The sequence below is a fragment of the Spea bombifrons genome, chromosome 1 (assembly GCF_027358695.1).
Source record: "Spea bombifrons isolate aSpeBom1 chromosome 1, aSpeBom1.2.pri, whole genome shotgun sequence".
In the NCBI taxonomy this organism is placed as follows: domain Eukaryota; kingdom Metazoa; phylum Chordata; class Amphibia; order Anura; family Pelobatidae; genus Spea; species Spea bombifrons.
In genome coordinates, this window is record NC_071087.1 from 133,977,937 (window position 1) to 134,050,025 (window position 72,089).

Here is a 72,089-nt window from a genome sequence, read left to right on the forward strand (position 1 = left end):
AGTGCCATATTGGTGTGGCAAGCCTGGGGGCAGATGTGTGTAACTGGGGGACAGGTTGGAAAATACGAGAAATAAAAACAAAAAAAAAATATTTTTCTCAATCATAGCTTTTATTAAAAAAAATAGTTTACATGAATTAACATTTACTGGTAAAACTTTTTTCCTTTAGGGTCGTCTTATATTCAGGCTTTTTCTTTTTTTCCTAAGTTAATATTCAGATTTTGGGGGGTCGTCTTATAATCAGGGTCGTCTTATAATCGAGCAAATACGGTATATATTGGGGTGTGCATGGTTTAACCTTGATGATTCTCCTCTTCTACACAGGCAAGTTATAGAGGCATTTGAAGTGATGTATATATTACACAGTACTTACTGCGTTGTCCACTACCCTGGAGACTCCCTCACTGACACTGTGTGCGGAGAAGCGATGTCGCTTCTGAATGTGCAGTGTCAGTAAGGTAGGATGATTGCTGCACATTGCATGACCCAGATCACTGATTTGTGGGACATATGAGGTATGGACCATCAGAAAGCCAGGACCTATCAAAATGCATAGGCCCTGGAGCAGGGGAGGGCTGGCAGCTTAAGGCCTGGGGGGCAAGTCTAGTCAAGTGGCCCGTTGCGCCACCAAATCAGCCCACCATCCATGCCCATCTTTTCCTGATTTTCTAACACATATTGATGTTATGTGATGGGATTGGGAGTAATCAGTACACTTAAAAAAAAATCATCATACACTGAACACCTGAAGCCACAATTTACTTCCACTAATCCTTTTTAAAAAAATATGCAGATTGAAATAGAGTAAACAACACAAAACCTTTACCCAAACACACGCACCAGAACAGGCTCTGCCACACCGACACCCAAACACACACACCAGGAGAGGCTCTGCCACACTGACATCCAAACACACACACGGAGAGGCTCTGCCACACCGACACCCAAACACACACACCAGGACAGGCTCTGCCACACCAACACACACCCACACCAGTACAGACTCTGCAACACCAAACACACCCCAGGACAGGCTCTGCCCCACCGACACCCCAACACACATGCCAGGACAGGCTCTGCCACACCGACAGCCAAACACACACACCAGGGTAGGCTCTGCAACACTGACACACCAAACACACACACCAGGACAGGCCAAATCTAGAGGTGATATATTCGAATATTCACATATTTAAATGAGAGCTATGTGTTGAATATTTGATGCAGAGAAACATACTAGCTACTTTGTAGTAGCTTCACAATGGATTGAAGCCAAAGTTTAGCCACTAATTGGTAATTAATCATTTTAGTCCTACCAAAAAACAAGTTTTATTTGGTCCTTGGTCATGTGCTCACCATAGCCTTATACCTACCCCATACAGCTTGACTATTTTCATCTCTACTACTACTTCTTCATTGCCTGTGTGTGTGTGTGTGTGCGCATTAAGACATACTAATACAGAAGGAGAAGACAGTCCTGCTCATGTGAGCTTACAATCTATTAGGAGGTATAGAGAGGGAGACAGAAGATAAGGGGCTTCTCGGGTCAGCATAACTGAGCCAAGTCATTCCTTTTCTCATTGCAGCCACGTGTTTAGTGGTAAAATAACTAATTTAACTTTAAGCCACAGTATGTGGGTTGTAACAGTTTTCTTCAGTCAAGAACACAGAACACGCTGTACTAGAGAGCTGGTTAATCAGACTTGCCAATCACAACCTACTCTTTGTGATCCATATGACCAAACATATTATTAAGAAAGAAATGAGAATGGCTTTTATTTATTCATTTTAAAGGCTCCATAGGGATCTGGTCAATTTCAAAAGCAGAAAGAAGAAGAAGAAAAAAAAAAATTAAACATGCTGAAGAATAATATAAATATGCCTATGACGAGGACCTAATGTTTTGCCTTTCTACTGAATTCCTTTAGTATTCACTTATTGTTTTATAGTAAAAAACAATTATGCTACTTAACTATTCTACTGTACTATTGGTTTCAATGATCTAAAACGGAATACTCCAGCCATCATCAGTGTTGATACTGGCCTAGCATTCCTAAGGCGGCAGTCCTCCGGCTGCCAAAATGGGAATGGGTAGATCGCTCCCAAGTGTGCTGCTACTTGATTATATATAATAAAGGAGGAGCGTACAAGATCTCTGGCACATCTCCATAAACTCCACTAAAAGAGAGACCGGCCGCTGGGCCATGACATCATACGCATTTAACATTAAAACCCTTGAAACATAGCCCCTATTGGCCACAACTAGGGGGCAATTCCACGGGCTTCTTTTTGTGCCACAGTAGTGTGGAAACCCTACTAGGATAAACAGTGAACCATGCATATACCTCTTCCACACCATATAGGCTATATGAACATATAGGCTATGGATTCACAAACAAATTGTCACAAATAAACACCTAAGTGGCACTGGGCATTGGTTTAAAAATGGCGTTGGAACCAGATTGTTCATGTTCTTAAAAGTTTTAAAGGGATAGTCAAGCATTTTTTAATTTTAAGCTATGGTTTATCAGAGCAAGTATTATTATTAACCTTTATAAATTAACAAATTCAGCAGTCCTGTACAATTTAGATATGGCTTTGTCAACATGGGCACAGCAAAAAGGACACACGGATATAACAGTTTCCTTCAACGTTCCCAGCAATAATGGTGGGCTTCCGAGAGCCCTGCAGATTACCATATGCTCACCAAAACTCACTGTTTAACATTTTATTTCTGTAAATGTCATAATACCAGGTTTTAGTCCTGAACTTCAAACAATTTGGGAAAATTAATGAAATTACTGCTGTTTTAAAGTTGATTCCTGTTAGCCAGATGTGCTTTTAGAAAGCTACACTGGTCCTGCTTCAATTAAAGTAAGATTATTTTATGTGGGTTTATTAACAGTATGCTTAGAACTCATGTACTTTATTGTCTGCATATATTAATTTGTGTCTTGGCCATCTGCATTGTGGGATCAATGCCCTGTGGTTTATTTCTCTTCCTCCTTTCCCAGCTGTTCTAAGCACCACTCGGTGACGTTCAGTTCCTAGAATGTCACAGTGGTCACGTGTGTACAGGGTTTCATGACATTCTTGGAAATCTTGAAGGGCACTCAGAAGGTCAAGTACGAACAATCTGAAGACTACGTTTATTGATGTAGTAGATCAAATTAGAATGTAGTAGGTTGCTGTCTTTAAGAAAGTGTCTTGTGTCTTCCAAAAAGAACACACAACCTTTTGAAAAGCCTGACACCTTTACGGGTTCTAAAAAAAAAACATTTGACGGCTGAATTCTCCATTATGTATTAAATACTGGCATACTAACTTGTTATCTGGCAAGGAGACAATATTCAGCTCAGAATAACGTGTGAAGTGGAAAATGTTTCACGAACACTTCTTTTAGTTAAGTCAATACCAATTGTGAATGTGTAACTTTTTTTCTTACTCCTCATGTTGGCGTGTATTTATAATAAAGGTGTGTCATTATTACATAATGATCTCCGAGAGTACATGTGTGCGGTGCCAGCTGGTCTCCCTGATGATCCACCTCAATGCCAATAAACCTGCGTGAATTTAAGGTGTATCTGAAAGCCATGGGACTTTTTATTATATTTTCACATATACAGTCATTAAGCGCAATGTGCAAAGAAGATGTGCGTTCAAAGATGGTTTAATACACATGCATGAACAGCATTAACAGTAAACCAGAAATATAAGATCTGGCACAATTCAGCATGTATTGTTACATTACATGTATTTATGCCAGCTGATTTAATGTTCTCACAGAGAGTCCACTGTTATATTATTTTCTGCCCCCCTTAGGTTCATATCAAGAAAAGCAAATATTTTGGCACAAGAAGATCATAGCATTTGATCTATCCATTGATGAGTAAATGGATTTTTATGAAATTAGTAGGGGACAGATTTAGTCAATTATGCTTATACGTGGGAACTCTCTGGGTTTGACCTGGAGATTGCAGGGTGAGCACTGCTTCTCCGGGTCAAGACCCGAATCCTCTGGGTCTTGACACGCCCCGCTCCCTACCCATTTTTCCTTTAAATGGGGGTGTTTCCTGTTGCCCCCAATTAACGTCAGCGGGACCACCCACCAATGTCCCCAGGACCTCCACCAACGTCACGGGACGCCCACTGAAGTCAGTGTGCAGTCCTGGCTGCTTCCTGCAAGGGAGCCCAGAAGTTCCCAGGTATGACTATACTTCTGGGCATTTTTGGAACTTACATAATTTTGAGTGCACAGAGAGACCAGGTTCACAGAGAAACGAACAAAGAAAAAAGGAAGAAGACATAAGAACATGAAGATGCAAGAGAAAAAGCAGAGCACTGATACAAACATGGGTACAAAGATGGCACAGATCAGCTGTTTGGCAGCACTGACATACTGGGTACAAAGATGGCACAGACAAGCTGGTGGAAAAGATCATAAAGATAAGCTATTCGGGGGCACAAATGGCACAGACAAACTGGGGATGAAGACGGCACAAACAAGCTGGGTACAAAAGTGGCTCAGACAAGCTGTTTGAGAACAAAGATGGCACAAAGCTGTTTGAGGGCACAAACAAGCTGGAGACAAAGATGGCACAGAGAAGCTATTTGGAGTCACAGGGATGCTATTTGCAAGATCACATCCGCTCCCAGCACACATACGTCATCAAAGCATCACAGAAGACTAACAGCACTTCTGCAAGTGAATGCTCCGACCCCACGCCGTTCTAATTGGTGATATGGCTGTTGCATTTTTTATTTTTTTTTTTAGAAGTGAAGTTGCGGCTACTTGTGCCATGGAAACCTTGGAGATAATAAATCTCATACCCATCTCAGAATAAATATGAAATAAAATGTCCAAAATAAAGGGTTCTCTTCATGGAACAGCACCTTTAAAGGTGGGCTTGGCTGCATAGAAGAACAAAATGTGTCCAAAGTAAAGGTTAACATTCTCTCTACATGGAACAGCACCGGCATTTTATATGGTTGGATGGATTAAGGGGTGGGCTCCTATGTGCTCAGAGACTGAACAGACGGCACTTGACATTCCCAGTACTTAGAAAACGTCCGATTCTTGCATACTAATGAAAGCTACTTATAAAAGTGTCATAAAGAAAGCTTTAGGCACTTAGGACAGAATTATAAACAACCAAATAATAGATCCATAAGTATCAAAAATACATTCAAAAAAATAGACCATTGCCTATGAACCATTCCTTTCTAAATAGCAGATGACAAAAACAAAACAAAATAAAAAGCCAAAAATGATTGCAAAATTCTACTAAAGTCCAAGATTGCAGTTGCTTGTTTTGTTGGATTCAATGTAAATCTTTATGAAACTAAATATCATGAAATTCCAAACATGGTCCAAAGTCGTCCTCTTTTAGGTTGGCAAACCCAGTTGCGTATTTAACATTGTGATTAGCGAGTTCTGCATCATTATATACAAACTTCTTGATAATAAGCACTGTGGAGTATGTTTGTCAGTTATAGCTAGGTAATGTAAGGAAAGAGTGTACCTTTCCCAGTGTACTTTTGGCAGACCAAGTATTAAAAATAACAACAGCTTAAATTACCAGTCAAGATGAGCTGGAGGCCACTATGGTGCTTTAATGATTGGGACTAGGGATAACAGAGTAACAGCTGTGGTTATAACTGGCGTCATACATTCTTTTTCCTGAAGTCATGATCTTAATGTTGAAAGGGTGGCATTTTAACAAATCCTGTTGTTTTTTTCGTTGCCATATAGTACTAGAAACATTGCCTGGCATTCATAGATTCAATTAAACGGGGGTCTGTTATGAAGATTTCATAAATATGTGTATGAAATAACTTTTAAAATCATAATGATAAAACATTTGGTATTACAAGCTGCAAAGTTTATTTAGTTTCTTGTTACTGCATGAAATATTAAATATTATCTGCAAACCTGGGTTCCTTGCTGTAGGTTATCACAGGATATTCTGTATATTCTCACAAATATTCTGTGCGTATTTTTTAAAGTGCAAGAGTTGGATTATGGAAATGGTCTTTCAGAGGGCCCAGAAGAATGTGTGTATGTATGTATGTTCTATGTTCATTTGTCTGTGTTGGTAAGCATGTTAATAATGTCTACATAGTCACAGAACAACCATTTTTAATTGTAGGCTAGCCTACAAATATTTTTGAAGCCCAAGGTTTCTTGTGAAAAGGGGAAATCTTCTCCTTGGAACCCCTTTCTTTTCCTCCCCAGCCAAAAGGCCACAGGGAGGGATGGATCTTCTGGGTCCCCTCGCTCTTTAAGAGGAAAAGGCGACCAAAAGGCTAGCATGTCTTCTCCACCAAAAAGCCAAATGTTCAGGGACCGAGGGCCACTGTGATATTTTCAGTGCATCAAAGCATCATACATCCAATATAGGAATGAACATATCCAATAAAAAATCTGTGGAAAAAAATATTGGGGACACATGCACAAAGAAAAAAGTGAAAATCGGACGATAAGGATAACCCAGTCCTGCCTTTAATGGTTATTTCTGTCATTAGTTTTACTTGAATTTTTATTTTGGGAACTCACACTGTCACATTTTTAAGGTAAGATGGAAAACAAGGACAGCTACAAAAGCTTATTTGAATTTTAGCAGACGTGTTTTGCGTATGTTGAACAGACTGTTAAATCCCTTTCGAATTTTGCTATTTAAATACTCTGTCCACTGTATGTTGGATAACAACCTTTGTCCCCACACAAGGCCTCACATAGTCCTGAACACGCTAGCCACCATAATTATCATGCAGAACTAGTAGCTCTCAAAGACAGAAAGAAAGAAAGAAAGAAAGAAAGAAGCAAATGCCAGTAACTTGTTACATGTTCAACCATAATAAAACTGACTTATAAATCAAGTTTTATAACATAATGCTATATTGACCCCTGTATGGACAATGTATGGAGTCAATTTTATAAGAGCTAAAAAAACTGACAAAGTTCCATTGATTTCAAAAAGGCTATGTAAGGTGAACCCTTTGGCATTCAAATCAGATATGTCACCTTTCCTAACTCCTACATTTTACAGTCCAAAGAAATAAATAAACCAGTGTAATGGTATTTGCAGATTAAATATGCTTTATATGTTTATTAGAGTTTCACCTATGTGTATATTATAGGAGCAGCCATCTGAACCACATATTCTGGATGTACATGATTATTCCTCCCCTTCAGGGGTTAGCCTAGGGTTAGTAGCACCTGGGTAAAGTATATGTTGGAACCTCAATATAAGTAAAAAACATGCACATGCTAGCATGCAAACCTATTGTGTCCCTCTTCTCCCTTGCACACATGCTAAAACCAAATACTAACATGATATGTTGAAACACACATGAACGTCCCTCCACACACAGCACGCTAACACCAAATACTACCACATACTCATTTTAACAGTTTATATTAACATACACTCTAACACGATGCTAACACTATACGCTTATACACACTAACACCAGGCACATGCATACTCTACTGCCATACAGTAACACATACTCACCCACCACCATACACACACATACATGTACATGCATAGAAATGTACACTCACACACTGTCTCTCTTTACTATCATCAGTGCAGCTTGCCAGCTCTCCCTCCCTGTACCCATACCCCTGTCATATCCCCACGTCAGAGATAACCGCAAATAGTTATCCAGAAGCCAGAACAACGAGGTAACAGAAGATCCAAGATGGCAGGCACCAGTAGGAGGAAGCAAGAAGGAGTGCTCAGAAATTTTCACACAGGTTGCTAGTGATGGAAATATTGCGATGGTGTCCCTTGATTACCTGTTCCCTTGATCTCTATATTTCCTGGACCTTGACCTCCTGCTTGCACCTCTACTACGATCCAAAGCCACCAGCCCGGACCTCTGCATTCACCTGACATTGCCTCTGTTTTTGCCATTTTGTACCGCGCAATTGATATTTGCCCTCGTGTAGCCACTATCCTTGAAGTTGTCCCTATCTCCAAGTATTTAGGACAGTGTTTATTTTTGCAAGTGTCTTTACTGCAGTTTGCACTCTCCATGCAAGTTGCTGTCCTATTGGGGTGGAGTCAGGTCACATATTACTTGACCCTGCTGGGCACAGGTTAGCGGGCCCTGGGTATCTTGCACCTGACTTAGTGTGTCCCTGCTTCTTTTTTGTTGGCAGGTACTGGTTGGATGGTTCTAGCAGCCTTTGTGTGGCTGGGTATAGAAATAAAATATACTTTGAAACCACATATCTAAACTATTACACTGGTTACAAAACAGGCTGTAAAAGCTATGACAGGACACAAACAAAGGGCAAAGGCTATTTGCATTTCATCCTGGGGATAAACTGAGTGGTTTTACAGTCTAATGCCATAGATAAATTGGTGTCATTTACAAATATCTACATGTAGATTAGCATGCAAAAATAACGTGGTGACTCACTGCAACATCCTTTTGCTACATCTGCCTTGCATGTAATAGGCATGCTACAAATATAGAAAGGGGGTTTAACCCTTAGTGTGCCATATACATACATGTAGGCTTTAGATGTCAACTACATACCTAGTCGGGTAGCCCATGACATCCTCAGAGGAAGCCTTGCATTAACAATGGATCTTTTGTGTTTACACTTAAATGCTAAAACTTCATCAGGGAAGTAGGGAATGCTGCTGAAAAAATGTATTAATATCTGCTCAAAGGTATTTGTATAAATAAATGTTTTTATTCTTTAACATGTGCACAGATGGCTACATCACAGATGGGATTACGCAAATGACACATTCTGGTGACTAGAAGTGGTTTGCCCTCTCTTATTTCAGTTGCTTTATTTAAACCCTCCCTCCTTGATCAGACGTTCTGTACCTCCCTGGACTTATTCCTGTGCGTTCCTTTCATCTAGTATCCTCTGTAATCCAGGCCAACTGCCTGATCTTGACCTACCCATTCTTAAGCATGTCCTCACCTTTGGTCTGCATGGCCACTTCTCTGTTTGCTCTTTTGGATTTGAATTTTGTGACACTTTGACCCCTGTCTTGTTCATATTTACCCTTTTAGATTAGCCCCTGGATTTGTTACATGAGAATTTAAAAAATTGGCATGGCTTCCTAAGGGAAAAAATGTGTCCTGACACTCAAAAGGTTAATCGTAAAAACATACTCTCAAAGGTTGGTAGAACATTTGATCACATGGTAAATGGCTATGCCGATATATGGAAGTTGCCCTTCTGTTTGCTATGATGTGTGTTGGGGATTTGTGCACATGTGCTGCACAGGTCATATTACTGTATATGCGCCATTGTGGTGGAGCATTTGTAGAGTAATGAGAGAAACAAATGCCCCAACCAACTTTAGGTTGGAGCAGACTGGAGAACAAGGAAAGGATTTCCAAATCCACATCAAGATTTTAACGACACCAGCAACAGGTGCAGGGCATGATCATTTAATCTCCCTGAAGCACAACCAAAAAATGAGTTTGCTGTACTCCCAGAACAAGAAGAGGCTCTTCACATATCCATCAACCAAATGAGGTCTCACTTTCTGAGAGTAATGTCCAGAGATTCCCAGGGAGGTTTCCAAAACATGACTTAGTTAACTATAGTTAGTTAAAAAAAGAAATATTATTAGTGTCATAGTTAAGCTGGACAGGGACATATGTAATAAAAATAGAGCCCCCTGCAAGTCCTCCTTGTATTGGCTTTCCAATAAGCTTAAATTAGAGGCCCCCAGCCCAGTTGTACCTTCACAGAGCAACACTCACTGACCCACAGTGAATCCAGCCTCGATAACACTGTAACATTTGTCTTACCGTAATAAAGAACATATAGCCAATGCCTTACCTGAAACAGCCTTGACTGTTACATTTTCACATACCTGTTTCATGCAAGTACTCAGCTACCACTGTACTCTTGTGTGACCAGAAGTCTTCCTGAACACTGCACCAGTTACCTCATGTGACACCAGCTATCCTGTTGGATTTGCTGTGCCAAGTATATAATTACTTTGTATTTAAGGAAATGGTAATTGTTAAATATTTTAAGTATATAAAGTAGTAAAAAAAAGAGTATAGATTTTATGCAATAGACCATCATAGTAACTTAGGTTAAAAAAGCTGCAAGTCTATAAAGTTCAACCTTGCTGGTAATCAAGAAGTTGAAAACCCCACACTGAAGCAATTTCCATTCTTGACTCCAAAATAGCAGTCTCCTTTCTCACTGGATCAATAAGCTACGATTAATCCTGTTCGTAAAACCAACTATATCCCTGCACATTCTTTGTTAAAAAAAATAAATAATAAAAGGCATATATCAAATTTGATAGGAAGGCGAATGTGGGTAGTAAATTCCACATCTTTTTTGTTCTTACTGTAAAGAACCCACCTTGCTGCTTTAAGTGGAATTTTATAGTCCTTGCATTGGTTACTACAGCTTGTCCATAAAGAAATAATGACAAGAACCAAGCATTTATTTGGATTATGTATAGCCATAGCGCTTAAGAGTGGATACCAAGCACCTACTTGTATATTTTGTGTTTTTGTGCACCGTTTAAAATGTTTTATGTATTATTTTAAAAGATAATCTTTAAATAAAACAATAAAAGTGAAAAGTCAACCATTTTCACCAAGATCAGTCATCCATGTCAACTATATTCATTTCTTGCCCGACAGTGTATAACAGTGTATGTAAACACAATCCAGCTTGTGCATAGACACTGAGCATAGGTGGCAGTAAGTGACCCCAGCTTGTCACTGGCCAGTGCCATTTTTGTCTACAAGCAGGTTATCACTGCCATATGTATACCCACAAAGCTTATCAGTGTTATATTTGCTCCCAAGCAGCTTAACAGTGCAACCTTTATCCCCAAACAGCTTGTCTCTGCCATCTATTTCCCCAGACAGCTTGTCTCTGCTGCCTTTGTACCCCAAAGCTTAATAGGATCATCTTTATGCCTAAACAGTATAAACAGTAAACAATGACCCAGAGCGCCCAAAGATGGTGTTCAGGAGTTATTGCGCAGCAGCAGAGTAGGGCAGGGGCTGGTGCAGAGCAACTGCACTCTCCCAGATGGGCATCTAAGGTTGAGCAGCCACATACCAGCGCCCTGACATAGCAGCTGATGTTAACCAAAACTTGGAGATGTCCTGCAGGCACCCTGGAGCAGGCATGAGACATAGCAGTAGAATCATGTGCAGGATGCTGAAGGCTGGGAGTATGGAAGCTAAGCAGAGTACAGGGGAAACATAGCAAGCAAGGGGGACAAAGCGAGCAAGGAGGACAAAGCGAGCAAGGGACAGGGAGACCAAGCAAGAAACATAACTGGACAAGACATACATAATACAGGGTACAACAGGGAACAAGACAAGGAATACTCAAGATCCGACATGAACAGGACAGGACACCCCTCTACCGGGGCTTCACAACAGGACACCTCTCTACCAGGGTTTCAGGACAGGACACCCCTCTAGCGGGGATACAGGTTACATCACAAACTGACACACATAAATACAGGAACTAGCCTAGGACTACAAGATAACAGTTGGAGATTCCATCACATCTTATGGCCATAGTATGCTTAGCCCACCACTACGCCAAAGTACTCCAATATTTGGTGGGTCCTAACGCTAAACCCTGCCTACGGAAGTACTAATAAACTGAACATTTAATCTATACACAAAACCAAGAAGGACATACCTTAAGACTGCTGACTGAGACAAACAGAACACACAGGTGGAGCACACCTTATAAAGAAAACAGAGCTGAAGCAAAGAGCAAGACTGGAATCAAGGAATCAGAGGTTCAGGACATATAGAAATCCAGAAATAGACCACAGCAAGTCGACATGCAGCTCCGCATTAACAACAACTCTATAAACACTATCTTTAATCTAGTTTTCAACCCAGGTACAATAAGTTGCCTAAGCCTATATTAAAATAAATTACATACATACATACATACATACATTACTTAAATACTTTGGGCTATATTATTGCTCACCTCTTCATAGAGTCCAATTACGTTAGTGTGACACATTGTGTCCATTATAAAACTGTTTTGACTCTGTTGGAAAAAATATATTGCTGAATTTTACCAAGCTTTCAAATAATTCCCCCACTACAGATATCAGGCTCATAGATCTGAAGTTACTCGGTTGAGATTGTGATCCGTGGATATTGGTACCACTTCTGCACTATATGAGACATATTTATTCTTTTACTGTCCCTTTAATTTTAATTTCATCCCTGCTAGACATTCCACACACAACTGTAAGGTGTATTGTTGGAAAGTTAAAGGTTTAGGAACAGCAGCAACTCAAAGCGGAAGACTACAAAGTCACAAAGCAGGGTTACATAGAGCTAAGGTGCATGGTGCATAAAAGTCGCCAACACTCTGCTAATTCTATAGCTGAAGAGTTCCAAACTTCCACTGGCATTAATATCAGCACAAAAACTGTGCAGCGGGAGCTTCATGAAATGGGTTTCCATGGCTGAGCAGCTGCACGCAAGCCTCAAATTACTAAGTACAATGCCAAAAGTCTGATCGAGTGGTGTAAATCAGGCTGCCACTGGACTCTGGAGCAGAGGAAACGTGTTCTGCGGAGAGACAAATCACACTTTTCTGTTTGGCAGTCTGATGGGCGAGTTTGGTGGATGTCAGGAGAATGTTGCCTGCCTGACTGCATTGTGCCAACTGTAATGTTTGGTGGAGAAGGGATAATGGTCTGGATCTGTTTTCCAGGGTTGGGCTCTTTAGTTCCAGTGATGGGAAATCTTAATGCTTCAGCATACCAAGACACTTTGGACAACGCTATGCTTCCAACTTTGTGGGAGCAGTTTGGGGAAGCTCATTTTCTATTCCAGCATGACTGTGCCCCTGTGCACAAAGGATGGTCCATAAAGACATGTTTTTTGGCATGGAAGAACTTGACTGACACATCAAACACCTTTGGGATGAACGGAGATTGTGAGCCAGGCCTTCCATTCAACATCAGTGCCTGACCTCACAAATGCACAAAAACTCCCACAGAAACACTCCAAAAATCTTTTGGAAACCCTTCACAGACGTGAGGAAGCTGTTGTAGCTGCAAAGGGACCAACTTCAGATTAATGTCTGTGTATTTAGAATGCAATGTCATAAAAGTCCATGTTGGTGTCCCAATACTTTTGTCCATATAGTGTATCACAAGACTGAATGGTTAAAAATATATTAAATGTATCAGAATAATACTATTTTCTGTTCCATTGTAATAGTGTTTTTTCCATGTTCGCATAAGGGAAATGTTTCTTTTGGTTAGTCCAGATGGTATTCGCTTGCTAATTAATGAACTCCACCGTGTCTAAAAGAAGAACAAAAACTGGAGTAACTCCCGTCAGTATTTCAGCAGTGCAATTAATGCCAGCTTGTTATTTCTATCCAGCAAGGTGTGGAGGTGGTATAATGTTCTTAAGTACACACATTATCATGAAAATTGAACAGAAACTTGCTTCAAGGCTTTTTTTTACATATTTGAATTCCCCCTGATTACTTGGAAATCTTTAATAATGTGCTTAATCATCACCATCAACCATAATATACCAACCTCTGTGTGGTGTTTGCATAGAGCTGGAAGTTTTTGTTCTATTTGAACAGATGTAAAATACAAATTTTCTGTTCCCAGGCGACGATAAGGAACTGTGAATCAACAGACATAATTATTCTTTTGTTTCAAATGTGATCCACAGCAAAAAGCCTTTCATTTTACATGTTATTATCCTTAATAAGATATTTGCTACCTCTTTAAAGTAAAAGTGGTAGCTTTATGAAAGAATGTCTGTCAATACATATTGTAATCGGATGTATGGATAAACTCGTGCCCACTGCACAGCAGCCCTTGATACAGCTTTTATCCCTGAAACACATTACCTGAAATGCAATAGGGCAGATCCAGGGCTGGCCTTTGGGGTGTGCGACCAATGCGACTGCAGTGTGTTAAACCCCAGAGGGCGCCCTCCCAGCAGCTCTGCGGGAGGAGGTAGCCAGACTGTAAGAAGCATGGACTGAGAGGAGATCTGAGACTACTGTGTTTACAATCTAGGTGCTCGTTAACACACACAAGATCCATACAGATCCATACAGATCCATTCTGACACACAGGTACAAAACCTTGCTCACACATGCACACAAGTACACATCCATGCTCACACACAAGTACACATCCATGCTCACACACAAGCACACATCCATGCTCACACCCACACACAAGTATACAATCATGCTTACACACGCACACATGTACACATCCATGTTCAAACACACAAGTAGACATATATAGATATATATATATATATATATATAAACACAATATACATACAGCCAGAACGCCCCTGCTTACCTCTCACCGCTCTTGCAGCTTGTTATCCGGCTGCTCTGTGCGAGCAGCCTCGGTTTCACCGGATACACTTCTGTCCCCCCATGGTGGTTCAAAATAGGCTCTTTCAACTTGTATCTGTGTGGTCCAGGTGGGAAGGGCCCTTTCTAAACAATTTTGAACCGGCACGAGGAGACAGGAAGAAGGGGTTGCAGGGTGCCGACGCAGCTGCAACCCCTGTAGTTACACCAGTGCCTGCGTCTCTCTGTAATCTGGGTGCTGGGAAAAATCCTGTGGGTGCAATCTGGGTGCTGAGGCCAGTCCTATGTGTGCAATTGGGGTGCTGGAGCAAGTCCTATGTGTGCAATTGGGGTGCTGAAGCAAGTCCTATGTGTCCAATTGGGGTGCTGGAGCAAGTCCTATGTGTGTAACTGAGGTGCTGGGGCAAGTTCTGTGTGTGCAATTGGGGTGCTGGGGCAAGTCCTATGTGTCCAATTGGGGTGCTGGAGCAAGTCCTATGTGTGTAATTGAGGTGCTGGGGCAAGTTCTGTGTGTGCAATTGGGGTGCTGGGGCAAGTCCTATGTCTGCAATCTGGGTACTGTGCAAGTCCTGTGGATGCAATATTGGTGCAGGGGAAAATTATAATGTGTGTAATCTGGGTGGTGGGCAAGTCCTATGTGTGCAATGTAGTCACATTACATTACATCATAGATGGCACAGGCGGGCTGTTTTACAAGACAGCGTAACAGTGATTATATATGTGTTAGGTTGCATAAAGTGAAACATATTCCTATATTTGTCCCAGTCACCACATATAATCTGTGTTTCACATAATCTTCATTGTACCTACTTGTGCTGTACTGGGGTGGAGGTCCCCTGCACCCCCTTTAACATCTACCACTACTATCCACCACTACAGGCCTTTACATTTTTGCTTCATTCACTTCAGTTTGTGCGCCTCCTGATGCTGGGCTCCAGGATTTGATGTAATATGCTGGGACTCTCCAACAGCAGGCTGTGATAAACCGTGAAAAATAATCAATAGTGTCATAGTGTAGGGGGCCTAAGAGACAGGGCCAAGAGTCCCTAAGATAAACTTGGGTTCAGAGTAATTACCCAGCATAACAAGGTCTAGATGCTATTGTCCATGAGAAATTCAGGTACCCTAGGTCTAAGCCTATAGCTATGTGAACACTCTATACTTTTTTTCTGTATTAAAATATCTAGCGATGAATTTGGAGCAGAGATACATTTCTCATGGGTAATAGAATCTAGTGCTTACTGTGCAGTTTCATCAAGGGTTGTTTTGCTAGTAATGTAATAGGTTGGCCATAGACACGCTATGTAAAGAAGCTGGTCTGCAGTGATGCAGCTGTGTTACAAATGCGTCCATGAGTCTCAGCTTACTTGTGACACTTAGAAAGCATGTTTGACATCTATATGTGTGCAAAAGTGTCAAACGAGTCAACATTAAATTAGACTTGTTTGTTTTGTACAGTATATGGTGCCACATTTTTACTAAAAAATAAACAGTGGCTAAGAATAAATAAAACAAACGTGTGCTGTCCTGTTTTCCCTTAGATTAGTAGTTGCAGATTTGGTAGTTTGGAGAATGGGAATTGATAACAGGTAACACTTCAGGACTACACTGTCACAATATCATAGCAAAAACATTGTGGCTACTCCTAGATGAGCATTATGGAAGTTTCTCTTGGGTGGCTTCCTCTTTTCCTCTAGAAAATACTGACCCTGTATTGTGACCATACTTATTGTTTCTACTTGAAATCATACTTGGTATTTGGCCTTGGCTATATGTTTAACATAGCACAAGGCCAACTACATGTATGCCTAAATAGCTTGCGAGCAGGGCTCTCTCCACCGAATGTATCGGTTTGTCTTAGTCTGTCAATTCTTGTCTTGTCATATCCATTGAATATATGTATTGTATTAAGAGCTGCGTAAATTGTTGGCGCTGTATAAATAAAAGATAATAATAATAATAATAAACTCCCATTATCTTTTCTTGTAAGTGGCATATTAATATTGTTAGTAGGATACACATTAATGTGCTAAGTACGCCTTTTGTGACTTGAAGCTTAGGAGAAGAAAAACATACATAAAGCTTAGCATGGGTATCTGACTCCATTTGCGGCATAAATATCTACATGATTACGTTACACACGGCTTCACTTGTGATGCAACTCGTGCCATGTTCCGATCTCAAAGAGGCTACCAGATCACGGGAACTAGCTTTACAAACTACAATAATATAAAAGTATAGTGTGAGTTGCCTTTTAAATTACAACACTGTATTGTTATCTAGGTATATTTTTTCACTCTTCTAAATCAAACTACTCCAATTTCCAGTTTAAACCAAACTCATGCCAACCTTCCGCTCTCCTTACCCTCCTCTCTCTGCTAACGCCAGCTTCCCGTTCCTGCTGATAATGGCCTCCTGCTCATAGCAGTGACCTACAAACCTTACCGTCCTGCTAACATTAGCTTTCTGATTTTGCAATACTGGCCTCCCGTTCACACAAGCTTCCTGATCCTCCGTGCACAAGCCCTTTACCCAGGAAATCCTTTCTGCCAATATCATAGGTTTGATCTACGGTATTTACAAGTTGCTTCATATTGGAAGATATTGATGTTGTTGTAAAGTTTTTTTTCTGCCTTGGCAGTTTGCTACAGATTTAATAAATATCTCGAGCAGTTTCACACATCAGTGTGAAAGATAACTGTCTGTTTCAGTAACAGTAAACTGCAAATTGTCTGCTCTTTTTTTATCTGTTTCAACTAATACAATAGAAAACTGAAATAAAAATAACGGGGTTGCCAATTACGTAGTTAAGCAATTCTATGTAAGAATTTTTTCAAGAGCCTTATAAAAAAAGTGTAATGTTTACTAGACTTCCATCAAGATTATCAATAAAAAAACATGAAAAACAAAATACCACTTTAAACTAAGAAATATAAATACAAGCGCAAATTTTCCTGATTTCACAATGCACCTAATCTCAGGAATGTTTTATCTTAGCCTGTCAGACTCGTGTCTATGATTTCTAGCTTTGAAAATCACCAATATCTACCTACATCTGTCCAGAAAGTGTATAATCTATCTTTAACTCATCTTTTAATCATCCAAACATACATTCCGCTTTCCCAGCTTTCCCATATCTCCAGGCCACCACCGTCTATATCCACGGCTCACTAGGTCAACATGGTCCTTTTAAAGCAGGACAGGGCCTCCACCCCAGGAACCGTTCCTTAGGCCAAGATCAGACTACACCACTGCCTGTTGCTATCAAAAGCCCCCTGTATAAAACTGATCTGCTGATGAAAATGAACAGTATTTCTGTAACTCACTATGATGCAATATTTTGTTGCTAGAAGCATTATGGCATTGTTTTACTAATTGAACCATGGCTCAAATGCCTGTAATGGTCTCCATAATAAACAAATCCCTCCAACTCAAAAGGAAATGGAACTCCTTGCATTGATAATGAAGTCATCAACTTTATAATCACTCCCTTTCCAAAAACACAAAACCTTTCAGTTATTGTAGCCTACCGTGTACTAGCTATATTTTAATGGTCGCTTTCCTCATATAATGGCTGTTACAAGACGTGCATGTGTGGTTTCTGTCAAATGCAATCCATTTGAATGATGGTGTCTTCAGTGCACATAACATTAGAGACAAATTATTAGTTATTTCAATACATTTCAGAAGGTTTCATACATAGGCTTCCTTGTTTCAGCCTATTAGTGAGTGACCTTGGACTCTGAGATCTCATATTCCATATTCAACCTTCCAAATAGGGAGGTTCCTAGCAGCAACTAGAATGAAAGACGCATAGGGGCTGGCAAACAAAGGCAGTTGTCTAGGGAATGGGATTCGCTTTGAGAAGCAGGAGTAGCATGCTAGAGCTGCACAGCAAGACAACAATGTCTATGTGCATACTGTGGGAGTCACAGCTAGTCTCAGGGAAATCAAGACTTCTAGCTACTTTCTGCTTGGATGCTATCACTGTTATTATTGTTTTAGTTATTACGTGGCTTAGTTCTAGGACATTTATGGCTTATGTAACATTCTACATGTTGAACCAATTGCCAGTGCTTTCATTTGCAGTTAATTTTGCAGTAACATGCATTCAGGCTTCCGTGGGGCTTCGTCGAATTTCATCAAATGACATCTTTTGTGGTTGCTCTAGAGCAATGAACTAGGACATTCTTAATAATGAAGAAGTGATCACTGACAAAATTGTGGTATATATAAATGTGGAGTGCCCTGAGTCGTTTGGACTGTGTTGGACCCAGAGCCGGCCTTAAGTGTTCCGGCACCCTGTGCGGACTACTCCTGTGGTGCCCCCCCATCCCAAAAAAGGAAAGGAAAAAAATCTTGTCACAAAACTCCCCTTTCTCACTAGCTACCAACTCTGCCCCTTCTCACTGCCCCCCCCCTCTGCCCCATCTCACTGCCCCTCCCTCTGCCCCATCTCTCTGCCCCTTCTAAAAAAACTTCATTTAACATGGAGGATTTAAATAAAGTAAAAAAAAAAAAAACCCGATGTTTTAATTTAAGTCCCGTGCAGGCGCCCCTGTTGCCATGGCGCCCTGTGCGGCCGCACAGGTCGCACACCCCTAAGGACGGCCCTGGTTGGACCACAACTCTCTAAGCCATCAGCCACCAAATCCATCAAAATAGTCCATTGCTTGACCCAAGTCCATCCATCTAGAAAGTACATTTCTACTGCCACGTAATAAATCCATTAGTAAGAGACAAAAGAAGCAAGCAGCATGGAATGTAAATTAGGAAAATTTCTGCATCCAGCAATTGGTTTCTAATAGAAAAATACACGGCTATATATTCCAGAGGCTAATGGAAAATAAGGACAATGTCTGTGGGTAGGCGATTGTGCAAATGATTTTTAGTCTACGGGAAATCTCTTACAATGTCTCTTCTAATGTTCTCAATCATTCATTCTCTTTATCTATACAACCGAAATTTGCTGTGTTTCTGCAGTTGGATGGATACCTGGGTTATAAATAGAAAGAAAAAAGGTAAAAAAACTTTAGCAAAATAATGAATATGTCGGCTTACTGCATCACTCGTACCACTTTGGGATGGGATTATTCACTGCCTCTTCTTTGTGTGACGTTTCCATTTCCTTGATAACTATTTTTAGAAATGTGTGTGTGTGTGTGTGTGTATATATATATATATATATATATATATATATTTATTTCTTTTTTCAAAATCTTTTTTAGCTACATTTACTGTATTTTATATATATTCGCTGCATGCATTTTTGCTTTCTTCCTTTAATTGTCTTGCATGTAACATGATACATTGTTTTAATAAGTAAAGAATCCAGTTTTATAGTTCTCTTGGCAATTAGGGAAATTACATGAACTGAAATGTTATTTGCAGTTGAAGCACTAAAACTTGTGAAATTAAATGCTTGTGTTTTCATCTTATTATAGTTTTTTGTCAGTCTGCTCAGTAGAATATATAATATCAGATGATTATAAAATCAATCTTTTTTGTTATATCATCAAGTTATCTGCTACTCCTATGCTTTGTGTCTTTAAGCCATAGGACACGGAGACTAAAACAAGCAAGACTGACTACATTATAGCAGGAAGCAGGCTTACACCCATAAATGATAAAAATTATAGGCTGAATATGTGTATCTTCCATCATTTTCCATCACAATGATAACAAAAACTCAATAAATACATTTTTTTTGTATTTTAAAATAAAAAAAAAAATATATAAACTGGTAAGCTTGTGGACCACGATTCCCATCACCCTCAGCCAGCAGTGAAAGGCCTAACACCCGTTGTTATTTCTTTAAATAAACCAATATTGCGGGTAGAGCAGAATAAAAAGCATTCAGAGATTACCAATAATAATTTGAATCTGAAAAGTGGCCAAAGCAGCAGCTTTCAGTTCTCTGATCAGTTAATTACGCTTAAATCAATTCATCATATGAAAGGCAGCCTCTTTACCCGTATTTAGTGGCATTTCAATTACCGAAAGCTGTCCAAAAAAAAGAATATTATGTGAAAATACAAGATTTGTGTGAAAATGCCTGTTTCTATGGTAACACTTAGCAATCGGAAACCTTTTTTGGATAGTCATTTACTGTACAAAAGTATTTCAGAACACAATAAGCATAATCAGTGTCAACTGCATATAAACATCGACAGCTCTGAAAGACTGAAGAGATGCTAAGCAACTAAATGTCATGTGCATGAAATTCTTTAAGTGCCAATCATGTAAGGTACGTGGTTGACTACTTGGGTCTGGACGACCTCCTATACGGCTGCAGATTGGTCACCCCATCCGTAGGTCTTCCTTTATTGCCTTACGGTAGCCTCGCTTCACCTTATCAATCACACAAGACTTGTTTATACATCTAATCAAACACAGAACCACCACCATGGAAAGGCCTATTAATGTCCGTAACCATGGTTACACAACAATAAATAAGAACGGCCTACATGTTCTCCTCTGATCTAAAGCAAGATCTTCTTGTTAGTATGTAGGACAAATCATTTCATCCCTGCCTATATGCAGGGATTGGATATTGCGATATAACAGGTTCACCTCACCTGTCAAAGCCCCATATATAAATAGTAATTTCAAAAACAAGCATACAAATGATGGCAGGGGACCCACATTTTATATGTGTTTACCCTACGATGTGGCGTTTACCATCCCATCCATAGGCTTTGTGTGCAATCTGCGTATGTAGAACCATATTTAATATTGGACATATTTACTAAGGGGTTTTAGGATTTCAAGAAAAAAACTAGGCATTTGAGAATAGCCTAATCTACTGTTCTGATCTGTATACTGTATAATTATCCCTTAGGTAAAGTGTAAGCTGTTTATAAGGTTGCTAAAACTATAAGGTTATAATATATAGCTATAGTGAAACTAGACACTTGGAATAAATAATGTGCAAGTGAATGTCACCAATAAAAAATACAAGGGGGCCTATTTCATTCTGTAAATTGTTAAATAAAGTGCCACCAAACCGAAAGTGGCAGAGCTGCGCAAAGAAACATGGAAAACCCCTAGATTGCGCAGGTAGGAAGCAGGTACTTCATTCATGTCAGAATATGCGTCAATTTGTGTCAAAAAGAAACCTTTCTTGACACGTCTAAATTTAAATGAGGGATTTAATCTAAAAGCGTGACATTCAAGTATTGGTAGCCACCAAAGATCCATGCTGCTAAAGATACATATTGGCTATTGCAATTTTTTTTTTATTGTGGTGTTTCATTGAAATTGTTTATAATAAAATAAATCTGTAAAATATACACAGGAAGAGCTTCTAAAGACAGATCCACTGAGTCATAACTGCGAGGTCTATTATTAAAATGTTACAAGAAGAACTGTGTTGGACCTTTACGTAACTTTATGCCTCTATCTACTCTGGCTCAATAAAAGGTATCAACTTCAACTGCAGACTCCGATTTCTGTTGGGCTAATACGGCTAGATCCATTTACTTAACCAAATACAGAGAATGCAAAAGCGTTCTAAACATCTAACATTTCTATTTTAGATGCAAATTTTTCCATAATAAAGTTATTTGTCGTGTCCTAATCAATATGGAGCTCGGAGTGATGAATGCAAAACACAGCTAAATGCTGGCAAAGGTTAAGATCTGAAGATGCCCTTTATATGTTATTAGAGTGGCTCTTCACAAAGAGTCGCTGTTCTTGTGTTTTTTCCTGGTGTTTTCATTGGCTAAGATGTATTTTCTTAAAATGAATGAGGAGGCTAACAGCACCATACAGTCTGCCCTCTTGCTACATCTAGTGGCGGACTTCTGAGATTACTGAAGTCCAAATGTTTTATTAGCCCATCACTATTTTACGCTGAGTAGTTGGAATGATGCTACTTAAGGTCTGCAATGGTCCCTGACATGGTTCCAGCAGTGAGTACAGTTACTGCATCCACATGTGCCTCAACGTATTCTTCCTGATAAAACACTTTCTAAATAAGGATGTTGTATATTGTCATGCCTACAAAAGGGAATCTGACCCTTTAATACTGCCACCGCTATGTCTCAGATTGAGTGTCAAGACTACGTAGTGGTTCTAATGGAAATATCAATCATAAATATTATTAAATAAACTGAGCAAATATATTCAGCATCTTTATGGTTCTTCTAACTTTGACTATCATGTTCCATTACAGGGTTATAATGTCATACCGCGCTGATTCACTCAATATGCGGTGTCTGCGAAAGTCCAGCCAGCTTCCACCACCATTATGTGACTCTACAGCTTGTTCTGTGGATATGCTGGCTCTAAAGACCTCTGAAGATGCTTTAGGGTCAAAAACATCAATATCTATTCAACCCTTTAGGATACACTTTCTTTTCTGGATTGTTGAAAGTGTGTGATTTTCTGTGCTACTGTGGCTGAAGGCCTACAACCATCCCGCTGGTTGTTGGAACTCATAGTTCCGCCATATTGGCACCTTTAGGTAGACATACTGTAGAAAATACTTACGAGTATTCTGCTATACATTCTCCATATCAAGAATACAGTATGTGTAAAAAAAAAACATATATCTTAAAACATTTATATATTTAATTAGAAGCTAAATGTAAATCAGAGGTTTATATTTAGTTTACATCAGAGAGAGGGGTGGTCATAATACAAATGTAAAGAAACAAAGTACACATTTTGTCTTATTCCTGACACAAAATGAAAAGCTCTGTTGCTTAGATACAAGCAAATAAAGGACAATGTTGGTCATTCCTTTAAAAAAATAAATCGGCATCAACAGTTTTATGTAAAGGATGACATTTTAGATGCAAGAATTGAAAGAATTATTTATATGTATGGCTATCCAATATTTTTTATGCTTTGCTACAAATGGAAAAGAAAAGCGAAAAAGGAACTTACTTGACATAGAAGCAGCAGCTCTACAACAACAGGTACCCTCCTCTTCCGTGGGCCGACTTTCTTGATATGGATTGGTAGATCACAACAGATCCTAGTCGGCATTATCCGCATATTGGGGGGCTTTGCAGAATTCCCCCATGCATTTGCAAGGGGAGCGCCACAAAAGTTTAAAGGGACCATACAGCTATCATATACATATCTGGGATCTTGAGGGCTCCGGCTACTCAGAGCCTACCCTTGAGGGACATGGCCAGGACTGCCCACTGATGTCAGTGGGCGGTCCTGCTGATATTGCGGGAAACAGCCCCATTTAAGGGGGAAATGGCCAGGGAGTGGGGCGTGTCAGGAACCTTCTCCCGCGATCCAGAGGATTTTTGGGTCATCCCCGAGAACTGGCCAAACCCGGAGAGTTCCCAGGCATGATCAAATACATTAAAGCATATATGATGGCTAGAGAGTCCCTTTAACTGTGGATCACAATAATTATATGCTCCTGAATTCCACACCAGAATTAGCTGTTCACTCATGGATAATTACGTGAAGACCTTAAGTTTCTTCACTAAACAATATATTGTACAACCCTACGTAGTTTGATGGTGCTATATAAAACAATAAATAATAATAATAATATTGCAAGATTAAAATAATGACCTAATTCCACAAATTCCCAATGACCGAAGCTGACACATTTTCCTTGAAACTAGGCTGGAGTTGGTCTTGGACATGTCATAGGTAAAGTGTCCCTGACAGCCCTACTAAAGAAGAATGCATATTAACTCCTTAAGGAGAAATTTAATTTCACTCTTCTCAACATTTCTGCTACGTCCTTCTTTCATGTTTCTCATTCAGCATTTTGCGTAAAAAGTAATCTATGGCGACCACATTTTAGGGACACAACAACGTCATCAAAGCGCAGGGGCAGGTGTTTCTCTGAGCAGCTTCACTTGAATGAAAAAAATATTATAAACATAACTCAGAATACATAAACCCGATTTGATAAAGATGTTTATTAAACAATGCTACAACACCATATATTTGCGTAAATGGATTGTGGTAAAACTAGGTAACATTTTGGCTCATCTGGATCTGACACCAGTATCCAGTTTTCAGGAACCGGAAAGGAGTCACGACAAACCGGGCAATCACACCGTTTTCACAGTTTCGTGGGCGGTACGACCGCCAAAACCAACGCATCCCCCTCAGTCTCTAGCCCCCGGCTCCACGTGCACGCGCGCTTGCCTAAAGTCACATCATGTGCGCGTGCACGGGGACCCCGCCCCAGTCTCCACCCCCGGGTGCCGCTCCTCCCATAGTTCCTGCCCAGGCTTCGTTGCTGTGAAGTTTCTGCAGACGGTTTTTACAGGAACATGGCTTCCCTAGCAACGGTCGGCGGCGAGTCGGAGGCGGCAGAGCCGGGTTTGGAGCAGGTACACAGTGGCCGGGGTTGTAGATCTGAAGAGATTATGATGGGGTCCGGAGTCTGCTTGCCAATAGATGTGTGTCTGTGTGAAAAGTTCGTATCAGGGCAGCCGCTGTACAATAACCATTAAATATAACGTATTTACTAACGAGTCATCTGGGAAGGTGACTAATCCAATACGATTCATCATTACTGTAACATCCCTGAAGAAGTCAGGTTCTGTGTAACATGTATTTATGATTAGGAGCATTTTAGGCATATTTAAATTATCTTTCTATCCATGGTCCCCCTGGAATCAAGATGATCCTCTAACGTCTGAGATAGGGAGGACCCTGCTTGGTTTCCCCTGCAAACAGGTGCAGCAAAATACTTTAAAATTATAAGTGGTGACTACAGCGCCATATCTGCTTGCCAAGAAAAATATAATTGTTGTTTCCATTCATTCTTGTGTCCAAAGGTATAAAGAGATTGTGGGCCGCCATATTACATCAGAACACCAATACACAAGTTATAAATGTAGCTCACACACTTGTAGTTTCAGGATTGCATATACAGTACTTATAATAACTAATAAAAGCAATAATCGGTTACACAGCAAGTAACATAAAGGAACAAGACATGTTCTTGGGTACGACAATAGGAACTATGTACGAAAATTAAGGGCCATGCTGAAGGGCCACACAAAAAGCCTGCACTACCTACAAATGTAATACATTTTACTTGAAATTCTAAATATCCTTTTCCTCTGCTCACCTTGGCGCTAATTCTTGCCCTATACCTCTATCATACAATTCTCACCAATGGCTATAGGTGATATTAATTACGGAACCAAATTTGGGGACCTTGTGGGCAAGAATCCTCTGTGTACTCCCTGATACGTGTTACGGAGAGCTGGCCTACACTGCATCTCCTGTTCTCCAGCCCACAAGATCCTAAATGGACTGTTTTATGCGCTACACTCTCTTCCAACTCACAAAATGTTTATCGTTACAATTCATCTTGTATGTTTTATACTTATTATTGCACACAGGATGAAAGTTGTTTTAGCCAAGTTGAAGAAGAAAGAAGATTCCATGTTCAAAACTGGAAAATAAAGGCTGATCAAGCAAAGAAAGCAGAGTTCTTCCGCGAAGCTGAGAAACTTAAGAACCAGTAAGTGATGCCAGCGAGCGGTATTTCCGCTGCCTCTTAAACTGATTGAGAGACCTGGGACCACACAGGCCAAGAAATCTTCTGGCGAAGTCACGAAATAGTGACCAAATATGTTCCTTCCAACTAGCTTTTTTTTAGTCCTTACTACTGGTGGATGCAGGATAACTGCAGTGTGACGCGTCCAAGACCACGGTCTTCTCCTGGGTCGCTTCCTACTGGCTGATGGCCATGCTTGGTTGTCTCTTTGAACATTCTGTGCTGAGGGAATGTGTAAAGTACTGTATACTTTATATAGCATGGCATAGTGTGTGTGTGTATATATATATTAAACAGGTTTTTCTCTCATTTAAGAATTGCACATTTAGAAAAAGACAAGAATGGACATCTTTATAACAAGAAGAGCGACTTCAGGACTGAGTACAGCACGCTTGAAGAATATGAGCAAAAACTGGCGAACAACAGAAAAGCAGAAAGTAAATTAGAGTTTTGTCCATGCTTCCAGGCATAGTTTCTAACAATATAAATAAGTTATATATATATATATATATATATATATATATATATATATATATATATATATATAAAAAAACAGTAAAGTCTGTGTGTCTATATACACATTTAGGCATTCTATAGTATTCCCAGTGTTTGTAAATATAAGAGCCCCCTTATTGTAGCCTCAAAATATTTGAAGACTACACATGGCAATGGGCTTCTCATATGGGGTTCTTTATATCTAAAGTGTTCCGTCTCTTCTCAACCATTTTATATTCTAAGTAACCATTCCATAAAATGTCTAGATATATTGTGCAATGTAGATTATTATTTTTGTTTTGTACTAGCACATTTACACCCATATTTGTAGATTAATTTTTATTGCTTTGTTTATTCCACAGAAATTAAGACAGAACAGCAACTTTCAAAAATACACAACAATGTCAAGAGACTTCAGCGACAACTGAAAGATGTGAAGCCTACTCCAGAATGTAAGGATCAATAAAGCAGAACTATTGTTATGTACAGTAATGATGTTTAACGGGCATCGGTGAGGATTTGGCTCAATGACGTTCTTCAGTGAAACAAGCAGGAAGAACACTTCTCTTCAGTTGTGAATGCTTGCCCCGGGAAGCACTAACGATTGTACTTAGGATATGCTCTCGGGTGCAGGTATTGGGATCACATTTGAACCCTCACAGTATCTGTGTTGTCAGTGGCATACTAGCCTTTTAATTAGGCTAATGTGCCATCAAGGAGCAGAAGCAAAGAGCTTTACAGAGCACTTCAGGCAGGAACACTTTGCAAAACAGAGGGAGATGGGTGGGGATTGTTCAAATTCACTGAATTTAAACAAAAATGTTGGTACTTTTCAAGAATTTTTAAGAACCCTTTTTAAGTACATTAAGTTTTGTATCCTGAATGGATCTGCTGGGCACTTCCTAAATGGTTGCTTGCGTAGATCACTTTTAAATATAACATCTATAGTCTATTTGTGTTTCCTTATATTTCAACAAAATCTAGAAGCCACTTTAGTAAAGTGGTTTTAGTGCAGTGAGATATCGCAGACCAACACATTTTCTGCCCTTTTATTTCACTTTTGTTTATCTCGTTCTGCAGGTCTTTGTAATATGTTCCAAATGTCAGTCTCTTATATCTAAGTCTTGCGAGGATTCTTTAGTCCACTGTATAAATACATCCAAAACAGATTGCTTTTTTCTTCTTAATGTGCTCAAAAACATATGCATTAAATCTTGTGTTATACTCACAATTTGTGCCTGGATTTAGACTTTTACAGCAGGGTCCTACTGCACAAATAAACATGATGTGTTTATATTATATAAAAAAAGATATTATAATGAACTTGCAGTATAAAGCTGTATGTTGTGTAGCATATTTGTGCCATAAAAATAAAATCCTATGGGAACTCTAGATATAAGACTTATTTGGCAATGTTCCTTATGTGCTACTATCAATGTACCATAACAAAAGGATGTATTATATTTATTCATATGTCTTACAGTTGTTGAAAAGCTCAGAGAAATGATGGAAGAAGTAGACAGTGCAATCATAGCTTTTAAAGAAGAACAGAGAGTTATGTAAGTATGAACGATACCGCCCTCCATATTGTTTCAAAGATTGGAGCTTTTTTCATTTTGTTTGTTCGAAACGCCTTGATAGACTTTATTTAAATTTAATTTGCCCAAGAGACATGAGTGGTATTATTGTATTTGTGATGACTGTATGTCACTGGGTAATGTAAGAAACCGAGACCCAATTGCTCTACAAGGATTAGAACATCACTCAAGAGTTTAAAACTCACCTTGGAAAAGTTAAGAAATTTGCAGGAACCTGATATATTAACTGAAATATATCTTGCACCTTTTAACTTCTTTACTTATTTCAGTTATGAAGAGCTAATGAAGGAGGAGAAGTCTACCAGCATTGAATTGACTGCTTTGGAGAAGAAAATAGAGGCATCACTGAGCACGGCTCCAGAGAAGGTCTTCAGAGCACCTCCCGGGAAAGTGCTAGCAGACACAATAATATCTCACCAGCTTCCCGAAGAGGTGATGGCCTTTGAAAAATTTCTACAGCAGACAGGTGGCCGTCTGGGAGGATGGGATGATTTCGACCACCAAAGCTTTCTTAAGGTGTGGACAAAGCATAAGGGCAAGCCTGCATACCTGGAAGAAGCAATGGCATATCTCCCTAGTCGAACAAGAGAGGACGTACAGCAGCATGAAAAATGGTATCAAGAGTTCCTCTTCCTTGAGGAAAAAAAGAAAGAGGTGAGGTTCATGCCCTTTTTTGTATTTGTTTAACACAAACCACAAATGCTTTTAAGCTCACCAAAACTCCATATGACATGTTTTTGATGGCACCTAACTAGCATATTGCATTGACTAGACCAAGAAATATATAATATCTAGCTTAGGAAAGTTGTTTTAGTCCAGTAGTGTAAGTGTAAAAAAAATGAGTACTGCTAAATAAAATAATACATTTTCAACGGACTAACATTCCATTTTAAGAACAAGCTTCTGAGAGTATCAAACTCCCTTTATCAATTCAAAAGCAATACTAACCACAAAATGGTATGGGGGGCCACTGCAGGTTAGGGTAGTCTTAAATGGAGGGGAATGGTAAAACAGTATTTTATCTAATGAGCAGGAATACATGTATTTTAACATTTTTGGTATCTAGTATGCAGTTAGTCAGCATATGTTATATACAAACAGAAACTTGGAAAACCAATTGCCATTTTAAGCTGCCCCCCCCCTTGATTCATAATGCACCTTACTTATAGATATGCTTTATGCCCCCAAATATGCCTCTCTGCTCCCCAGATATGCTTTACACCCCTGATATGCTTTATGACCCCCAAATATGCCACTCTGCTCCCTAGATATGCCTTAGACAACCTCCGCTGCTGCCTGTCACTTCCGCCGGGGCTTCTATGGTGGAGCACCGAAAGGTCATATAACGCCGGCGCTCCGTCATAGAAGTCGCAGCGGAAGTAGCGGGCAGCAGCAGAGGTTGTCTGCGTTCAGGAAGGTCATGGCACGTCGGCACTCGGTCGTAGAGAGAGAGAGAGGGAGAGAGAGATTAGTTCAGTTGTTAGGGGTATTCCACTAAGAATTGGGAGACTCTTATGTGAACTTCTAAATTCCTACCTAAAGCAGCGTTTCCTTTCTGTAATTTTGCCTTTTCAGGCTATTCAGAAGTGGAAAGCAAAGAAACAGCTGGAAAAACACGAAATATCAAAGTTACAAGAAAAGATGGAAGACGAGTCTGATCGGCAGCAAAAGGAAGCAGCTCAGAAACAAAAACTGGAAGAGGAAAGAAGGAAGCGGCAACAGGAACTGGAGGCCTGGAAAAAAAAGAAAGAGATTGAAGTGGCAGCAAAGCTTGAAATGAGGTTAAAAGAAGAAAAAGAACAACAAAAGAAACAGAGGAAAGAGCGACAGCGTCAGCTGGAGGTTAAGCTTTTGGTGGAAGAACACACGCGCCTAAAGAAAGAGCAAGAGGAGTTTCTAAGACTGGAAAAAGAGATGAAGGAAGAAGCGGAGATAGAAGAGAGGAAGAAGATGGCTCTGTATGAAATATACCGATTTCAGGAACGAGTAAGTTTGAGGAAAGCCATTTTGATTTTGATGCGTTTTGGGGACAGGACAATAGATGGCCAGCAGCTGAACAATGAAACGTAATATGATGTGGTACGCACGGGAGATTTGTTTCTGTTTCAACTTCTTTAGGGTTTCACATGAGCAGGTAATACGTTTTTAATAATTAACTGCTTTCCACTAAGATGACTACAGTTCACTGAGTTAACTAACACATTAGGGATCACAGCATTAAAACATAGTAACATACAAAAGGATTCTCAAACAACATTGGCTGTTGTGGCTACTCATTATAAAACAGTGTATACAACGCTTTCGGCAATAAGAGACACTGAGACCCAAAACCTACTAAAGATTGTTAAGACTAATACTAATAATATACATTCTCAATAATAACATAAAACAGAGCTTCATTTGCAATTGTAATGAGTGGTGCCATTTAATGCAAAAATATCCCGTTGTAGGATCAACAGAAACTTGAAGAAAAAGCACGAGAAAAACGAGCTAAAGAGGAGGCAGAAGCAGAAAAAGAGAAGCGGCTGGCTCTCTTAAAGGAAAAGGTATTGTCCTTCGTTATAGGTAGACAACAATCTGAACCTAATGAGTATATGCAGCGATATACAGTACGGTATCTCCTACCTTTGCATTTGCCATTAGTACCTGTAACTTCACACAGACTAAATCATCGAAATTCATGAATCAAATTTTCGATAGTGAGGCACATCAGTAATTATATTGATTAACTAATAAAACGTGAAAAGTAAAATCCATCAATGGAGGTCATTCTAGCTGTATTGTTATATAAATCATTGACTTGTATGCACCAAGTGATTATTGCATCTCCAAGTCTTTATCAAACTGTGATATGAACTATAAAAAGTTACATTCTGAGGAAGTCTTGCAGTCTTTTACATTTTACTGCTACAACTACGTAAATTTGCTTCTTTGTTCAGTTAAGATTGTAGCTCATGTCGAATTTTGTGTTGCAGTTTCTTCTCACTGATTTCCCAGTCAGTCAATTAATCCCAATGATCTTCTGCTGCAAGAGTCCCTTGGGTTCTCGGTATAAAGCACACTTAAGTGAGATTTCTTGAAAGTGGAACTATGGCTTATGAATGGCCATCTTACAGTGAAATATGCCAGAAATTTCCTTTTATTATGCTTCGTGAACTCAAGGAGCTTCTGCTCTAGTGAATAAACCCTTTTCTCTATTTAATTGAGTTACAAAAAGCTATTTAATGTTACTGTGGCGGTGCAGATGGATATATATATTTCCCTTACCAGAACTATGTTTTAGGAGGGAAAAATTAGGTTCACGGCACATGATTATTTTCTGGGCTATCTGAACAGAATACAATATATAAGGAGGCTTTTTACTTTCTTTGGACAGAGACACACAGAGATGCACTTCAGGTGGTTTTTAACTACTTATAGACCATAGTGTATCATGTCCATAATCTCATGCTCTCTGATTTTCCTTCATTAATAGGTAGAAGTTCACGTTGAAAGGGATCCTTCCAGACTTTGCAAACTTACCAAAGGATGGGAAGAACGTTGTAGAGAAATTGGACCAACTGGATCAGCTCCTTTACTTCATATTCCACACAGGTAAGATGGTAGCTATCTGTCTCTTGCTCTCTCTCTCTATATCTCAAGTTGTCAATACACTTTATAAATGACTTTTATGAATTAGTTTGTTTTGAAGAGGCCAAAATTACTTTCATTTGCACATCGATTTTTCAGGAAGCAGCTTGCCGATTGAAGGTTACAAGCTGTGTTCTCTGGCCAGGTGGCACTGTCTGGACAGTGATCCAGTCTGTGGCACCTCCACTAAGCTGCAGAGTGGTTCTTAACTAGATCCCTGCCACTGATCTGGGGTTAAAAAAAAAAAAAAAGCAAGTTTTCCACTGAAGGGGCAATAAGAGAAAATCACTTCTGTAAGAACTGATCTCAGGCGATTAACTGGGATAACCACTGACAGTATTAGCATATACCTCCAGACTGGGATAACCACTGACAGTATTAGCATATACCTCCAGACTGGGATAACCCGCTGACAGCATTAGCATATACCTCCAGACTGGGATAACCCGCTGACAGCATTAGCATATACCTCCAGACTGGGATAACCGCTGACAGTATTAGCATATACCTCCAGACTGGGATAACCGCTGACAGTATTAGCATATACCTCCAGACTGGGATAACCCGCTGACAGTATTAGCATATCTTCCAGACTGGGATAACCACTGACAGTATTAGCATATACCTCCAGACTGGGATAACCACTGACAGTATTAGCATATACCTCCAGACTGGGATAACCCGCTGACAGCATTAGCATATACCTCCAGACTGGGATAACCGCTGACCGTATTAGCATATACCTCCAGACTGGGATAACCCGCTGACAGTATTAGCATATATCTCCAGACTGGGATAACCACTGACAGTATTAGCATATACCTCCAGACTGGGATAACCACTGACAGTATTAGCATATACCTCCAGACTGGGATAACCGCTGACAGCATTAGCATATACCTCCAGACTGGGATAACCGCTGACAGTATTAGCATATATCTCCAGACTGGGATAACCGCTGACAGTATTAGCATATACCTCCAGACTGGGATAACCGCTGACAGTATTAGCATATATCTCCAGACTGGGATAACCGCTGACAGTATTAGCATATACCTCCAGACTGGGATAACCACTGACAGTATCAGCATATACCTCCAGACTGGGATAACCGCTGACAGCATTAGCATATACCTCCAGACTGGGATAACCGCTGACAGCATTAGCATATACTTCCAGACTGGGATAACCACTGACAGTATTAGCATATACCTCCAGACTGGGATAACCGCTGACAGCATTAACATATACCTCCAGACTGGGATAACCGCTGACAGTATTAGCATATATCTCCAGACTGGGATAACCGCTGACAGTATTAGCATATACCTCCAGACTGGGATAACCGCTGACAGCATTAGCATATACTTCCAGACTGGGATAACCACTGACAGTATTAGCATATACCTCCAGACTGGGATAACCACTGACAGTATTAGCATATACCTCCAGACTGGGATAACCGCTGACAGTATTAGCATATACCTCCAGACTGGGATAACCGCTGACAGCATTAGCATATATCTCCAGACTGGGATAACTGCTGACAGCATTAGCATATACCTCCAGACTGGGATAACCGCTGACAGCATTAGCATATACCTCCAGACTGGGAGAACCGCTGACAGCATTAGCATATACCTCCAGACTGGGATAACCGCTGACAGCATTAGCTTATACCTCCAGACTGGGATAACCGCTGACAGTATTAGCATATACCTCCAGACTGGGATAACCACTGACAGTATTAGCATATACCTCCAGACTGGGATAACCGCTGACAGATGTAAGGCAGCTGTGTTTTCTTCAAATTCTGCTTCTATATTAAAATTGCTTTCCTTCTTCCAGAAACCTTTTATTTATAGTTTGATGTCCCTTTGAGTAAACTTCAACGTTCACTTTGTCTTCTAGGGCTGTACCAACGTGGAGGCAAGGGTTATAGGCATTCTACTCAAGAAGACTACTATATGTTCTGCACACAATATTGGAACAGCTGCATCAATAAAGAACCAAAAGCCTAACCAAACCAGACTTTACTTTTTAATAAAGAAGTCCCCCAGTTGTCTTTTTTTTTAAAGGAGGAATACCATGTTTAAATGTTTTATGTGTGTTTTGTGGTATATGTGTTATAGGGCATTGGATAAGGCTTCGCTCTCTGGTACTTAATCCGTTGGCTTCTTTGTGTTTTATCATGTAATGTTTGATTGCCACCTACAGTTCAGACATTAAACTACACTGTTTGTTTTTTGGCACGTTTGATTTGTGCATTTCTCCTTAGGTGATCGTCGGTAAAGAGATTGTGACTCTTACCAAAATAAACATCCTTTTACCACAAAATCTTTATTCAGCATATGAGTAAAACAAATGATGTTCTTGATTTTATATATACCACACTGTTCATATCTGTTCATAAAGTAAAATAAACACATTTTATGTGTGTGTGTGTGTATATATATACACACATATATATACACACATATATATACACACACACACATATTTACATTCTCAAGCCTATGCTTCCATATACAACACACCAGGAAACAAGTAGCATTTATAATAATACTTAGATGAACATGGTAAATATACATTGTATAGATATTCCTATTAAGATATAATCTTGATAAGCATCTACTTAAATGAAACTTAACATAAAGACTGGGGTGTATTCACTAAAATAGGAGAATAACAGGTTCATCTCACTGATTTTACTATGGGTTATAAATGAGAAGGTTATTCCTGCAAGAACTGCTCTGTAGTTATGAAATTTCATGATATGGAATGGGACAAATCCTTCTGTTAATTTACTTTTACTGCTAGAAGATCTTTTTTCTGTATAATGCGTACTTCCATTTTTGAGAGTTTTAATGCATTATGTAGGGTGAACTCACCAATTCTGGCATGAGGAATCACTGTTGGCCATCGCAACTCTTTGTGAAAGCAATTTGAAGGCAATGAGTCGAAATGACAAACGGCAGCTTTTATGAATATGCCTCTAAATGTGTAACCCTTTCATGGCTAACTGCGGCTGCTTTGAATGCTTGCTTGTCTCTTCAACAGATCATCTGTGTGGTTGGGGAGTAGGGTGACAAAATCAGCTGTGTTTTTCAGGACACATCATTTTTGCTCAGACGTAAAGTGCTGCCATACAGTATGTGCGGTATATATAGAGTCATGGAAGGGAATTGCTAACTCAAAACATGGATGAGGTGGTCATCCTATAGCCCTACTAGCTGGTAGGATGTAGAATAGTTAATAAAAAAATCTAATTTCTCTTGGTTCTATGGGATGTTGCTGCACGGAGCAGTCTGTTTCCATAAAAGCTGTGCTTCTACTATGTACTACTTTTTTCTTATTCAGGAGGAAGCTATAACACTTAATGTTAAACCGCTACTATTTTATTTAGGATCGTTGTTATTGTCTTTTCTTCATTGTAGTGAACGCAGCTGTTAATTAAAGTTTTTAATCATTACTAGGAATATGCATTTATTCCCCCTAGTAATACATGCACTGGATATAATTGGTATCCAGAGACAGCAGACTCTTACCTTGTTTTCCAACTCTCTCAGTAGATTTATATACCTTCCAGGATTTAGAAATCACAGATGGGGGCTCAAGCAGATGAGCGACCTAAAGCAGACTTTTCATAAACCCTACAATAATTGTATACCTGAGAGTAGACGATTCAATTCCCGCAGCACAGGAACGGAAGCTCCATGTGAGCAGGACCCATATTGTTACACACTACTTGTTATGATCTGTTTAACCATTGTTAACCATAAATGAAAAATAATTGCTGTAAAGTATTTAATTGCATTGCCTTTCTGCGTGAGTCAAGACGGAGCTAATGTTTTTTGCGAGGCTCCGGTCTTGTTTAAAATTGTTTGCAAGGTTTAGAAGCCTATTGACCCTCATTCATAACGGATACAGTCGTCTTGTCACGTGACCGGTCCTTCTTAGTCGGTTGCCATGGTTGCACGACCGGCTTCCGCCTGTCCCGGAAGTAGTACTGTTGCTAGTTGTACAGATAGAGGAGGTCCTGACTGACTGAAAGATATGGCGGAAGAAGAGGATGGGTTACCAGAGGAGAGGTTATTGTTTCTCCCCGATCGTCATGTGCGATATTTTCAACGCAGCCTGCAAGCCCTTCCCGAGCAGTGCGCCTCCTTAGAGACCAGCAGGTGATATGTAACCGGCGTTGGAAATGCTAACTGATTGTATAGATACTTCATGTGTACGGTCCGGTATTGAGTGATGTACACTGTATGTACGTGTAGCTGAGGGTTATATTACAGTGTAGCCGTGTAGAAGGTCAGTACAGTGTAGAAGTTTGCATGTTATTTGGATGTGTGTTGTGTAATACCGTTACACAGATTTATAGAGGTTAAAAGAGGGGGGAGGGAGGTCACTATAGTCCCTGCTCACTCACTGTGCTCTGTGGGTTCAGCACCAGCTACATGAACATACACGATGGGGCTAAGGGTGTCCAAGAGCAGTGGGAAGGACACGATTGTTAACCATTTAGTCAGCTGGTGGATCTAGAGTAAAAGGATGAAGATTTGGATTTTATTGTGTTACTATTTTCTGGTACTTCACAAAGTATTAATGGGCTTTAGATCTCTTTCTTATAATAGGAGAAAAGTATAGTTAAAATGATACCATTTATTGGCTGAGAGTTTGATTGCGAGCTTTCGAGACCAAGTTGTTAGGTCCCTTCCTCAGGCATTAATGATTTCTTATAATAAACAGTAGGGATGCACCGAAATGAAAATTCTGGACTGAAACTGAAAATGCAGCATTCACTTGGCCGAAAATGAGCCCCCTGCCTTTCAAAAAAAAATAAGCGCACTTTAATTAAAAATAAGTAACATGTATATATATATAGCTAACAGCAATCACACTCCTAGCATGCCCAGGTTCTAGCATGTACTGTTTGCCTGGGTGTGATAGGAGTGTGATTGCTCTTAACAATCATATATATAATATAGCAATCACACTCGTGCAGAAGCAGCCAATACATGCTGAATCCTGGCTAGCTGCCCCCCTTGTGTATTGATGCTGCCAGCAGTATGGGGACTGCACATCACTTATGCCATGCCCCCCTTTATACATCCATGCTATCACACACTCATTCTTTTACTCATTCACAAACTAATTCATCCACAGATACTAATCATTCACAGGTAATCATTTATTCCCTCATACACCCTTCCCCTCCCCCTTTATCTGAACTGCAGATCTCTCGCTCGCAGACTTCCGAAAGGGCCCTGCTGCTTCCCTCTGTGTTGCTCGCGCTCTGTGCAAACAACTTCTCTTGTCCAGGGGAAGCAGGAACAGAGCAGAGTCATGTGACGTGCATTGCCCTGGTCGGTACAAGAGAAGTTGCTCGCACAGGTAAGCAGCCTGGCCCACGCAGACGATTATTTTTGGCATTTTTTTTAATTCGCCATTTTGCGGATAATGCCTTTTTCAGCCACCTTTATATCAGTGCTTGTTGGATAGCATCACTAATAAAAACTGTATTCATAGATATTTGTCAAAGAAGGAGCTCTTCTAACAGACTGAAAAGTTAACAGAAGCTTCCAATTGCAGGTTGACGATTGCATTTTTTGCGCTGTCTGGTCTTGACATGCTAGATTCCTTGCACGTGCTGAACAAGGCAGAGATTATTGAATGGATATATTCCCTTCAGGTCCTTCCAACTGAAGACAGTGAGTATCCTTTAAACAATTATTACTTAGTTATTAGTGTAAACAGTGTGTAGGAGACTGCAGCTTTTACCCAACTGTTTCATTATGAAGGTGACTAATAAAAATAGCTTAAACAGTTGGAATTATAAGATAATGTATAAATTAAGAGATAAAAGGGAGTTTCACCAATTACTTTATACAAATTGCATCCTTGTCCAGTGGAGTAGTTCATGTACACAAAGTCCCATATAGTGATGTCACTAATAGGTCATATTGCAAACAATGTTAAGATCCTTGTGTATGTTTATCTTCTTGCCCAAATTATAGATTGCTCATGGTCAGTCATTTTTTGTAAGCATGGTTTAGGTGGCATGGTTCTTAGAATGCAGATATTTTAATGGTTTTGGTCAACAGAATGATAATTTCTACACTCTTGCAAGGCCACTCTGTAAAAATGTTGTTACTGTTGGAAAACTAAACCCTGAATAATAATAATGAACTGCATTCATTAAAACTGCATCATTAAAACATAATTTGTAGGATTGTTATTTACCAAGAATATCCATATTGAAAAAAGAGAGAGGCTATGGAGCATGGGAGGAGTAACTGGAGACTGTACATCTATAGACACTTTTGTTGTCATTATATTACAGTGACACAGGAAATATACAAATATATATATATATATATATATATATATATATAATATATAATATATTAGTATGCTATGTAGAAGGCAATTGCGTAGCACACCGTGATATTTTAGCATTTGGTAACATGTTAACATCTATACCAGAAGGTTAGTGTTACATTATTTCATGTGGTTACTCTGCAGTCTACATATGTTTCAACAACTAAAAAGACTGGTTTATGACCCGCAATCGAAAGCAATATTATATATATTCCTATAAACATTTTTGGCTTTCCTTCCAGAGTCCAATTTAACTCATTGTGGATTCCGTGGCTCATCCTGTTTGGGGTTGCCCTTTAATCCCTCTAAGGTAATTTAAAAGACATATTTATTTTTTCTTCGAGCATAACATGTAATAGTATATATTATTATTATTATGATTATTATTATTATTATTATCCTTTATTTATATAGCGCCAACAGTTTACGGAGCGCTTAATACAATACATAAATTCAAGGGATATGACAAGACAACAATTGACAGACTAAGAAACCGATACATTTGGTGGAGAGAGCCCTGCTCGCAAGCTTACAATCTAGAGGGAAATGGGGTGACAAACATAAGGCACAGAGAAAGGGTGAGAGGTATTGTGGTGGTTGTATCGATGACAAGGAAGTTCTAACAGCTAAGATGGTATGCTTCTCTGTGGGTTTTTAGATGTTTCTTGAATGTCGGGAGGGAGGGTGAATGCTGAAGGTTCCTTGGGAGCAGATTCCAGAGATATGGGGCAGCTCGAGTGAAATCTTGTAGATGGGAAAAGGAAGAGGTGATGAGAGGAGGAGGAGAGCCTTAGCCCATGGGAGGAATGTAGGGATCGAGTAGGAGAGTATTTGCTAATGAGGTCAGAAATGTACGGAGGAGCAGTATTATGGATGTCAGTACTAGGATCTTAAATGTAATTATAAAGGTAATTGAGAGCCAGTGAAGGGTTTCCCAGAGGGGGGAAGCAGAAGAGGAGCGACGTGCAAGGAAGATGAGCCTAGCAGCGGCATTTAGGATACACTGTAGAGGAGACAGTCGAGTGCCAACCAGAAGAGTGTTGCAGTAGTCAAGGCAGGAAATAAGGGAATGAACCAGGGTTTTTGTGGATTCTTGGGTGAGGAATGGGCGGATACGAGAAATGTTTTTTAGGAGCAAGCGATCTGGCGAGGGACTGAATGTGAGGGATGAAGGAGAGGTTTGAGTCAAGGATGACCCCAAGGCATCGGGCCTGGTTAGTAGGAGAGATAGTCGTGTTGTTAATGGTGATAGAGAATTTTTATATATATATATATATATATATATATATATATATATATATATATATATATATATATTATATTATATTATATTCCACTGGTTATTTAGCAACAAGTTCAAGTTTGTGATAAATGTGTGCGAACATGTACTAGAAGTACATATCAGTGGTATTCTGATCCTTTTAACAAAATATCTGCAACCCATAACAATAAAAACACACAGTTTATGCTTTATCTAACTATATCCCATGTAATGTTCCTGTCAGCTTGACTTTATCATATTCCTCTCCCTGTTTGCTACATCCTATATTAAAAGTGTTATTTATTCTCTAGGATCCTCACATCTGTATAGAATATCTAGTAAAGCACCACTGAGCCAGCTTTCTCAATTAACAGAATATGCTAAATTATTGTACCGCCAGGGGATAACAGAAGGCAACCTGTGTAACTCCTACAAAAGTGCTGCTGATTCTCCCTGAGTCCTCTTGATGTTTTGGTTTATGTGGCTGCATAGAACAGCCTCCCATCAGATGTGGTAGAGGCTAATATAGTGAGGCAATTTCAACATGCATGGGATCGGCATAAAGCTATCCCCAATATAAGACAAGATCACGGTCTGAGTCTTTACATCAGGAGAAAAATGGGCAGACTAGATGGACTGAATGGTTGTTCCTGTTATGAAATTCTATGTTTCTATGAATTGGATTTAGCATCTTCAAGTTTTATTTTTACATAAAAGTATATTTGCATGGCTAATGTTCTAGCTCTTCACATGAAATGAATTCGTGTTGCTGTGTTTACAGAGTAAATAAGCGATGTAAATGTAATTAAAAACCCTGAAAGTTGTGACCAGGCAAACTGGGCTAAGGAAGCTACGCACCTCCTAAATTGAAGCACAGTGTAGATGTTTTTTTTTTTGTTTTTTTTTTAAAGTGTAACTGTTGTCACGTAAATGTAACTCCACCAAAAGTCTGAAAATTGCCCTTACCGTGGGGTGGGTGGGGTGAAAATGTGTCCGAACCCCTGGCAGTCAAAGGGTTAATGTAATCAGATTATTTCGGGTGCCATATGCTTTGTTTAGCAGACGGTGCCAGCTGTCCAATGCGTCGGCTACTGGTACTGTTTGTATAGTTATCTGCCATTTTTCTGTTTGATGTCCGTTACGTTGAACGAGCTTTCGTAGACTCGGATGTCCAGTGTTAGCATTTCTATGAATTATTAGCAAATCGTTTCTTTTGTTTCCCAGAAACAGCTTTGTTATTTGCCTTTATAATGGATAGTTATATTTTCTTCCTAAATCTAACCAGATTAACGTCTTTTATTAGGTGGGAGATATGGATAGCTTACATTTTTATTCCGTTGAATATTCATCACCGTGTTAATCATGTCATTATCATACATCAGGTGGGCTTTGACTTGTGCTCCGGGTTTTAGCACCTGTCGACAACGTGCCACTGATATACATTTCTTTTTCTAGGGTCATGGATTGTATCACCCGTATGACAGTGGTCACATAGCGATGACTTACACGGCTCTGTGCAGTTTGCTCATACTTGGGGATGATTTGGGCCGTGTAAATAAAGAAGCCTGTCTAGCGGGACTGCGAGCTCTCCAGCTTCCTGATGGGAGGTATGGGTTTAATAACATGAAAAACTTATTGTTAGATGTTGCTATTGATCTTTATATGAAGGTGACAGCTTGTATAGTGTGTATGTATATATGTATGTGTGTGTGTGGATGTATGTGTGTGTATATATATATATAATATATATACTTTTTAACCAAAACATTTGTGTTCTCTTTCAGCTTCTGTGCTGTCCCCGAGGGAAGTGAGAATGACATGAGGTTTGTGTATTGTGCATCCTGTATCTGTTATATTCTTGATGACTGGTCAGGAATGGACATGGAAAAGTCTATTGATTATATTAGGAAGAGTATGGTAAGAATTTTTTTTCCCACTCAGTGAATCCTATACTGAAACTCTCCTACTTCATCAAGCAACACGTTAGAATATTGAACATTTCCATCTAGATATCTCCACAGGCATTCTCTTTACAGCCATGTTGTTCTTCCCCTTTGCGCTGCCTGTTCTCAGTAAGACAGATTGAGATGTCGGACTTGGCAGGGGTAGATCCTAAAAACCTCCTCTACTGTGGCTTTGGGAGCTAGAGTTGGGGATGGCTGCCATTAGGGCTGAACTGGAGATGACTCGGCAGCCTTAACACTTTAAGGTCAGGGGGGTAGCAAACGTTGTATGTTTGGCTGAGCAAGTTATGTTTTTATATTTGCGGAACATACATCTACACCCTGTAGGACCCAATCGGAGCCGTATCGGAAGGTATCCAGCCCGCCAGCGCGTTGGGCGTTTGTGATAACATGGTTGCCATAACATCCAAGTTGCCTGTTAGTTGTTTGTAGGCGTGAATTGTTATTACAAACATGGATCCTGTTCTCCTTTTTAGCACATTATCAGGAATATTTATCCTTCTTATTTGCATGGGTGTTGCCCGAGTAAAGATTTAAATTCTGTATTAAAAATGTATACGCTGTTGCATTGTTTAGTTTCCTGTTACCAGAATAGAATACAGTGTGCTATTGTTAACTATTCTTTAATAAATGCTACAAAATTTGCAAATCAAGCCATTTGCCATATTTCCTTTTTAATATGTAAATGTTTACCATGGGAAATGGGAAGTCCCCTTTTTCTTTCATCTGTCTTAAAAACAGGAGAATGATTCACCTTGTTTTGTTTGTCACATTGCGGCATGCAAAGTGTGTGTTAATGATTAGATGAAATTCACACAAACTATTCTACAAAGGCCAGCTTGGCCTGAGCAGACGTTTGATGTGATAAATACCACTAAACGTAGTGTCATCTCTCTCTGCCTCTCTGTCTCTCCTGTAAGAAAGTACAGGAGGTTCGATGTTCAAAGTTCAGTCCATAACTGGGTGATAAAGGAGCGGGAATATAACCTTTTATTTATTTGTGTGAAAAGGACAAATATCCATAATTAAAGGACGCATAGTCAGGAATGTTTGTTTGAGATCTAAGCATATTATAATTTGTTGAACGGTAGGATTAAATAAAATAAATTGCCTGCATTGGAACTGGCTGACTATGGTCATCAGTAGACTGTTCCCTAAAACTTTGGCCATCCTAGTATTGTATAATCATAGCAGATTTTGGTAATCGTAACAAGTTTTGGCAAGATTTGGTAACATTGAACGTATTAGAGCTCTTATTAATCTCTACACCTTTGACCTTTTATTGATATTTGTTTCCAGTCTTATGAAAATGCGTTGGGTCAGGGAGCAGGATTAGAAGCCCATGGTAAGAATGCTTTTTTCCTATCTACATATAAACATACGTTTGTTACTTTTGCATTAAAATGTAAGCCCTACTTTCCCTTTAGAATTATTTGGTAGATTCAAGCAGCCTCAGACAAGACCCACATTGTGAATTTATCTCTGCTTCTGGGATATTTACCTGAACGTGTTTTTATCTGACTCAGGGCCCGACGCTGATACAATTACAGCTGCTGACTCCTCCACTAAGCAAATTTAACTTGAATAAATAATGGGGCTGCTGGAGGAAAAGGGCATAATATGTGTACGTGTGTGCGCGTGTGTTATGTATTTAAATTTAATTATTTTTGAGGCAGCGAGATAAGATTTAAAAGGTAAAAATTTTACTTTTGATGTAATTTAGGATTGATTAAATCTGTTTTATAAGTAACTTTATCCTTTTATGGGGATATATTTTCTTTATTAAATAAAAATAAATTGCCCTTAACTATTTTAAACATACAGATTTCGGTAGGCACGTTCGTCAGACTTTGGGAATGTTTTACATGGTCTTAGGCCATGAATCTCCCAGTGAACGAGACAAAATGTGGAATGTGATATTTTCATTCTCTTGGCAAATATACACAGTTTTTTTTTCTTCCCAAAGTTGGCTTTCTTTGCACAACTCTTATAAAGGAATTCCAGGCAAACTTGCCCAATTTTAGCTCAGCTCTGCCCTTTCACACACAATGGGGCAAAGGGGTGTTTTTTCTTTCTTTTCTAAAATGATGTGGGAAATATTTTTGTAGAATATGAGCTTTTTCAGTAAGATAATTTTTTTTTTGTTATATTCCATTCCACGTTTGACCTTATATTTTGAGGAAGGTGTTCTTAACCAGGGATTCTGTATTGTCATTTTACTGCGTATTTCAAATGATTAGTCGATTTCATATAAAAATACGTGTTTATGTAAATATAATATTACGGTATGTCCGTGTTTGTGACTGCTGTTATCGCAAATAACTTAAAGTAAGGGGGAATGATCAGGGAGGTAATAATTCATTAAAACATGATTGATATGTTGGCGTCAGAATTGGGAAGAGGGGATACTTGAGAATGTGACAGTCCCCCTTTACATTTTATGTAAATAGATTTTTTTTCTTAATACCCAACAGGTGGCTCTACGTTTTGTGGCATTGCTTCCCTCTGTCTGATGGGGAAGCTTGAAGAAGTATTCTCAGAGAAGGAACTGAACAGAATAAGAAGATGGTGCATAATGAGACAACAAAGTGGCTTCCATGGTCGACCCAACAAACCTGTGGACACTTGTTACTCGTTTTGGGTTGGAGCAACTTTAACGGTAAATAAAATGTATCAACTTTAATTTAATCGCACAGGCTTAAATTGCTTGTGTCTGTGCTTATGTCAATCTCCCCTCCCACAAAAATAGTAAGAAACATTTCCCCAAAATGATGCATTATAGTTTTGCTGCCCCATTTCCTTAAATAGAAAAAAAAAAAAATAGGTGGTCGGTTTAATATGGTTTTATACAATAATTGTATTTATGAAGTATGTCTCATCCATATCCTTAACACTTTATTTTTTATTTGCAGCTACTAGACATCTTCAAATATACTAACTTGGAGAAAAACAGAAATTTTATATTGTCCACCCAGGATCGTCTTGTTGGAGGATTTGCAAAATGGCCAGATAGCCACCCAGGTAAGTAGATTAAAAAGCATTTAATAACATTATTTTGCTTATTTTGGTTGGCTAGGTGACATAAGTTCACTGCTAATAGGTTTTTCCACAGGTAGAATTTACAAGTAGCTTTTTAGATGCATTACTTTTTTTATTAAAAAAATTTATTTTTATCTTATGTGTAGACAACTCAACTTTTTTTTTTTCCCCCTCTGTTGGCTTTTAATGAATTAAATTTTTTTTTACTTATTTCTCTTGTATGCCTTTAGTTTGTTGTATTTAAAGGGGCAGAAGGCACAGCACAGATGTATGTACCAATGATCTCTGTGTGACTTTATGTGAAAATTAACCTGTCACCCTTCCAATAACCAAATACATTTAGAATTAAATTTGTATAAACTTGTTTTGGAGAATATTTACTATTTTTACTTCGGCAGAGCTCTTTATTGTGCTATTTTGTTTTAAATTGGCTATCCATTTTATTATTTTCATTTTGCCTATTTTATTAATCTGTTTGTTTTTTATTATTTTGTACAGATGCCTTGCATGCCTATTTTGGGATCTGTGGTCTATCCTTGATGGGGGAACAGGGCATCAGTAAAGTACATCCAGCTCTGAATGTAAGTCTAACTACATTTAAACGTCTACAGCAGCTCCACGAGTCTTGGAAAGCAAAGGACTGCCTAAAGAGTTCAGATGATCATCACATCACCACGTGACTGACTTACAGCCACATTGCGTTAAGTTGCAGAATTGTAGCCTCACTTTTAAAGCCATGTATTAACCAAGTGTGCTTTTTGTCTACTGGAGTCATTTGATCAAAATGTTTCTGTCACCGCTCTGTTTGACAGCTGTGGCCATTTCTCTTGTACCTCAATAAAAGTATGTTTTATATGCTGCTGTTATTTATAACCATTCATTGGTTCATGGATTGCTGTTCAGAACTAGTGTTTCGGTAACAGACTATCAATTTGAGATTTAGTACATATCTCGAAGGAGCGTTCTCATAGAAGAGCCAGGCACTGTAGCCGTTGTCCTAAACTCTTGATAACTCTGAAAATATTGCACCCGAGCAGCAGAATACACAGCTGCGTTTTGAGCTGAATGATGTTAGTTTAGTGTCGAGCAGGTTTGCTGTTATCCATTTGAACAAAGCCAGATTGGACCACGTTAAACAAAAAACAAGCTCCTGCACACTTAGGTTTTACTGCTATTCTGTACACCTATTTAGTAAGATAGCTGGCAGCAATGCAGTTAATAGCTGTTAATGCTATTGGACATAAAAACATATTGCATAAAAATTCTCCCCTGTCTGATTTCTGCATTGTTCCATATTTTTACATGGCTTTTGAGCAGATCATTTTGCAGATTCTAATTATATGGAGAGGGAGTGTGAAAGAACAACTGCCATTAAGCTTTGGTGCTGCTTTTATTTAATTGATGTGCTTTGTAATCTAACTCGCAATCTTCAGGTGTGAAATAACGTCAAGCCAGTAAAAAGGCATTATTAGGAGTTTGACCTTTGCAAACAATCTGGCTTTGTTTGGCCCAGCTCTACTCAATACGAATCCAACATTAGTCCTTGCAATCCTATTTTAAGTTGTCTGCGTAGAAGGTTCCAAAGCTGCATTATGGTGCATTCGCAAGACACGTTTGAAAAAGATGGCTTTGCATATCTGTCTGGAAAGGAATACATGGCCAGTTGTAAGGCTTTGGTGCTCCACTGTACCACTGTCTAAACCATATTTAACAAAATGAGAATGGTTGTTACGGTAGTGGATCGTCATAGAAGTGGAAATTCTGTTTAAAATATTCCAAGATGTCTCAAACTACTATAGAACAGCATGCAGGCATCTGCAGGCCACTTTTGACTTGGTCAAAGTCAACATTCATGACTCTGCCATCAGAAAGATTATTGGCAAACCCTGGATTGGTGGTAAAATAACAATAACAGAAAATAGCTGTGAATGCTTCTCTAGAGTTTGCCAAAAAGCACCTTGATATTCCTCGAAACAAATGGGGTGCCACAGGCATACCTCAAACGAACAGCCAAGCATGATGGTTCCAGTGTTATGAGTTGGAGACTTGGACAACTTGCTGACTTTGAACCATGAAATCTGCAAAATGGCCAAAGAACTAGAAATTCAGTTTTGGAATTATACAGTCATAGTCCGGACCTTAACCTTGATTACCCTTACCTTCATTAAGACTTTGCATGACCAGATTTTGAACCTTAGGTGATTACTTTTGCGTACAAAGCCCATTTTTTTCTTATGTTTGGCTGAAGATCTAATAACTTTCAATGTCAAAACATGCAACAGTTCAGAAAAATCAGACCCTGGGTGAATACTTTTTTTTTTTTTTACACTGTAAGCAAAGCCTTATGATTTTTACCTAGGCATTTACTGGTAACTGTTTTCTGTGCATGAAGACAGCTTTGATGAGGGTGTCCACCTTTAAACTTTTTCTCTGGTTTCTGTTTGACTTGGTTGTGAACTATGTGTTGGATGCATGTTGGATATTGCGTCACTATAATGAGACTGCAACATGTACTGTTAAGTGCATCACACAGCATTGCCAAGTACTGACCACAGAATGTGCTATCAATTGCAACTCAATACAGAAATATTTAACCAAGTAAAAGTTTTAAAATGACCTATCTTATTTTTCTACATGTAATTTACTGCTTAATAAAAATAAACCTGAATAAAATGATGGTTTATATTAGCATTTGTTTTTATTTACTTGTAATCAAGACTACTTGGATTTTGAAATTCTTTATCTAACCAGTGTAACATTAAAGGAATGAGATGGTTTTCAGATAATGCATTTCTACATATAGGGGTCTGCGCTACTGGAGCAGAATCTTAACATATGTTTACAGACAATATATCGGTTGTTGTGGGTTGTATTTCCTACTGAGTGAATGCTTGCCACAATGTTGAACAAGCATCTTGCCTTTAGTATCTACTTAGTATTTACTAAGGGACATTGCATGACCGTTCCTTTGAACATACATATGACTTTAGCGTTTGGTGATTGTTAAGCAAAGCTTGGTGGTTTTGCAACGTATGACCCGGATTAGTAGAAACTAAGTCTGAGAAATTTCTTGCTCTGACGTCTTGTACTCTGCTGTGTCATCTGAAACTTGTACTTCCTGTGTTTGAAGTGACCTGCTCGGAGTCGCAGTGGATGAGAGCAACATCCTCCAGCATTTTGTAACTTAATATTATTATTTATTCTATCTCTCTGTATAATAGCACTCCTGATTATTTTGGTTTTAGCTCTTCATCAAATTTAAATAAAGCCTGTTAAACTCTCTCTATCTCTGGATTAGGTGTGCATCCATTTTTTCCACCCAAAAATACACAATCCTGACACAAGCTGAAGGTTAGAACATTTTATCGCCATAGTATTGGAGAAATCAAATTGTGATGGCTAGAGGACTGGGTCAGAGCATCTCCAAAACTGCAGCTCTTGTTGAGTGTTCCCGGTCTGCAGTGGTCAGAACCTATCAAAAGTGGTCCAAGGAAGGAAAAATGGGCGACCAAAACTCCTTGATGCACGTGGGGTCAAATCCAACAGACGAGCTACCGTAGCTCAAATTGTACATGTACGGGCTCAAAATGCATTGTTTTCAATGGGTTTAGGGACCCGCCATTGTCCTTACGGGGTTAAAATTGTTACATGTTTTTAAATTCTGCTCACCCGGACTTCTTATTACTTTTGAAACATGGAAGTTGTTGACTTCTGCATCAGCGGTGATCGCAGTCCCCTGTGGATTCTCTCAGAGCCAAAATTGGTGAGCAGCTAGTCTGCAAACATAAAAGTGAGTGTTTTACCAAGGAGGGAGCCCTTACCTGCTTTACACAATGGAATTATACTATGTATATATATAACATAAACATTGTGGTGTCTATATTAAATGATACATGCCACTTTTTCACTATTTAAATAAAGGTCTAAATTGTACTATTTTCATGCAAGAATATAATAGATCTTCATAGTGTGTTTGAGTGGGGGAGTTTGTTGATGGGAAGTAAACCCACAAGATACATAAAGTTGACATATCAAATGTTACCAAGGGTTTACAAGTCATGTAGTGTCATTTAATTAAAAAAAACAAATAATAGTGCCATGTTTAAGCCATGTTTGTTTTTTGGTTGCTAATGGTTGTCGCCGAGGAAGTTGTCTCCTGCTGACATCTTATTTCTGAAACTTAATAGAAAATTTAGCAGCATGACAGCCCTTAGTGAACCTTCAAGAATATTCAACGCCCAATAGCTCGGTTTCTGAAAGGCATTTGTAGTTCTACATGATCAATAATAGCAGACAACACTGTCAGTAGTTGGGTAACGTCAAATGGAGTCTAATGAGCTACTTTTCCAGGAAACATTACCAGGATCAATAAACGCTGTAAAGGAAATGTAAATGGATTTACCATTTATAGTGTAAGATTCTGTATTAAAATATTATTATCTGCTGTACAATCTTGTGTAATTGTAGTGAACAACTATATGACTTTAGAGATATTCCCTGACCTTACATGACATTTTGGGTTTATATATAAAAATTGGGTATATATTTCAGAGCAGGGCCATCAAACTCTTCAGGGGCACACAAAGTCTTGGATTTAAATAAATCCAAATGCAACTGTGTTAATAACTTCCAACCATTTTCATTGATCGGCCAGTGCTTATGATTGGATCTCCAGGAAATCTGGCCTGTCTGTGGCCATTGATGACTGGAAAAAAATACAAGAGACAAAGCATCCAGGAACCAGTGACCATTTCTTCCATGACTATGTTTTACCTCTTTCTGCCCTGGTTCTTCCAAGTTCCTGTCTATGCCTCATCATCTATATATGTACTCTAGATTGCTGTTTGGAGCACCGGTATGTAAGCCCAGCCCCGCGTAGTCCCTCTGACCTTTCCCACGTTGTAGTTATGAATATAGGTGGCAGTTATGCATTATGTTACCGGGACACACAGGAAATTAAGGTAGCGCTGTCATTTTTTCCAAATATTAAACATGTTTACATATTAAACTACGATGGTCTGCGCCATCATTGCCCCCAAACAACTTGTCTGGGCCTTCTTTGCCCCTCCCCCTTCCAAAATGCACTCTGGCTCACATATGTAAACACACACAAATTACCCACACTTACTCATACTCGCACACGTACACATTCATTCTAACACACACTCCATCTCACCCCTCTTACACATCCATGCTGACACACAAACACACACACTGAATTAGACATCCATGCTCACACACACACAATTATAGAGCCATGCTGACATACATACATACATATATACAAACAAATATACATACATCCCGCTCCCACTTACCTCTCACCGCTCCTGCAACAGTGTTTAACCTCAGGGTCACATATTAGTATACATGTAATACCTTAATTCATTTTATAAATTTTTACTATTGTTTTTATACAACACCATCATATTCTTTAACATTGTACCACCGGTAAACGGGATATAAGGAGCAGTGCATAGCATAACAATTTGACTTATAGATACAAGAAAGCCCTGCTCAAATCTACTGCTTAAAATTTGATTTTTCTATGTTGTCTAATTAAGGCTATAGTTCTTATTAATTGTTTCTGTCATCTTCCAAATTAAAAAAAATTAAAAAACCTCTTATTTATCCTTGTTTTTTTTTCATTTACCAATCCTTCCAAAGCAGATACTGTTAAACATGTTATTTCATTCACACATCCTGACGACGACCCCTGCTTTCCAAAGGATTCAAACTTTAGTAATCATAACTGGATATCCTGATCTGATCCTGTAAAATGACTGAGCAGAAGTGATTATGTAAAAAGTGTTTGCTACATTAACAATAGCACAGGGGCTCCTGGTGTCTGGAAAGCTGGCCTTGGCCTGAAATATATTGATCTTGAAAGGGGAGAATGTTTGGAATTTATTCAGCTGTCGGGAATCTGTCAATTAGGTTTTCTGAAAAACACAGCTGGATAGCAATTAGTTACCACACACACATTGTTGTACATTATTAAAGTTCCCTTTTACGACCAACAACAAGCTCAGAAGATATATTTCAGTCACAGGAGAAAAAAAAAGAAATTAAACATTTTTTTTTTTCCTTTTTCAATGATATTTGAACCCATGGCTATACAGTTAAGATACTCAAAGATATGTCGCTATACTGGCCGCTGTGGTTACTAGACTTGTGCAAATGGACCAAAACATTTTTGTTCACATTTTTTGTTCAGTTTTTGGTCCATTTGTTTTTGGTTCAGACAAAATTTTGAGGGATTTTACATTTGAAAACAACATTCGGTATCACTCACTTTCTCATGCACTTTGACACTTACTTCTTTCTTTGTCCACATCTTCCTGTGTCTTCTTTATTCATCCGCTTCTCTGTGAACCTGGCCTCCCAGCGAGAGGAGCCTCCAGGTACAACTTATGCCCTGATTGGAGAAACAGGGTAGAGGCTGTCCCTGTGGCTCCTCCCCTTTTGCAGAAGTTCACCGATAGGCCAGGTTCATGGAGAAGAGTGAAGCAATAGTAATTCAAATCATTTTGACCAGCGCAAAAATTCTAACAGCAGTTACAAATATAGAAACACATTCCCCACACTTATATACGGCATTTATGAGGAAAAAAGCCCCACTACTGTTAATGTTAATTATCATAAAGTTTTAAACTTCCAAATGAAAATTCGGATCTCTTTGCTTTGTTTTTATTTATTTTGTTATTTTCATTTTATTCCATTAAAGCCTTCCTGCCTAAGATGACTAACTGGTGGTAGTGGAAATGTTATATATAGGGATGCAGATGCTTCGAATGATTTCTTTGTGATTTCTATGTATTAATCAATATATAAATATTTTCTTCGATTTTTAAGGACTTTGAATTATATGCCCAAATGTCCTCTTTTTTTTTTTTTTTTAAAAAAGCATAGTCTTTTGCACTTTCATTCATTATTTTAGAAGTACGTAGTGTTCCTTAACCCCTTTGTGAACAATGACTTATCAGGTACATCGCGAAAAGATGGTTCTACAGGACCCATGTCATACCCGGTTAAAATCGCTTCCACATTGATTGCCAAGATCACAGTGGCGCATCAGGAATCAGTCTAAATCTGTGAATAAATGTTTTTTTTTTTATTCCACTTTTTATATTTTATTAATAAAAAAGAATGTCTTACATTTCTAAATAAGGTTTAAGAAGGCCCTACTGTTCCTGAAATAAAAATACAATTTGTGTGGGTACGCAAACTGAAAAGAGGGAAATAATGGCTGAAGAAAAAGAAACAAAAAAAACAATATAAAGAAAATAGAGGGCTATTTTGAGCTACATTTCTGGGAACGACTCAATAACTTGTATCCACTTAAACGATACCTCGTTATCGGGACACATTAACATTTAACACATCTACTTTCCTGGAAATTTGCTTCCGTTATTGTGGGTTCTAGAGCGGCTCACAGTCTCATTGACATGAATTTCTATAAATAATTATTATTTAACGTGGCATTTGCTCATTCTTTATCTTTTAGTTTTCTGCCTGATACAAAGTACCATTTTCTGTATCCAAGCAATGCTTCTTTGCTATCAAGAACGTACAGATGTTGCAAACAGGAACATACTGTATTATGACACAGGGAAATTCAACAACATTTAATAACAAGCGCTATCTCTCTGGTCTGTACTGGAAATTGTCTAATGAAGTGAAAAGAATATAAATGGTTCTCTTCATGTATTCTCAATTGGATAATTACAGTAGAACTTTTACACACACATATATATATATATATATATATATATATATGTGTGTGTGTGTGTGTGTACATATACAGTGTGTGTATGTATGATTCCAACATCATTTCTGTTCAAGTCACTAGAATAAGGTACAACATCTTCCAACTTACATAGTTACTGATGTTTAAAAGATAAAACAAATGAGGTAGTTAGGAGGAGGTGGTCACATATGTACATATAAGTGTTATAAAAGTTCACACAGTTTGTAGTGTTAGTACAAATCTTTGCAAAAAGTGGCAATAAAGCCAACAGCATCCTGCTTGAAAGGCTAATGGCATCCACGCAACTAAACAAAATGGATAATCCTCTCCAAACACATCAGCATCTATATTGTCTAAACATTTTTATTCCAACTTAATTTCTTTATTGAAGATTCAAGGATTTTACATACAATCATACAATTAAAAAAACCTCAAAAACAAACATGTCTTTTATCGAAATACATACCTAAAATGCAATTCAGCCAACAAAAGAGAAAAGAAAAGTCTTCCCGGAGGTTACCACCTCATGCCTGGTAGGCAGGAAGGAAAAGCTACAAGAAACGTAATGACTTAACTAAAGCTTTATAAGAGTTACTAAGAAGCCGAGGCGGGGACTATATAATATTCTATTTAGGATCCAGATTGATTTAGAGGTATGTGGAGACTCAATGGCAACTCCAAACACATCTTAACTTAATCCTATGATAGGAAATTCTGACGTTATTGTAAAGCAGGTTATTGATTGACGTGTTTGTCCAACGTACTGGAAGCCATACGATGTCTGCCAAGTTCATTTAATTCCCTTCAGCCACTTCTTGCTCTATACCGAGCAACCCGTTACCACCACACTCACTTCAGCAGCTACATGTAATTTCGTCAGATAGATGTTTCCCTTGCAGAACTGAAAATAAAATGTTGTGTAATTTTGGAAATGTAATGGTTAATGCCAAATAACGTATCACATAAATCATACCTCCCAAGGGTCCCTCTTTTGGACCTAAATTGACCCAATTCATCTTTCTTTAGCGCTGAGAATGTTTGGTGGGGATGAATGTAGCCCAAAAGATGCCTGTCTTTATCAGAAATTATGCACTTATATATATTATTATTATTATCCTTTATTTATATAGCGCCAACAGTTTACGCATATATATATATATATATATATCTATAGTAAGGAATGCAATAGAAATGTTCACTTGGGTTTAAACAATTTAATTGGTATATAATACAATCAGGAACTAGTAGAACTCCAAGTAACAAAGTAGCACAAGAACCATGTGCTGATCAGTATGTATAGATGTTATAACATATCAATGAATTATTTGTCCATTCTGGCCCTCTTGCTAGGCAGTTGATGGTCACTGTTGTCATTTGGGGTGGCGGTTGGTGAACTGAAACTCCTCTTCTTTCCTTTTTGAATGTAGTTTTCAGGCCCATTCACTTTAATAAAAGTCCCCCCACAGGTAAGCTGATGGTGTGACCACCAACGTTCCCGAGCAGAGGGTGCCCGATTTATTGCCCTCATTATGAAGCCAAACTTTGGCCCCCAAGCTCTGCAGGGACCATTACAGAGCCACCAGTGTTTTCTGCATTCAGCCACTTCTGCATGGAAATTGTGGTAGATGGAAATGTTGGCGCCAGTGATGTTATTTATGCGCTCCATGTGTTTGCAGAACTCCGGTCCGTGGGCTCCATCATCTTTGTATTTGTGTGTCACAAACAGGTAAGCGTGAATCATTTCATGGAGAAGGACCTCAACAAGATCTCTCCTTGATCTCAAGCTCAATAGTGGCTTGCTGATATATATAGTGCACACGTCTTCATTTTCCTTGTAGTAACAGATCCCGGTTTTTAGTATCATCCTGCAGCTCCATTTTACTTCCACCCCCTTCAACTGTCCCTGGAAAAACATGCCATTAAGTGACATGAACAATTCCTGGAGGTTGGGGTTTGGGTCCAGCACCTCCCAAGCAGGATCGATAACTGATAAGCACTCAGGATCTATATAATCCATCGTACTGGGGAAAAGCTTCCAGCTAATCAACTTTATCACTGCAGCAGCTCCCTCTCACGATAATCAAGTAGCAAATGCAATGACAGCAGAAGCTTATGACATTATGATGTCATGGTGAGTTACAGAATGTTTACAGCCAGCACTATGCTGCATACACAAACTCACTGATACTTACAAAAAAGTTGAATGTTTCAACTTAACCAACGTTGCTGCTATTTATGACCTTCATGAAAAGGGTTTTCTCACCCTACTGTTCAAAGCTTTTTTTGCCATTGTTTTACCTTGTTCAATCGCAATTTCCATTTTTCCTATTTATTGTATCCACACAATTTATATATTACCCCCCCCGATGGAGAGATATAAGCCATCATTTAATATGAATAATATTTAAAAAAGATAGAATAATTATAAATAAAAATAAATGTTCAATAATACATACCTAATATCAAACCTCTTCTTTTCTAGGATCCAGTGGCATCACTAGAATTACAGTCACACGGGGCAGGATAACATTTTGCAAGCTACCCTATTCCTGTTCATCTTGTGGTAAGGGTACAGCCTCACACCTATATATACACGTACTGTACATATATACATGTACTATACACTGCCTTTATGCATGCCTGCCCATACATATACACATATACTTCCCTTACACACGCTTGCTCGCACACATACACACACACTGCCCTTACACTCACCTGCCCACATATATATATACATAAACTGCCCTTACATTTGCCTGTCCATACACACACACATATGCACTGCCCTTACACATACATATTCCCTGCCTAAGCAGCCTAACACAAGCCTGCTTATACAAACACATATACACATACAGTACCCTTACACACCCATATCCTACACATACACTGCCCTTACATTCCTGCGCATACATACACATACACTCAGGGCCGGCGCCACCTATAGGCAAAGTAGGCGCCCTGAGGGCAGAGTGGCATATAGTGGGTTTAAGGTATATCTGGGTTGGTTATAATGCATGTATGGGGCAGAGTGACATATAGGGGGGTGTAAGGCATATCTGGGGGACAGAGTGGCATATAGGGGGTGTAAGGCATATCTGGGAGACAGAGTGGCATATAGGGGGTGTAAGGCATATCTGGGGGACAGAGTGGCATATAGGGGGTGTAAGGCATATCTGGGGGACAGAGTGGCATATAGGGGGTATAAGGCATATCTGGAGGACAGAGGGGCATATTTGGGGGTATAAGCAATATCTGGGGGGGCAGAGTGGCAAGCCTGGGGTCAGATGTGCATAGCTGGGGGGATGGTTGAAAGAAAACGAGAAATTAATTTTTCTCAATCAGTTTTTATTAAATATGAATTCATATTTACTAGTAAAACTTTTTTAGATATTAAAACCTAGTTTAAGAAATATTGTGTTTGGGTTCTTGTACCGTTAAAATATAGCTTTATTTAAAATAAACCAAAAATGTGCATATTGTTTTTTATCCGTTAAATCTAAAAAATAACAGGCCAACTAATCGATTATGAATGAGGCGAAGTCCCCAGGATGATGGGCTCTGTATGAGGAGGGCTGTTATGCTGGCTAACATCTGCTGACATGGTGTTATTAATATAACTTTAATATAACATTAGGGGATAATGTATGCAATACAAAGTATCACATCACACACCAAATGATTTAGTGGCACCAGGCATATGCACATTAAGAGCTTTGATTAAAATTATTTTTGTATCAGGATGAATAGATTGTCATGAGAGACTAGTAGATTGGGCTACCATTTTAGTCCCTTGGACAAGTAGGTTTTTTAACAAAAATTCCACACCACTGCCTTAAGGATCAGGCTGTTTTTTATTTTTTGTACCCTTTGTGACCAAGGCTGTTTTACCACTTTTGCAGTGCCCGTGTTTAGTTGTAATTTTCTCCTCTCCTATTTAGTGTAAGTTACGTATTGTTTATTTGTTTTCAGGACAAGATAGGCTTTCTTCAGATACCATTTTTTGATCATATCATCTAATTTCCTAAAAATAATAATAATAAAAATAATAAGTAAATATGATGAAAAAGTGAAAAAAAATATTGGAAAAATCTTTTACTGAGGGTATTTAAAATGCTGGTATTGTAACCCTTTCCGTGCACAAGATTCTACCAAGTTTGTGGTAGTTTTTTTTAAATCTTTTTTCACATAAATTGTACTTCAGGTGTGAATTTATAACTCCTGGTATATGCCACTGCTCTTTTTACTTCATTTTGGTCAGTCTGTGTATATGCCCTATTTGAGACATCTTTGAACTTGGCCACTTCAATTTACCCCATCAAACCATTTTAAAAAAAACTCTTTCCATGTCAAGATTTTTGGGAAGATACAGCACTTGCTCATAATTTTAATATTTTTTGGGTGGCATATAGGGGGTTTAAGGCATATAGAGGGTATAAGGGATATCTGGGGTTCGTGGCATATATAGGAGCAGAGTGACATATAGGGGTATAAGGCATATCTGGGGGTCAGAGTGGCATATGGGGTATAAGGCACATCTGGGGGCCAGGGTGGTATATAGGGGGTATATTGTCAGGTTGTTTGGGAGGTAAAAGGCCACAATTGGGAAGTGCGCTATTTTTTTTGTCTATGCCATTGATGCCCTGGGGATGGGCCACACAGGCCCTGATGACGATCTCGGTGTTGCTGAATACCTAGACATCAAGGCATTACTGCAACAACGTTTAAGCGAAGAAAGCAATCACATTTGTTTAATGACATGCCAGACGTTCACTGGCTGCCCCCACTTGGGATGCACTGGTAAGTCTAGGGGACAGTTTGACATATGGGTGGGTATAAGGCATTTCTGGGGGGACAGAGTGGCATATAGGGGGTATAAAGCATTTCTGAGGGCATATAAAGGGGTATAGGTCATATCTGGGGGCAGATTGGCAAGCCTAGTGCAGATGTGCATAAATGGGGGGCAGGTTGGCAAATAAAAGGAAATAAAAACAAAAAATGCATTTCTCAATCATAGTTTTTATTAAATATGAAAAAATAGTTTACATGTGAATTAATATTTACAAGTAAACTTTTTTTCCTAAAGGGTAGTCTTCTATTCAGACTTTTTTCCCCCCTAAATTGATATTCAAATTTTGGGGGTCGTCTTATAATCGAGTAAATACGGTCCTCACAGTTCTTGGCTCTTTCAACCTCTGTTGTTTCTTGAGCTGTTTATGCTATAAGGTCATGTAAGGGCACCTACTCACTCATATAGAATGCATCCACCAGGGCCGGCCTTAGGGGCGTGCGACCTGTGCGGCTGCACAGGGCGCCATGGCAGCAGGGGCGCCTGCCCGGGACTTAAATTAAAACATCGTTTATTTTTTTTGCTTTTTTTTAAAACTTTATTTAACATCCATCATGTTAAATAAAGTTTAAAAAAAAAACACCATGCTTTAATTTAAGTCCCGGGCAGGGGCGACGAGCGGTTGCTCGTTAAGTTTTCAGCAACCGCTCGGCACCCCTCACTCTCCATGACTCGCGACGCTCATACTCCGACGCTCAACATGAAATGCCTGCACCGCGGCAGAGCGGGAAAACGGATGCCTCCCGCTCCCACCGCAGGACTTCGGCAACAAGGTAAGTGAGGATAATGAGAAGTAGGGAGCGGGAGTACATAGTGAGAAGGGGCAGGGGGGTAGTGAGAAGGGGGCGCCAGAGGAGTAGTCCGCACAGGGCGCCAGAACACTTAAGGCCGGCTCTGAATGTCACATTGTACAAATATAGGTACACATGTTGATGGCCTCCTAGGCCTCTCCCTCTGCCCTATTTTTACACTAACTCCCCTTAGTTCATCCTTACACTCCACCACTAAAAATTTCCAGCACCCCTTATGCCCCCCAGTACAGATATATATGCACTGATTATTTAAATTTGGTTCATAGAAAAATAAGCCATGCTGACCTAGTAGACACCGAACTAGGGATCATCTAACATCCATGGCGATTGGTGTAAACAGCGATCCTAGGCGGCAGGGGTATATACCCAATGGTGCATGATGGAGGCCGTATTGTGTATTTCTGTGTATTTGTGTTTTCTCGGGGGTAAATGGAGTGTAAGGGTCTCTGTACACCTATGAAGATATTCCAATAAAAAATTACACATTCCAGGTACAATAATCATTTACAACATTTACAACGTCTGCACTGTATTTTATGTTATTTTAATGGGTAAAATTTGCTTTTATTCATTTCTTATTGACCCCAAACTTTTGAACGGTAGTGTATATTGCTCTTATGCAAGGATATAATGCACCAGTGGGAGAAACACATGCTTTTTCCGGTTGCTTTTGTATTATTACTGATTTGAGAGTGCAATTGTACCTGCAGGTTTAGTCCAAGGAAATGTTAATTTGTATAGTTTGTATAAAAAGTTTTAACAGAAACTCATGCAACTTCTGGAATAATATATTTTCCATTTGATACAGCCTAAAGCGTAAAATAGATGTTTTTTTTAATATCAGTTCTCCTAGAATTTATTTTCTAATCTTTCGTTTTTAACAGATAATCTATTTTAACTCTACAAACAATCAGTTATCATTTATTATTCTTTTTTGTAAATTAAAAATAAAATGGTCTTATCATAAGTAAGCAGACAGGACATGTTTAGTTCTCTAGTGGGTGAACACTTAGGAAGGAAATTCAAAAACCACTCTGAGATAATTAAGGCAAAAAGGGACACAACCAACTAACATGTTGCATGTGAGGGAACTAATTGGCAATGTGATGCATTGTCAAGAATACTGTGCTCAGTGATAAAGAATCACATATTATATGCTCTATGTCTGTTGAAAAGGGAGAAACCCTCTAGTGCTACTAAATTCATTTGGTTAAAGTTTCCCAACCCCTCCCCCCCAAATTTTTTTTTTAAAAAAAGCAGTAGATTAGTAGGTTTAGTCTTATTCTGTTTCTAAATTGTTAAACCCTTTAGATTAATAAACAACTCATTATGGGTTTAATGAATGGTGAATGAAAGTAAAATGTTGCTTTAGCTAGGTTGCCAATAAAATCAATTTAAATAGTTTTATTTCAATTGGGTCACCTGGATCTTCTGGTTTCAATATTGTTTTATCTCTAAACACATTGGTCTGCGACACCGTGCCTCGTTCTACAGAGACTGAAATAATGGCTGCTCTCCAACAAACATTCTTTAGGCTGTGATATTAAGTATGCGGTTTTAGACAAATGTGTAACAAAAGACATGGTTACTGGATAGGGTTGTACAGTATATTGTAACAAATAAACTGGATATCTGCTGACATGCTCTACTTTCCGACAAAAAGAGATAGAGTTTCACATTGTTGAGCCTTATGACGGATGCTCAGATGAGGTTACCCAATGATAGAATCACCGAAGAGTTTGAAAGAACGCCAACAAAATACACAGAAGGACGAATAATCAGGACACTGGTTCCACATATTGTTCAAAATATCTACATAAACCCTTTTTGACATTGTTTGTACATAAAGTTTAGACCTTTATTAGTTATTTATCTTGATTATATAATAACTAATCACGATTACTAATACAGTAGCAAAAGTAGTGCTTGCATTAAAATTGCTTTCTTGTTTGAAATGTCTGAATACTTCCTCTCCTATAAAAGTAAAGTAATGACTTTATGAGCTGAAGTATAACTAACCAAATGCATGAGTATCAAGCATATCAGGGGCAATCCTGGTGTTAGTGGCCCCTGGATGTATTTTTTCTTTTATATCCGCCCTAGTACCATATATAACACACACTAACATACATACTCACTAAACACTACATGCTTGCATATACATACATATATACCACCAGAGGCGGCCTTAAGTGTTCTGGCGCCCTGTGCGGACTACTCCTCTGGCGCCCCCTTCTTGTACCCATCAGCCTCACCTGCAGCTACTAATTAAGGACCAAGGCCTTATTAGGGAGGTTGTAAGCAGCAGAGCCAAGAAGTTACCTTTGAAGCGGCAACATTGAATAAAATGTAAAATAACCCATATTTTGGGCTTTGTGTATCTGTTGCTTTGTGGTTTTGAACAGACTAGCGGTCCTACCTGAACAGTTAGCAAAGGTATTGTTTAGTCAGAGCTCCAAGTGTGAGCTAGGATTTTGTTTTCGTTTATTTGTTTCATGTAAGAAAAGATCCTGCAAAGTGGTGAAGTTATCGAAACATTCATTAACAGAGCAGAGCTGCTGAGTGCTAAAGCAAGTAGCGTATACAAATTGCATGTCCTCTGTAGCATCACTCACTATATAGTTCCAAAATGCCTCTGAATGCAACATCAGCACAAGTACTCTGCATTGGAAGCTTCATAAAATGAGTTTCCATGGCCAAGCAGCTGCACACAAGCCAAACATTAGTATGCACAATGTCAAGGATCGGTTGGAGTGGTGTGAAGCACACCACTACTGGACTCTGAAGCAGTGGAAAGGTCTTCTTTAGAGTGATGAAGTTCAATGGAGAAGGGATAATGGTCTGGGTTGTTTTTCAGGGAAGGGCTATGAATCCCAAAAAATGATGAAGGAATCCCAAAGAAACAAATGAAAACGAACCAAAGAGCTCTGATTTTTTGTTTACATTTTGCTGGATTTTTCATTCTCACTCACACTTTTAGAATGTCCCCAAAACCAAAGCCACGTCCACCAAATTTTCCATGCAGCTTGGAACACAACGTTATATGGATCCCCCCTGATTCCTGAGACTAGGGGCATAAAGAGCAAAGTCTGAGACAACATAAATCCGTACAAATCGGCACGTATGCTATTCAAGTGAGTGCTTACTGTTATTATCTGGAACAACACTGGAAGGGAGGACAATCTGTTTGGGAAATAAACCCTTGTGAGAAAGGATTCTCTATTCTCTATGGAGGGTCGATAACCTCTAGTTCAATGGGTGAGCATTGGATATATATATATATTTATAAGTATCTACAATCATTTTGGTGTTGATGTCACTTTAATTTGTTTTAGCTCACCCTATATTGGTGGTCAGTTATTTGTAAGTGCCCCCAAACAGCTTATATGTGCCATCTTTGCCCCAAACAGCTTGTCTGTACACCAAAAACCTTGTCTGCGCCATCCTTGTCTGCAGTTTGTCAGTGCCTCCAAAGTTTGCCTGTGCCATCTTTGTCCACAAACAGCTTGACGATGCCCTTAATGCTTGTGCCATCCTTGCCCCCCCAAACAGCTTGTCAGTGCCCCCAAACAGCCTGGCTGTGTCATATTTGCCTCAAGCATTCTGCCTGTGCCATCTATATGCACCAAATATAGATTTATGATATGACAAAAGTATGTAAATCATTTTGGTACTGGTGTCACTTTCATTTATTTATTTTTAAGTGCCTCCCAAACAGCCTGTCTGTGCCATCTTTGACCGCAACTCGCCATTTCTCCCAATCGGCTTATCTGTGCCATCTTTGTACCCGGCTTGGCAGTGCCCCAAACAGCTTTGCCTGTGTCATCTTTTGAAACAAACAGCTTTTCAGTGTCCCAAAACAGCTTGTCTGGTTCATCTGTGCCAATAAACAGCTTGTTAGTGTCCTCACAGCTTGTGCAGAAGTGGTGCATCTCTATTCCTCCATGTTGTGTGCAGACTGATTCAGCATGCAGGATGGATGCAGTGTTGCTTCCTGCCTGCTGCATTAACCATACACAATGTGCATGGAGAGAGATTGAATGATTGCTACACTCTCCGTGCTGCAGGTATAACCTGCAACTGGCGGCTTTAAAACGGTGGACATGAGATTGCCCTAGAGTGGCGGGCCTGGTCGCAGTTGCAAACATGACCATGATTGTTCTGCCCCTTGCTGAAGATCTGTGCCAGTGAGGCACTCCCTGATGAGTGATACCCGGTGCAGACCGTTTCCACAAGTACACCACTGCAGAAGTGCTCCTTATGGAAAACATGCGGCCAGATGTGCTTACAAGGCCAAGCAACTCAATTATTCACGAAAAACACAGCATTCAGGGTGCATAAAAATGGCACCAGGTGCTCTGTATTGATGAGTCAAAATTTGGCTCCAGCAGAAGGCAGTTTGTTTGGCGAAGGGCTGGAGAGCGGAACAAGAATGAGTGTTGGTAGAAAACAGTAAAGTGTTTTTCACCATGCAATACTATCACGGAGGAATCTGATTGGCTGCAAATTTATTCTGGAGAATGAAAATGACTGCAAACATACAGTCAAAGTCATTTAGAACTTTCTTCACCATAACGAAGAACAAGGAATCCTGGAATTGATAGTATAGCCCGAATCTGAGACTACATAAAGAAAACTACTAAGTCTGCCTAAATCCACAGAAAAACTGTTGTTAGGTCTTCAAGACGTTTGGAAAAACCTACTCGCTGAAAAACTGTGTGCAGGTTCCTACAAGAATTGATGCTGTTTTAAAGTTAAAGGGTGGTCACCAAATATTGATTTTAATTTTTAATGATAAAAAATAAACTATTGACATGTCAGTTTTTTACGGTTTTCTTACTTTACAGCATTTTTTCCACACGTCCCTAAAACTTTTGCTCAATACTGTATGTATAAAGGTTTTATTGACTTTTATTATGGTTAGACATTCTGAGTAGTAGCGGTATGTTTGCCATTAATGAACTGTGGTTATGAGGTAAACATCCTAGTTCCGACTGTGTTACACTTCCAAAGGGTTTGGTTGTTCCCCCATTTCTTGGGGGTTCACGTGGGGTAAGAATTTTTTTCTGTTTGCATTCTATAATTCTATAGTTCTCACACATTGTAATCATGTTAAGTTCTGAAAGGAACTTGTTAAGGAACTTGTTAAGGGTTCATCTGTACCACTATGTCTACATAAAGACTGAAACTTGATTACTTAAATCCTTGGTGTGCTCTCTTATATATATATATATATGTATATATACCGTATTGGCTCGAATATAGGCCGCACTCTTTCCCCCCACTTTAAGTCTTTAAAGTGGGGGTGCGGCCTATATTCGGGGTCTAGCGCCCGACTCCCGGGACATGCAGTCCCGGGCCCCGGGCAGGCAGCAGGTTTAGGATACAGATCCCCCGCAGCGGTGCAGGGGACCTGAATCCTACTCTCTGATACGCTCAGACAGCCTCCCCTGCCAGCACTTTCCACGGGGGGGGGATGGTGCCGGCACAGGAGGTTGTCTAAGCACATCGTGCGGACAGTCACCGGCTGTGGCGATGCGGGTAAACAGCCTCTGGCAGCGGAGGTTGTTTACCCGCATCGCCGCAGCCGGTGACCGTCCGCACGATGTGTTTTACCTTTTACCTCTGCCCCCAAGACTTACCAGAGCAGACATCCGCTGAGTGCAGGCACCAGAATTTGTATACGCGTATTGCGTAGATGTCCCCCGCCGGCCCCGCAAGACAACCGGGAGTCTGCTCTGGTAAGTCGGGGGGGGGCAGAGTGGCAGCATATCTCGGGGGGGGGAGGACAGTGGCAGCATATCTCGGGGGAGGAGGACAGTGGCAGCATTTCTCGGGGGGGAGGACAGTGGCAGCATATCTCGGGGGGGGAGGAGGAGGACAGTGGCAGCATATCTCGGGGGGGAGGACAGTGGCAGCATATCTCGGGGGGGGGAGACAGAGTGGCAGCATGTTTTTTCAGTGCTTTTTTTTTTAAAAAAAAAACTTTTTCTTTAAAAAAGCACCAAACTTTTAGGGGGCGGCCTATATCCGAGCCAATACGGTATATATGCCTTGACTGACATCCACTGGCTGAAGCCACACCCCCTGTCCTTAAATCACAATTAGAAAATGTGGAAAAAGGTTATAGTCAATAACATTTCATCTCTCATACAATCTCGGTTACTATTTTGGGAAGCTACTAAGCCTGCCGCTAACAATGTAACTAAGGATTGCTGCACCCTGTCTGCAAATGCAAAATGATGATAAAAATAAAGTCTGTGGGACAAAAATACTCTACATGTATAAATTAATTAGGCATTGATTATTCTTGCTTTTGGAACAGAATAGAAGCATGTGAATTTAAGGTTCTATTTCAAAGCAGTGATGGGACAATAAAACCTCAGCAGAAGTGGTATAACCCAAACTGCCCCCCCTCCCCCGCAGGCTATGTTAAGGTACCTTCATTCTATAAAGATATCTATTTTTGTATCTGAATGCAATGGGGGTATTGCAAGGTAAGTGAGTTACGTGTGTCTGGCTGGGTGTGTGTGTCTGGATATGTGTTTTGTGTGTGCCTTGTTTAGTGTGTGCCTGGGGTTGTGTGTGTCTGGTTATGTTAGCATGTGTGCCTGCATATGTTAGCCATTTAATATGTGCCTATGGGTATGTTAGCCTTTGTATGTGGGTATGTTAGTGTGTGTGTCTGGCTAAAGGTGTTTTTATGTCTAGGTACGTTAGTGTGTGTGCATACATGTGAGTTAGTATCGGTGCCTAGTTGTGTTAGTGTGTGTAAGCTTGTGTGTCTGTGTTCATGTGTGTTAGTCTGAGTGGGTGTGTTAGTTTGAGTGTCTTGTTATGTTAGTGTCTCTACGCATACGCTAGTGTGAGTGTTTGGTTGTGCTAGTGTCTGGATGTGTGTGTTAATGTGGGAATGTTAGTCTGAGTGGGTGTGGTTGTGTTATTGTTGAATGTCTAGTTGTTCTGGTGTAAGTGCCTGGATGTGTGTTAGTGTGAGTGTCTGGGTGCATGTAGGTATGTGTACATGTGTGTTAGTGTTGTGTGTCTGGTTGTGTGTGTTAGTCTCTGTGTGTATTAGTGTGTCTGTTGTGTTATTGTAAATTTCTGGTTGCGGCCATCTTATGCCCCAAGAACACTTGGGGATCCACTGTGTTATGTCCACTTCTTCACACTTCTAGAGTTTATTAAGATTGTAAAGAACCAATAAATTCAACAAAATGTGCAATTACAATGTGGTTATAAGGCACAGTTCTACTGTAAAATGATGTGTGGTGCAATTACAGTAGCAACTAATTAAAAGTTCCCTCTCGTTGCATCAGTTTTACCACTTTCCACCTCATTTTATTTTTATATAAACTTACTAACATTTGGGAAGAACTTGGCTACAAGCATTGAACAAATCAATCCGAAATTACCCTATGTTCATATAAATCCATAGCATCCATTCACTTTATTACATGGTCTTCAACTCTAAAGCTGACCTACGTGGGAATCAATGACATCATAACTGGCAGCGAGTCCCTGCCAAGTACAGTTAGTGTCTGGGGGAGCAGAGGGACAAAGTTGGACCTGAGTTTTAACTAACTGTTAAGACTGAATACAAGTCAAATCTAGTAAAGCCTGCCATTGGGCCACAGAATTAGACACACTGCCTGGAAGAATAAAACGCAAAACATCCCTGGAAAGTATAGTTCTTTCCTATTAGGTTTGCATCACGGAAATTATTAATAAACCATACAATATCTTTTTAAGAATATCACATATGTGGCCACTTTTTTCTTTTCAACTCACCTAAGCTCTAAAATCCACAGCTTATTGCACTGGACAATGCCTGAGAAGGGGCCGGCTATCTTAATGCTGGTCTCATGACTTTTGAACTACTAAAAAAGTAATCTATTAGTACCACCCTTCAAAGCATTACATTATTCAGAAACAAATGATATATATATATATATATATATATATATATATAAACATATCCACCTTAACTCCTAAAGCTGTAAAACCTTTGCCCATCAATACCCAATTAACCCAATATCTTATCCTCATTTAAAAAAGGAGCACAAAACTAAAAAGATGCTACAAAATAAAAAATATATATAAATAAACTAAAACATCATACTGTTGTAAAATTTTGGTGGTACAGAAATCTTGCAAAATATTGGGTACAATATAATCTTCAAAACAGCCCCTTCTTGCAAGCTCACTCCAGCCCTTTAAGAGAGATGTCTGTATTAGTAACCTATAATTGGAGATATTGTCCAGCAGGGTGGAGGAGGGGATTTCAAGGGTGGTGCTAGCCAGTGCCCAGCTTGAATTGCTTCCATTAAATTTTCACATCATCCCAGCGTATCAAATTTATTTGTGTTTTTCCACCAGATGGTCTCAGTTACTTTGTGCGCTGAAACAATTAACAGACGACGATTAGGCTATTTGGCTGGGTTGTCCTCTGCATACGGATCCTAACTTGTGTTTTCTGGATTCAAGGTCTTCGTCTGCTCGTTGCCAGAAGGCGCTTCATTTTAAGGGGTCCAGGAAGGTTTTTTAAATGGTTATAATGATTGGGTCGGACGAAATTCACCAGTTTGGCTTCATAATGGACACGATCTCAAATAACCAGGTAAGAAACTCCAATGGTTGAATTTGAGGGGTTCATCTGATCACAGCAGTCAAAAAATGATATATAATGTAGCAAAAACAATTGTTTGTACTGTGGTTTGAAAACTAGATACAAGTATGTTTTAAATGTCATAAGTCCTAGAACAGATTTCTTCTCATCAGATATCTGCATATATAATAGAAGCTTTGTAATATGGGATGGGGATCTCAGTGCCAAGACCCTCTTTGCAGGTCATACAAACTAGAGATTGCCTTTGCATAAACACATTTACCCATTGTATGTAAGTCTGATGGGCACAATGCACTTTGTGTATTTACAGCTAGATTGTTTCAACAAATTGTTTTGTAAATTCTCTAAAATTGTTGTCATACAAAACTACTCTAAAATATTCATACTGTGTTCTATGGACAATGGTGTGGCCTCAAATTATAGGTATCTGGTTCAGTAACTTAGATTTTATTGCAGCTTTTACGAAGGACGCTACAAGGGTTCATCAAGATAATGAGAACTATATAACAAACTGACTGTGTGGGAATATGTATTTCAGGCATTGAGGGTTTATTCACCAATGGGAGAGCTGGCAGGAAAGCTGTTGTTTCAGCTCGCCAACTTCAGTATACATTATGAAGGGCCAACCCCAACTTCTGCTGCAGGAAAAGCTTGCTTGACCTTGTTTAATATATCACTGAAATGCCTTCATTTTCCACACCCGTTTAATTATGCATTATACAGGCCCTGTCCAGACCTTCTTGCAGGAGAAACTTGACAACGTCCACCCTAAATCATAAATGGTGAACTGATGGAGTTAAACCCACAGCTGCCCTGCCATTTTGCCTTTAGTGAATAAACCCATAAAGTGGTATGTCCATCTACTACAGCAAAAAATGGCATCCTGCATCCCTCCTTGTAATGAGGAAGTAGCGTAAATTGAGTAGAACTGTATTCATAAATCAAGTTACTCGTTATTAAGGTTACACTATGAAAGAGTACATCAAATCCTTATTGCAAGTTTGTGCTGGACTCCGTTTTCAAAACTTCTTATCTTTATAGCCTGGGAATCCATTGCATTTAAACGAAACATACCGGCAAGTTTAAATATTACTTTCTTCAGTGCACCTATTTTTGGGTGCTTTCAACTATGGTTTTGTCTTACACAGCAATATCCTGAGATACACAATTATGCATGTGGGGTTAATTGCTTATCCTTGACCTTCCTCACTTAAATTAGGCCCTCCTTGACATTGCAAGCTTATAAATAGGAGCCTATACCTTGGATAATGAAATATAATCAGGATGCTGGTTTATGTTTTGGGTAAATGTGTGTTATTTGACATGACAATTCTTGCTGCTATGAATATCTATACATTATCATAAGGCTTGCCCTGTATAATGCATATGTAATGTGGAAGCTTTCCCAATTAAAACCTCTCACTGATTTGGCTATGTATTATACAAGGCCAACCTTGTAGTGCAGTGTTTTGGGCAGGATCAGTTATGGACCAAATAATGCATCAGCTGAGAACTCCTGATAGTTGCATATTACAAAAACGTAAGTATTGTTGGGTAAATGTTGATTTCATTTTGACCACGTTACATACCACGGCCTCTGTCTACCATACGACACGTGAGCCACGGAGTAAGGTCGCTATATAAGGCACATTACTCCACGGTGTATATGATCTGGTTATAAGGGAGATCTGTGATCTCCCCAACCCGCCCAAGAATAAGTGGAGCGCCAGGTAGCCTGATCACCTCCTAGGGCCATCAGGCACCTGGTTATGCGGCAGGGGTTTGCTGTCCTAGGCCTTATCAGGCAAGGCGAGAATGTGCCACTGCCTACATCTCTAGTACTATTCAGTGTTCCATCTTTACCCCTTTACTTCCACTATGTAGCGCTCGTATTTAGGGCCAGTTTTACATTATGGGTTTTGGCCAATAGTAAAGTGAAAAAGAAAAGGGTAGAGAGACAGGTCTGGCCTGGGACATACACCTTTTAAATAAACACAAACATGTAAAATGCGCTTAATATTCTACATCACATATCACAAATACTTAGCAGTCACAAAAATAGCAATCTAATAGTATGTATTTGTAGAACTAAATGATAAAATACATTTTTTTTTCTAGAACAGATATATTGCCAAATGAACTTTAACTTTTGAAATAAAAGAAAGAAAATGCAGCAAGCCTGTTCTTGTATAATGTAAATTAAATTGTAACCGCATTCTTTGAAAGCCGTCTATATTTATCACTTGTATTTGGTAGTATTGGCTATCGCTGATCCATGCTATTAACAGAGGGGTTATAATCTGGAACTTTGAAAAGAGGTAGCCTTTGAACAATTGACTTGCTTCCTTTACAGGTTTTGTCTCATAAAGGCTATCGTTTCTGTTGCTTTTATTAATATATACATAAACCTGAATAACTGTATGCATAAGGACCACATAGCTTTGGGAGCAATATGTACAGCTTTAAAAAATAAATAAAATTTTTTTTTTTACTTTACATACTTTTATATGTAAAGTCATTTATCAACATTGCCTATAGCTTGTTTGTTACAGCAAGTAGTTTTTGTGGATATATTAAAGCGCAGGTGTATTTCAGAGGTATAAAGCTGAGATCTTTGTCAAAACTAAACTAAGCAATCTGGTGTCTGGAGGTGACGCTTGGACCAATAAACCATTATCAGGTCCCAAATTTACCTCTTTATGCCCCGAATTTCACAAAGGAGGCGAGTTTAAGTGGCAATGGAAGGTGACCCAGGGAGAGCAGCACGTCAGCTCGTACTGTGTGAATGTGATGGTGCATTTCAGGGTAAGTGAGTTGCATGTGTCTGGTTAAGTTAGAGTGTGCGTGCAAGTGGCTGGGTTGGTTTGAGTGTCTGGGCATGTTAGTATGAGTGTGTGTTCGTGTTGAATGCCTAGTTGTGCTAGTGAGAGTGTCTTGATGTGTGTGTGTGTGTGTGTTAGCGTAGGTGTCGGCGTATGTTAGTGTATTTACATGAGTGTTTAGTTGTGTGAGTGGGTGTGCACAGTTAGTGTGCTAGTTTGCATGTCTGAGTATGTCCCCGCTTGGAGGAAAAATGACAAGGCCTCACTTTGCAGGGTGTAACATTTCACCTAAACATTGTGCTAGCCAGTTTGGCTAAGAAATGTATCGTAGAAAAGATACTTTATATTTTAATCCCCCTCCCCTCCTGTGTGTGTATATGATAGAGAAAGACTTGGGCTTATTGGAGGTCTAGAAGTAATGGTGGGATGGTACACCGTTTCTTTTGTCTTGTTGAATAATTCTATTCACCCAGCAGTTTCTCACATTGATTACCAATGGGAAAAATCTTCTGTGAAAAGAAATGTGAACAAATGCATGATCTTCCCACCCCCTCAGTTACCACTTTCCCACCACAGAGTGGATGACGACCCCCCCTCAAAAAAAACAGAGAGAACTAGAAGAAATGATCACTGAGCACATAAAAGTTGTATGTTACAACATGCAGCAAACAGACAGTATCAAGCAAACAAGGAGATAATAACTTAATCGGGTTACAAAGGATTGAGCAAACAATCTGTGCTCAGGCACACCCTGCAGAAGTAAACAGCCTAGATTCTTGTAATCCAGCCATAACAGGATACTCGTACATCATGCATGAGTCTACCTATAAAGGCTCTTGCCACAAATGTCGCCCTGTACATATGACATGCATATGTACTAAATACCCTCACACACGCTATGCACTAAATACCCTTCATACATACATACATTGTTACCCATGAACTTAGTATGATTTTAGATCCTATTTTATTTCTCTTAGTTACGTGTAATTTTGCTAATACCAACTCAGTCAACCTAGAACAGTATAGTAAATTAAAGTGGCAAGTGGCCCTGTCTTTGTGCAGTCTCGGGCAGCACAAGCCAAGGAGTAAACATTCATGTCTCGGTGCTCTTTCCCTTCTGGATGATTTTGGTGATGAATCCTGGAGTGCCCTGTTGGCACTGCTTACCTGGCAGTGTCCTAGACTGCGGTGCCAAAGGCAGCAAAAAAGGAGGTTAGCAGTGTTACAGCAAGAATACCTGTTACAATGATAGCACTATAGTCCTAATCAAGCTAATCTGTCGATGTTTAAAGTGGATCTGCCTCTTTTCCAAATCTATACAATTAACAGTGCATAAACCTGAACATATATGCACAAACTGCATGTATAGGAATACGGCCTTGTGTCGTGGGAGCAGCCGTCTTAACTTCTTGTCCGGGATTTGGGCAGTTAGCGTTGAAAATAGTTATTCCTCCACTTTGGTTAAAGTTGACTGATTCTGTCAGCCTTTGTAAGGAGAAGGAAGTGAACATCGAGTTTGCATTTTGCTGCCAACCTCCACCTTCGTCCAAAACAATTACACTGATACAAAAACAAAAGGTGTGAGTTTAAATAATGAATGAAATATAATTGTGTGTGGCTGTTGCCCTTTAAGGTGTTCCTTGTGTTTATTCATTTTACTGTAATTTAGCAGCTGAAATTCAGTAAGCTGAAACATTTCTTTCTTGGCTATTCAGGTATAAATAATGCAGATGAGCTGCAGGTTGGCCATGTAATAAGTTTGTTACTTATAATTTGTCATTGCAAATACATTCCTGCCTACCAAATGAACTATTTTCTGCTATAGACCATGACAAGTCAGAGGGTCGTCCTTATTATTAATAGTGAGCCATTCAATTGTTTTTGCAAAGGGCAGTATGATATACTGTATCTGTATGTTTATCTGATAGATAAGCTGTAAAAAGATTTCAGTTAACCCATTCAGTCCCTTTAGGACGTACCGGTATGCAGAGACAGGAACATCTCCTTGCTGCTACATGGGATATCGTGCTGAATTGTGATCAGCAATGCAGGGCTATAGATCAGGAGGAGGAGGAGAGTAGGAAAAGTTTCTCCCACTTCAAAAAAGGAAAAAATAAAATATAAATAAATAATTTATTGGAAGCCCAGTGATGACATCACTGCCTAATTTTGTGTAGGTCTCCCTATTGCCACCAAAACAGCCCTGCCCCGTCGAGGCATAGATTCCCCTAAAGCTCTGAAGGTGTGCTGTGGTATCTGACACCAAGACGTTAGCAGCAGATCCCTTAAGTCCTGTAAGTTGCGAGGGGGCCTCCATGGATGCATCCTGGTGCCATGTGTTCTCCAGGTAAGCGACACACGCACCCAGCCATCCACGTGATGTAAAAGAAAGCGTGATTCATCAGACCAGGCCACCTTCTTCCATTGCTCCGTGGTCCAGTTCTAGTGCTCATGTACACATTATAGGCACTTTCAGCAGTGAACGGGTCAGCATGGGCACCCTGACTGGTCTGAGCCTACGCAGCCCCATACACAACAAACTGCGTGTTCTGACACCTTTCTATCAGAACCAGCATTAACTTTTTCAGCAATGTGAGCTACACGATTTGACCGCATGGGCCAGCCTCCCCCCCCTTGCGTGCATCACTGAGCTGTGACATTACATAAGAAACTTTAAGCAAAATTGCAAAAAATGTGTATACTATTGGTATAGCTTTTTATCTATTATCACTAATTATGGTTTATCTGATTTTAAAAGAAGGTCCCACTTCTGAACAAAATGGTTTCTGTTGCTTCACTAAATATGGAAACGGGGAATCGTGGCTTAACAAACATGGTAAAAATCTGGTCCTGAGGTTATGAACATCCCTGGGCCTAAAGGGGTTAAATGTATTAACACAAAAGAACAATCACATTATGTCCAGGTAAACACAGGCAATAACCATAATATTTACATAATGAACTGCATTGTAAAGCAGTAAA

At 39.3% G+C, this 72,089-nt stretch overlaps 3 protein-coding genes across 3 annotated transcripts; 2 read left to right on the plus strand and 1 right to left on the minus strand.

The window, feature by feature from the left end:
• The first annotated feature begins 24,562 nt into the window (after positions 1-24,562).
• On the plus strand, positions 24,563-33,555 carry CCDC112 (coiled-coil domain containing 112). Its single transcript, XM_053474283.1, has 10 exons — positions 24,563-24,690; positions 25,714-25,835; positions 26,187-26,308; positions 26,729-26,818; positions 27,850-27,925; positions 28,234-28,618; positions 29,540-29,950; positions 30,415-30,510; positions 31,440-31,558; positions 33,506-33,555. Exons 1-10 carry the CDS (start codon positions 24,631-24,633, stop codon positions 33,534-33,536), a joined length of 1,512 nt encoding a protein of 503 aa, XP_053330258.1. The 5' UTR covers positions 24,563-24,630; the 3' UTR covers positions 33,537-33,555.
• Positions 33,556-35,628: 2,073 nt separating this feature from the next.
• On the plus strand, positions 35,629-45,094 carry PGGT1B (protein geranylgeranyltransferase type I subunit beta). The gene is made up of 9 exons (XM_053474284.1): positions 35,629-35,775; positions 37,187-37,305; positions 38,218-38,285; positions 40,692-40,843; positions 41,021-41,153; positions 42,500-42,545; positions 43,675-43,859; positions 44,113-44,221; positions 44,738-45,094. The coding sequence occupies exons 1-9, from the start codon at positions 35,651-35,653 to the stop codon at positions 44,917-44,919; spliced, it is 1,119 nt and encodes a 372-aa protein (XP_053330259.1). The 5' UTR covers positions 35,629-35,650; the 3' UTR covers positions 44,920-45,094.
• An 8,216-nt stretch (positions 45,095-53,310) lies between these two features.
• LOC128472417 (DNA-dependent metalloprotease SPRTN-like) lies at positions 53,311-54,006 on the minus strand. The gene has a single exon (XM_053454258.1). The coding sequence runs from the start codon at positions 54,004-54,006 to the stop codon at positions 53,311-53,313; it is 696 nt and encodes a 231-aa protein (XP_053310233.1).
• Positions 54,007-72,089: the final 18,083 nt, after the last annotated feature.

Coding starts and splice junctions, on each gene's coding strand:
- CCDC112 (XM_053474283.1), top strand. CDS start 24,631: ATGGCTTCCCTAGCAACGGTCGGCGGCGAGTCGGAGGCGGCAGAGCCG. Junction 26,819..27,849: donor TGTGAAGCCTACTCCAGAAT/GTAAGGATCAAT, acceptor TATGTCTTACAG/TTGTTGAAAAGCTCAGAGAA. Junction 31,559..33,505: donor TTACTTCATATTCCACACAG/GTAAGATGGTAG, acceptor TTTGTCTTCTAG/GGCTGTACCAACGTGGAGGC.
- PGGT1B (XM_053474284.1), top strand. CDS start 35,651: ATGGCGGAAGAAGAGGATGGGTTACCAGAGGAGAGGTTATTGTTTCTC. Junction 41,154..42,499: donor ATTATATTAGGAAGAGTATG/GTAAGAATTTTT, acceptor ATTTGTTTCCAG/TCTTATGAAAATGCGTTGGG. Junction 43,860..44,112: donor GGGTTGGAGCAACTTTAACG/GTAAATAAAATG, acceptor TTTTATTTGCAG/CTACTAGACATCTTCAAATA.
- LOC128472417 (XM_053454258.1), bottom strand. CDS start 54,006: ATGGATTATATAGATCCTGAGTGCTTATCAGTTATCGATCCTGCTTGG.